The following is a 70,322-nucleotide window of genomic DNA, read 5'->3' as shown; positions in this document are numbered from 1 at the left end:
GAGGGCTCAATGAAATGTGTGTCTTATAATCTGTGTATTTGCATGAGACATCACAGTTCTTAACATTACTTGGGGATGGATTGGGGTTGTTCTATGTGACTGTGAAGGACATGTGAGTGTGTCAGCAAATCTGATGGTTTGTTGGCCTAAAATCAATGAAAATCATACAACAGAATATGTTTGGGATGGAATCAAAGTCTCAAGATCGGATCGACTAAGGCAGCGACCATTTGATATTCTTGGAGGGGGCTAGGATTTTGTATTGAGACCAGATATTTTTTCAGCTTCAGTTGCAAAACCAGATATTTTCTTAAATAAAACTTTGGGACAAAATATTCTTTTCTAAAAAACGCATTGCAACAAGGTAATTTTTGTGGCGGACAATTTCTTTTTGTTCAACAAATTTGAATCATAAATATCTTTTTCATTAAAATCCCAGACCCGACCCCAATATCAAATGGTCAACCCCTAACCCTCCATAGGAGACTTAGTCAGGTGAACATTCAAATCAGCCAATGAAATTAAGTTGGTTGAACTTTTTAATCAGCCAATCAGGCTTCTAAATTCTTGGTTTGAGTGATTGAGAAAAGCATTTGGAGCAGCATAACTGATTTCTGTACCTCAAAATAGTTTTATGTAAATGGGCAGTTCTAAATGGAGAATAATAATGGCTGGATTATGCTGTGGACATGGTACCGAGAATCTGATAAATATTATGCATTCAGCTGTTTATTTGGCAGACATTTTGTTGTACTTTATTTTTACTGCATTGTGCTGACAAGCCTGCTTGGTTGCCATGGAAACACAAAGACAACTATTGTTTGGATATCATTGCAGGGCGGGGTCGTGTCAGTACTGTCCCATGTGACTGAGTGCACTTTACTGTTTTCCTATGTGTTTGCTGTGTTTTTCAGTTATATCTGGTGTTGACAGTTATCAGGTATAACATGATAATTTGACAGAAATACCTCAGGTATCCTTGCTGTTGTAAGCATCAAGTACTTTTATGGAATTTATTTTAAAAGTATATCAAGTGCGTGCATGTGCCTGTGGTGTCTGCGTGTGTGTGTATGGTGTCTGCATGTATGGTGTCTGCGTGTGTGTGCATGGTGTGTGTGGTGTCTGCATGTGTGTGTATGGTGTCTGCATGTGTGAGGGTGTGTGTGTATGGTGTCTGCGTGTGTGAGGTTGTGTGTATATGGTGTCTGCACGTGTGTGTGGTGTCTGCGTGTGTGTGTATGGTGTCTGCGTGTGTGAGGGTGTGTGCAAGGGGTATACACACACATTTTACATGTCAACCAGTGTCAGTCCCTCTCTCAGGTGTTCTCTTCCCTTTAACATGTTTAATAGTGACTTAAGATATGTGCACCTCCTTTTTCCAAGTCGTCTGTCCATCTCTTTTCATGCTGTTGACTCATAACATGGATTACAGATTAGTTCTTCCAAAACATCGGGTGTGTGGATAAAACGGAAATAAATATGATGTCATGGACTGATTTTGGGCAGTGAAATAGAACAAAGCCTTAGAGTGAGTGAGTGAGTTTGATTTTACGCTGCTTTCAGGAATATTCCAGCAATATCACGGTGGGGGACACAGGAAATAGGCTTCTCACATTGTACCACATTGTCGGGAATCAAACCCGGGTCTTCGGCATGACGAGCGAACCCTTTAACCACTAGGTTACCCGACTGCCCCCCAAAGCCAGTGTTAGTGTTTATGACTACAGTTTTGCTTTATTGACGAGACTAGATTCTCAAAATTACATTTTTGTATTCCACATTTGTTAGATTTAGGGAGAGTGGTTCCTTAGATTTTTTAGCTGGAATATTGCTGAATGTGACATTGAACAACCAGCAAACATAAAACTCAATACTGGAAAGTTTTGTGTTGAAACAAATGCACTGTAATCTTTTGTGGTATTTATTTTACACATTATTCATATTTTGTTTTCACAGGGGGTAAAGCGGTTATCTCCTGCTATATACACCCAATATTCGCAACGTTGTGAATTCAGTGTTTTTCCATTGTGCCAAATATTATAATTTTGGCAAATAAGCTTTTGTTTCAGATCAGTATTAGATATATTTATGTACATATTATTGTTGCTAGGTCAACTTTTGTTTGATTTTTGAACAGGTAAACATCAGGGAGATTCTATAAAAAAAATTTGTTTATGATGGTTTAAAATGTTTCTTGAGGAAATATTTTAACAGAATGTTTTATAGCTTCACATTTGGTTTAGAGTTGGTATCTATAGGTTAATATAATCTGAATTTTCAATTTTTCATATTCTAATCATTAAGACTCAAATAATAATGGTATACATTTCTACATTTCATTTATTCAACTTGTTCATTCTGAAGGGTTGGTTGTATGGCCAGAACATCAAGAAAATCAGGTTTCCAGAAAAATCAGTTAGGTTCCAGTAAGAACTGTCCAGAAATCATTCCTCTCAAAACTAGTGTGTGGAGCTGAGACTAGACTTCATTCATCATTATATGGATCCCCATGGGTTCAAACTTATAACTTATTCTGGTTAGGATACAGAAAACTAGAATCACTTGCAGAGTTTTTGAGTTCATTTTTGCCAAACTTGGGCCAGATCAGCTGGTTTCCATTTTCCTCTGCAAGCCTCCCCAGATTTGGTCAATTAAAAAGATAGAAATAAAATATATATGTTGAAACTATTCTTTAGTTTCTTTTATTAATTAAGTGAGTGAGTAAGTGAGTGAGTGAGTGAGTTTGATTTTACGCCGCTTTTAGCAATATTTCAGCAATGTCACGGCGGGGGACACCAGAAATAGGCTTATTAATTCACTCATAGTTTTATATAAAAAAATATCTGATTTTGTATCTGTAGCTCCCCCAGACTATCACATGGCTGATCCCTTACATGAGTGTGTCTATCGACTGATTTTAGGAAATGTGTCTGATTTTTGTATGTATTTGTGCAATCTCATTAAAATCAGATCTAAGTTCTCTCTGCTGCGAAGCAAAGGGATAGTGGGAACTAAGATCTGATTTTATTGAGATTGGTATTTTTGATACATGAATCTCTTTATTATGGTATCCACACTTTATTATTAATGTCTGCTCTATTACAATCATGTCAAGAAATTTACAGGGTCGACACGATGTCAACAATGAGAAACTGACATCATTGCAGTTGTGGCATCATTACAAATAGCGTAAACAACCTTGTTTGTGCAGCAGCAGCAGCAGCAGCAGCAGCATTGTGTCAACAGTGCTGTGTGTGAAGTTATTATTATATGTGTGCTTCATATGGATGTTAAGTCTTCCTTGAACCAGATGGATTATAAATATATCCGTTCCCCTGTTATGGGTTTTCGGACGCTTAAGAAACATACATAGTTTTCTCTCTAATCACGTGAACAACTGTGAAACATCTCATTCACTTTTAAAAGACAACTTTCTCTTAAAAACAAGCCTTCGTCTGAGAAATGTCAATGTCTGTGTGATGCTACGTGCCCCGTTATAGCTCGAGTAATCACGATAAACATGGCCATCCGAAAACATATGGTCCGACGATATGTATAATCCCAACAGATATAGGTACACTCTCAACTGATATAGTCTTGAAGTCAAGGATTATAGACTATAGGGGTCTGTTGAAAACATAGTTCCACTGGAAATTGTAAAGTGCAGTTTGACCATGAACTGTTCTTACCACATTGCTGTGTTATGTCACACTGCTGTGTAATGTCACACTGCTGTGTAATGTCACACTGCTGTGTAATGTCACACTGCTGTGTAATGTCACACCGCTGTGTAATGTCACATTGCTGTGTAATGTCACATTGCTGTGTAATGTTGCACTGCTGTGTAATGTCACATTGCTGTGTAATGTCACATTGCAGTGTAATGTCACACTGCTGTGTAATGTCACATTGCTGTGTAATGTCACATTGCTGTGTAATGTCACACTGCTGTGTAATGTCACGTTCTTGTGTAATGTCACACTGCTGTGTAATGTCACACCGATGTATGTCACACTGCTGTGTAATGTCACATTGCTGTGTAATGTCACATTGCTGTGTAATGTCACACTGCTGTGTAATGTCACACTGCTGTGTAATGTCACACTGCTGTGTAATGTCACGTTGCTGTGTAATGTCACACCGATGTATAATGTCACATTGCTGTGTAATGTCACATTGCTGTGTAATGTCACATTGCTGTGTAATGTCACATTGCTGTGTAATGTCACACTGCTGTGTAATGTTACACCGCTGTATAATGTCACACCGCTGTGTAATGTCACATTGCTGTGTAATGTCACATTGCTGTGTAATGTTGCACTGCTGTGTAATGTCACATTGCAGTGTAATGTCACACTGCTGTGTAATGTCACATTGCTGTGTAATGTCACACTGCTGTGTAATGTCACACTGCTGTGTAATGTCACATTGCTGTGTAATGTCACACTGCTGTGTAATGTCACACCGATGTATAATTTCACACCGCTGTGTAATGTCACATTGCTGTGTAATGTCACACCGCTGTGTAATGTCACATTGCTGTGTAATGTCAGACTGCTGTATGATGTCACACCGCTGTATAATGTCACACCGCTGTGTAATGTCACATTTCTGTGTAATGTCACATTGCTGTATAATGTCACACTGCTGCATAATGTCACACTGCTGTGTAATGTCACACTGCTGTGTGACGTCACACTGCTGTATCATGTCACACCGCTGTCACACTGCTGTGTAGTGTCACACTGTTGTGTAATGTCGCACTGCTGTGTAACGTTGCACTGCTGTGTAATGTCACATTGCTGTGTAATGTCACACAGCTGTGTCACACTGCTGTGTAATGTCACACTGCTGTGTAATGTCACACTACTGTGTAATGTCGCACTGCTGTGAAATGTCGCACTGCTGTGTAAAGTCACATTGCTGTGTAGTGTCACACCTTGTGTAATGTCACACCGCTGTGTCACACTGCTGTGTAATGTCACACTGCTATGTAATGTCACACCACTGTGTCACACTGCTGTGTAATGTCACACTGCTGTGCAATGTCACACTGCTGTGTAATGTCACACTGCTGTGTAATGTCACACCGCTGTGTAACGTCACACTGCTTTATAATGTCACACTGCTGTAAAATGTCACCTTGATGTGTAATGTCACACTGCTCGGTAATGTCACATTGCTGTGTAATGTCACACTGCTGTGTAACGTCACACTGCTGTATAATGTCACAACGCTGTGTAATGTTACACTGCTGTGTGATGTCACACTGCTGTATAAAGTCACACCGCCGTGTGTTACACTGCTGTGTAATGTCACATTGCTGTGTAATGTCACACTGCTGTGTAATGTCACATTGCTGTATAATGTCACACTGCTGTGTAATGTCACACTGCTGTATAATGTCACAACGCTGTGTAATGTCACACTGCTGTATAATGTCACACTGCTGTGTAATGTCACATTGCTGTATGTCACACTGCTGTATAATGTCACACCACTGTATAATGTCACACGGCTGTGTAATGTCACACTGCTGTGTAATGTCAGACTGCTGTGTAATGTCACATAGCTGTATAATGTCACACTGCTGTGTAATGTCACACCGCTGTGTAATGTCACACTGCTGTGTAATGTTTCTCTGTTTTGTTTATCTAGTCACAAACCAATCAAAATACAGTGTACATGTGGCGTCTTCAAACCACATACAATCATGTAAGACTCCGACCAATGGAAGGATTCAAATCTCTGGTAGGACCCTGGTCAGTTGTTGGATACAGCGTGTCATGTGACAATGTGATTGTATCATGTCTGCCAGAATAGAGACATACCATATATAGGCCTCTTGTTCATATAAAAAAATATTGAAATATGAATGTTTTACTGATGTTGTATTATTTTAAATAACGCTAAAAGGGACCAACTATTTGATATCTGTGTGTGTGTGTCGGGAGGTTGGGGGTGCATGGGGGTATCAATTGTATGCGGGAGAAGCTGGATGTCCTGAAAAAATTGTTGTGAAAATATGACATGGCCCAATTCTTTGGCTTACAGACAAATATTTTGGGAAATCAGTGACTGAGAGAAATTGTGTTAAGAAAACTAGGACCCCCTGCAAGATTATTGAAATTTGTTGGTCCCTTGGGTGTTGTTGAAATGGAAGGTATGACTACAGATAGGGAAAGATTTATGATTTGAATGACTGGAGTTGTGTGTCATTTTCACCATGAGACATTCTGTACAGGGAATGCTATATATTTATTGTGTAACATAGTGTTCTGTGTTTTGCTGTTATATTTTGGATATACAACTTGAAGCTTTACTGTGATATGTATATATGCACATCTAGAATACCATTTATGTACAGAAACTGTTTTGTATGGTTTTGTAAATATTTGTTGAGTTGAATAATTATACAGAATAAATTTCAACAACTGCTTTTTTTCTCATTGTCTTGTTAATTTGGTGAGTTATATCATGGATGTGCAACATGCACTATGGGAGTGAGTGAATCTTGTTTTACGCCGCTTTTAGCAATATTCAAGCAATATCACGGCGGGGGAAACCAGAAATGGGCTTCACAAATTTTAACCTGTCGGGAATTGAACCCCGGTCTTCGGCATGACAAGCTAACACTCTGTTCTAACCCCCCAGTACAGGGCCAGAAGTCACAAGAATACACAACAATGAAGAAAATATTTTTTTCGGACATATAATGATAGTTTGGTTAATGGTTATTATTCAATAATAACCAAACTGTAGTCACGTGATTATGTGTTTAATGGAAATTAATTGTGAAAAACTGGGTTCCAAAATGATGGTTGACAGACTAGCCTATAGGTAAATGACATAGCTTCAGTGGCCCTCTGTTAATTCAGCAGTTATAGGGTACCCAGTTGGATGACATGATAAGTTGAATGGAAAGCTCTTAAGACCTGGACCTGGTTGTATCAAACTTTAATGATGCATTAAGCATTTAATGTATCATTAGGGTTTAATGTAGCCATTAGTTAATGAGGCTTTGATACAACCGGGTCCTGATGATTTAGCAGCTTGGGTTGTATGGTCCCCAGGGAGTTGAGAATACATCATGAATGCACACAGATCTGTTGACCTGAATAGATGTCTAATGATGTCCCTAGCACAATGTAGATAGACAATTATAACAATCCTTGTTTCAGCCACACATACGAATGTTTCCAATCAATTCCTGAGTTCTAAAAATGGCAAGTTAATTGGCATTTTTGTCTTCTTATTTTTTAAACACAATTTTGTGTACATGGTCTTGTTTTCTAACAGCGAATGACATAAGACAACCACATACTAAAATGAGAGTGAGTATTAAATTCCAACAGGGAATGTGTTTAAAGTACTTGGAGACAACCAAATGGCAGTCACACAGTGAAGGAAAGACAACTCTAGTTGAAGACTAAATTCTAAAATGCAGAAAATTAAGAATGGCGAATTCGGAACCGGAAACAAAAGCATTGACCCACTAGGTTCAAAATGACCTACACGACAATCACAACATTTATTTCTTTGGCCTTATCAGCAACCACATAAGAAGTAGTTATTGAATGAACGACACAGGTTTAGGCAGGTAACCATGAAATATAGTTTATTTCACCATATGATAAACAACTCGCTCAAATGTAAATATACACAAACAGGACAACTAATCACAGTCAAGGAAGGTGTACAATGCTACTGAAACTAGTTCAGTTTCAAACTGGCTCGGACCTAACATGCAATCACATACACACCTGCAAAAACGTATTCCATAAACTTTACATTAACAAATATGATATGTGAAAAATGCTAAATACTATAAGCATGGTTTGGGGAATATATTAGTGTATATTATTCATAGAAAATGTAACTTCGAGTAACAATGAATAAATCCTTATTAATTCATATATTGAATGGACACTCCTGTTGATGACTTTTACTTTCCGTATTCGACGTAATAAGCGCCCACGGCGATATTTGCGCTAGTGAACAATACCAATTTGCGACCCTTCCAATTGATCAATGTATACAACACTTATTTATTTGCGTATAATACGCACTTGTGTGTTATATGCACCCTTTATTATGGGCAATTAAATTCAGGAAAATGTAAGTCTCGTATATAAACATTTCAGGCTGTCAGCATAAACCACGAAATTTATCTTTCAACTCTGTTTTTTCACCAAAATAATATTCTAATAAGAGCCCCCTATTTCTAATTTTGAGAGCGCCCAGTACGTCGAATACGGTAAGTGCATGAAAAGCATATATATATATAGATGCATACACTACAGTAAATGCAACAGAACAATCCTTTAGCTGTTATCATCTGTTATTAAGCATAAGAAAGATTTTATTCTGATGAAGCATATCAATGACATAGGGGTCTTACTTTAAGAGTAAATCATGAATCATATTATTGAAATTCATCATACATGTATTTAGAAGAATATAAATTTCATCGGTGTAAAATAATTATGTCAGATCATTGCATATTCCTATATACATTGGTAACTATTTTTCTTGATCAGAATGCAAAACAGCAGAACAGTACAAAAAAATAAAATTATTTGAGGTCAAATACAATCAATTAGATGTTAAATATACACATATTTTCAATTTAATATTTGTTTTACTTTCACAAAATTTAGAGCAAGTTCATCCACAGAACAAGGCTAGTTCATCAATACTGGTAGTTCTCAATCTTTGAAGTCAATACTTTTATTCAAAATATGAAAATATATTTAATTGGTACACGACATAATTAAATATTGTATATGTTTATCTTTATACATTTCTTATAAGTTCATAATATTTAGACAGCAAATGAATAAATAAGAAGTAAAGTTTTAAATATACATACAAGAATAAACATATATACATAAAAATGTAATGAGTTCGATACACAGAAATAGGAGAAAATAAAAAATGGTACATGGATTGGGGGGGATGGAAAAATGTACTTTCAAACATGAACACACAGAATGGATGTCTGCCAATCAGCATTTCTCAAATTAACAACAACAAATATATTTATGAATAATATATATCTGAATCAGTGTTCAGAGTTACAGTATTCAGTTGTATGGTTTTATTGCCATGACATTCATTCATGTTTCTGATTGGATACTTGTTGAGTCCAGAAGTAAGCAAGCCTTTGATTGGATGACTCAGTGCAGCCACTCTACCTACAGATTGGTATTGCTCTTTCTTACACATAACATAACCATGTATTATATTTGGTAAAAGTACAACCTCCCAAGAAATAACTAAAAATGCTGTGTGATTTAAATAAAAGTGACAAACCCCTTCCATACTCATAACAAATCAGTCCATAGTACAATTTTGCCTATATCATAAGCATGCGTTCATAAATCACTGTCAAATTGTGATTATACCAGGTGATCGCGAAAAGGTGAGCTTATCCTGCACCCATCACAAACACATGCAAAGGTATGTCAATTGTTTACCTGAGGAACATATGGTAAAAAATAGAAATGATTTTCTGAGTATTTTTGAGAACTTTTCATGACTTTGTTTTTTAAGGAAACATAACGTCCATTTTTCTTATATTAACTTCCTTGCTTTTGATCTGCAGAATTCATAAAGAAGAATTAACACTGATCTGGAACATGGCTCAATAGCTGCCCACTGTTAGTAGGTCCCTGGAACATGAGTACAAAACATCAAAACACGGCTGTGTACTCGCGGGCAGGTGACCACGGAGTACGCTGATCACTGTCGGATTAACGAGACTGATTAAAGAATGATTTCGGTAATTCAGTGCAAATAAGATGTGTCAGAGTCGGAGTGGGAGACTGTCCGATTAACAGGTCTAAATAGCACTGATTTAATCGGTTCCCATCATTAGTTTTGGATAAAGCTGACTGTCAAATTAACGTGTGTCAGACTTACAAGACCTGAGTGTTTTTACGGCAAGCATGGGCTGCTGAAGACCTAAAGAGCCCATCGTTATTGTTGTAGTAAAAACAACTAAATTATGATAGATACCGGTAATACTTTTGACTCAACATTGACCGTGCAAACCAGTTCTTTTAAACTGAGATGATATCAAGCAGGAAAAGTCAACAGAGTATTAATAAATACAGTATAGAATAGAATACAAATACTAAAAATGATTAACATCTATCTTGATTCTTCTTCCTATATACAATCAGTAATAAACATAACTATACGAGTCATAAAAGAACCATACACCAAAAATATTTACAATTATTGAAACATAAATTCAAAAACTCATTTATGATTACTCACAGTAACCATAGAAATATCTACACAACTTTCTTAGGACATCCCCGAGGAATGAAACAATATATGAAAGATGACCTCATCAAGGAGGAGGTTTATGAGGCTCCTACAAACAGTATGGTACCAGTTTCTTAAAAAGAAAATGTTTTCAATGTATAGTAATGAAAACATCGTGTCATTGGAAAACTTGAGTTTACTAAAAATGTTAGGAAATTTTGGGAGCCATGCTTTACCGCGCTATAACTGAAGCGCTCAATAACGAGGGAACACTGTACGTAACAACTTGTAATGTGTGTGAGAAGTCGTACGAAAATACGCTACATGTATTTGAAGGGGGCGTGGCCTAAATGCAAATGTCCGATTGGGATTTTAAATTTTCCGGACCCCTGGTCATGTATACAAGATATATAGAATTCAAAATTTGCTACTTCATCGGGATAATGAAGACCTAAGTGTTCATTTAAAATTATTAGAAAACCTGCACATAGTTCTCTATTCTGTATGAAAACTGCATCAACAAAGAGGCCTATTATAGGTCTTTGAAAGGCATTTAGAAGTGATACACATAAGAAAGTGAATATATGGATGTCAACTTCTTTATTTTGAGGAACACATAACAAAGAAGCTGATATCCATATATTCTCTTCCTTAGGCCTATTATATGTTTTGTAAAATAGTATGATCGTACATAATAATGTTGTTTCATGCTTCATGAATGTTCTTGAAACATGCACTGAAGCATTGCAACAGTGTAAATACAAATGTCACCCAGCCAAGTTGCAATCTCATTAAAATCAGATCTTAGTTTTCGCTACCGCTAAACAAAGATCTGAGGACATCCCATTACGGGTCACGTCAGACCGACGTCACCCCCTCTCGCACTATATTTTCAAAATTCTTTTAAGCCTTATTTGAATTAATGTAGGTATGCAATTTTGTAAGAAAAGACGTGTTCAAACTTGTGTTTACAGGATGATAACATTTTAACACCTGATGAAAAAACAAAACGAATTATTGTTCTCATTGAACAAACATTATTCAATAGATATATATGAAAATGTACTGTGACTATGCTGTTTCAACCCTTTGTTAATTCAATACAAATCTTTGATGAAATTACATAAAAGGTAAAAAACTTGTATAAAAATACAAAATGACAGATTACCTAAGGATAGAAATGTCAGAGTAGTTGAATCGGCTAGAGAGTGAGTGATACATTACAGGTTGTTTAGAAAATATGTAAACATTAAATGCCTCCCGAATCACCATGCTAACTTTTAAAAACTTATTTTCGCCTTCTAAATCAAAGGCATGATTGACTAAATTGATGAAGATGAGACATGGCATCCTGAATGGATCCGGTTGAAAGACGATCCCTTCTTGTGACTGACTTATGTAAATGAAGACGTATACTGTAAATCTGGAAATTAATGAGATTCCAAATTAATATGACTGCTGACCCCTAGCCAAAAATGCGAATCAATATCAATGCGACTCCCCCACCCCATCCCCAGTGGAATGATACATATCCTTACCTTAATCCAATCAAACAGCAAATAGCACTGCTTATTATCGCTGAGTAGAGCACTTCCGTAAAAACAATATACATTGTTTTCCTTAAAACAACACACAGTTTATAAGTTTACTCTGTTGAGTGGCATTAGGAAGTTAAAAGAAAACAAACTAATTGAGCCAACAACAGTTCACTGATAGGTATGGGGAGAAGGTGTCAACAAGCTTGACACGAGTGGTTGCACTCTTGACCCCAGCAGTGATCACTCACCGGATGCCCATTGTGTAAGTCCTATTCTTTGAATGACATTGTTATATACTTGTTACAACTGCTCAATAAACCGTGTTTGTGTTTATATTCAAGTTGGTATTTCCGCTATCCAAAGTGTGCAGTGAGGCCGTCTGATTGATGATAGTCATTTGAAGACATAAATGCAAAGTTAATTAATGCGAGCAAAGACCACTCGCATTTTTCGCATTAAATTCACGCTCGTGTTAATTTCAAGATTTAAAGTATCATATACACATAACATTTGAATGATAAAGTTGATATGGGTTGTTGCAGGTATACATTGAATGTGACATCTCCATCTATTGAGCCACACTATACACTCCAGCTTGATAACGGTGTAAGAATCTACATCGAAACGTCGCTATATGCAATAAACCAGAAGTTGTTATCCATAGAGTTGTACGGTTATCTTACTTATTTACCAACTTCTAGAATGCCAATCAAACAGTCACACTATACACAACATTAGCACCGTCTATGCTATACAGCATCATACAACACACTACTGGTAATACAACACTCCTCATGTGATACGGAACATTACACCCTTCTGAAATAAGATTATTTAAGACATTCAATAGAAAAATTCTCTGTAATCTACATGATCTATATAAATCAATATTTGAACAAGAGTCACAACCTCTTCATTATGTCGTGTAAAAGAAATGGACTGTAATCAAATGGTATTGCATAAGTGAAATTTGTATCACATCGCTCTATGTGCAAGGATCGAAACAACCACAATTTTGATAACAACCATGATTTAAAAAACACACAAGGGTCTTGTTATCTTTTCTGGTGCTAAAAATTGTTTACACAATACAGGTCATTGAATAAGTGAGTGAGTGAGTGAGTATGGCTTAACGTCATTTTGAACAGTATTTCAATCATATCATGTCAAGAGGACACAGTACATAATTTGGGAGGAAAGCCCAAAGTGATGCAGGTCTTTGAAATTGAAACATAATTGGGGTGAATCTTAGATTCGAACCCACAATCGTCGATCACTTGCACCCTAATTGATGAAACCCTGCACATAGTTTCTATGACCCCGCACGTTTTTCAAGTCATTTAAAGTTATGAAGTAGCTAAACAGGGTAATCTGTTCCTGATCAGAAAATCATACTGAAAAGGTGAGAAAGACAAGATGGCTGTTCTGACAAACGTAAACCAAAGTGTTGTGGCACAATCCCTCCATTGCTGCTGCAACATGCTCTGCGACCTAGGGCTGGGACGGGTAACTCAGGTACTCAGGTCGGGTGGGTACCGAGAAGGACCCAGGTACCCACAGGACTACTCAGACCCGTGGTTAGTCACGTTAGTCCCGTGACAAAAAAATCACTGTAACTTCATGGTTACACTACAAGTCTCTTTGTTTCTGACAATGTACTCATTTTTTCTGACCTTTATATGTTTGAATAAAGATAAGCTTCTGTCAACTTCAGTGTATGCAAGACAAGATTGTTTTATACGTGTGTCTAAATAAGTTTTGCCAGGGCGCCATTAAAACAATTCTCAGTCGGACATTATGTACCCTACTCTTGTGACCTACAGTGGGTGCCTGGGTAGAGTCGCGTAATAAGGGTCGGGAACCTCAGCAGTAAACGTGGACTCGTCCCAGCCCCACTGTGAGCTATACACACACTACCCAGTCCTTTAGGAAACTTTCATGCAATAGCACTCTGTTACAATACTGTCATGATGAACATATATGGTGTAAACAAATACAATTTGAAAAATCATGTTCTGACCAACATTAGCCACAAGGTTAGATGTACAATGTGGGGAGACACGGCGTGTTGACAACCGCGGCACATTGTTGACTACACAAGGTTACATGACGATTCTCAGAATCAGCATAACACTCCAATGTAAGACTTACAGCTTTCTCCTTTGAGGCAAACAATAAAAAACATTATAATCCCAGCAACATCTTCACAACAGCGAACAATTCACTTTCCTGACCGCTAAGAACCAACAGTTTCACCACAAGAACATTTTTGGCTTCATAGCTATCAAACTATCCTTTCATATTCTGGCAAGTTGAAATCTAACCATGTCAATCTTCTAAAACCCTATGACAGTTTCACCACAAAGAACATTTTTGGCTTCATAACTATCAAACTATCCTTTCGTATTCTGGCAAGTTGAAACCTGACCATGTCAATGTTCCGAAACCCTACGGCTTTATGTATCTACGAAACCATATTCATCTTCTCAATGCCGATGGATACCAAGTTCTTGCTCTATGATAATGCTAAACCTGACTGACAAGCTGCAGACTGTGTGAAAAGGACAGGATTGTAACATGATGCCCAAACACACGAGATCGTCTTCTTGTTACACAGCAGTGTTACCCAACATTCAGTCACCTATTTGGCAGGTTGTATCACATTTTGCTTCTTTGTTCTAATGAATGATAATAATAATAATATATGACAACCAGACACGTATCTGGGAACTGACTCCCTGGACCTATGTGGAAAATCCATTCTGATTGATTCCCTGCAAGATGATACAAAAGGCTGCTTGTGATTCTGACTTGATATGTACACCAGACACTGCCAAGCAACATCACTGCATAACTCGGAATGAAATTACAACAGATGCTGCATTAAATATACTCAGGACAGATACTCATGAAATTCAGATTTGGGCAATCACTGAAATGCCAAATACAAGTGTAAAGATACAAAACATGATATACCTTGATGTCAGATGTGGAAGTATTTTTAAATTATATAATTCCATTTCCATTTTAAGGGGGATTAATTTTCCTCCAATTGGCAATTTGGCATCAGAAGAAGGACAACAAATATATTACACATATACAGTGAAATCCTATCAATCTGGACACTACCATTCGCAATTAAAATAATGGATCAACAGATATGGGATTAAAAAGTCATAGGTTTGGGGGAAATGTCCCTTTAATAAGTAAACTTTCCTAAAAGCAGTTGTCTGGAAGGAAGAGTTTGTTGTTGACTATGTGTCAGGATTAACTTCGTTTCATTTTAACTAGAAGTCACATCTTTACAAATTAACGCTGGAGGATTTAAAATCACAGGCCTCCTCTCTATAATAAATGGCAGGTCTCTCGGGATGTCGCCATACATGATAGGGCAATACAGCGCTAGTATCTTCCAATAATTAAAACCAGTAGTCATTGACATTGAGAAACATATACCCTAAGTAGGGAGTTTAAGGGTCAAGTACGGTTGTCTTATACCCCACGACCCATCCCTCCAGTCTTGGCACTTTGATGATGATAATTCCAATACTTAAACAAAATCTTTGAAAGTTGTATTGCAAAGACCACTTTGTGGAATGCGAACCAAGTTGGGTAACACCAATGGTGTACAATGGCTCCTCTGGATCATGCTAGGTTGTCTGACTTGCTACACATTTGGATGGCTTTTTTCTAATTGAAGAAAACATATCTTTGACAGCTGTACGTCTGGAACAAATAATTTTGTCTAGTAGATGCTAAAATGTTTGTGAGATTCACTGTTCCTTTGGTTGTTTATCTCGGAGACAGGTCCTGCTGCTTGCGGATAAGGGAGCCAATGATGTTGGCGTAGTGCACGCCGAAGACGGACCTGTTGTGGGAGACAAGACGCAGGAAGCGTCCCAGCATCTGGCTGAGCTCTGTCTGGAAGGCGGAGTACCCCGCGGGAACCTTCAGCGGCTCCGTATGTCGGGAAGTGATGGAGCCTTTGATGAATGAACAGATCCTCTTGTCTGCAATGTGATAATATAACCCAGTTTGAACATCATACTGGACAGCTTAAAGTGTTAGTGATTGAGTGAATATGGTTTTACGCCGCTTTTAGCAATATTCCAGCAAAATCACAGCATGGGACACCAGAAATGGGCTTCACACATTGTACCCATGTCGGAAATCGAACCCTGGTCTTCAGTGTGGGGAGCGAAAGTTTTAACCACTGGGCTACCTGACCACACCCCACAATGTAGGTGTTAAAAAACAATGATAAAAGTAGGTTATGATCTTGTTCAGGATGATGTGAGAATTGTGTCCCTAACTGCAGCAATAATTTCAAAAGGGTATTTCAAAATTATGCTGAAGAATTCAAAAAGATTCAGATTGATGTGACAACATGTTGGTCAACTGACAAATTACAGGTGAAAATGATAAGCTGAGTTAGCAGAAATATAGGGATGGGCCCCATTTTGCGGAGGAGGAAGGCAGTATGAAGAATTTAACTGTGTACTCAACTTCGACATGCATGTCAGTTACCATTGTGTTTTGAAGTAATATCATAAGACATATTCTGATTGCCTGACTCATACTTTACAGTGATAGAAGCCTTGGAAACCTACAACATTAATTCACTTGGGTGAGATCATCCATAATTCTTTGTTACTCTAAGTGTTACACTTGCCGAGGCTAGTAGAAATTAATGTTTAATCCCGATAATTTTCACTATACAGCAACATACTCAGCTAATTATCTCTGCTTATCTCTGCTTTTCTGTTTAGCATTTTAGATTTACACAGCTTCATGTTCAATAAGGACAGTCATCAACATACTAATCTAATCTAAGAGTAAAAACAATCTAATTTTGTTTAACTTTAACAAAAAGTGTTAATTAAATATTAAAGTGACAAGTTTCCTCCTACTTACGCATGACAGTTGTGACAGCATGGTCTTCAGCAGCAACATCTGAGATCTGACCCATGAGACACTTTCCCTTCTCCTCGTCCAGCTGGGAGAAGCCGTGCTTGACAAGGCACTCATTCACATCTTTCTTCACCTGATCAGCCACAGACACAATCACCTTCTTGAAATCTCTGTAAAACAGACACAATCACCTTCTTGAAATCTCTGTAAAACAGACACAATCACCTTCTTGAAATCCCTGTAAAACAGACACAATCACCTTCTTGAAATCTCTGTAAAAATAGACACAATCACCTTCTTGAAATCTCTGTAAAACAGACACAATAACCTTCTTGAAATCCCTGTAAAACAGACACAATCACCTTCTTGAAATCTCTGTAAAACAGACACAATCACCTTCTTGAAATCTCTGTGAAATAGACACACATTTAGCGTGTGTAAGTGTTGATGAATTACAGGAATATCGGAAAAGGAAAATAAAGAATCAGCTCACTCACTTGCTGATCTCACATGTCACTGGGCAAAGAATTTAGTTTGTTTGTTTGTTGTTTAACACCACACTCAGCAATATTCCAGCTATATGACAGCAGTCTGTAAAAAATGGAGACAGGACCAGGCAATCCAGTGATTGACATTATGAGCATCGATCCATGCAATTGGGATACGATGACATCCATCAACCAAGTCAGCGAGCCTGACCACCTGATCCTGTTAGTCGCCCCTTACAACAAGCATATTCGCCTGTTACGGCAAGCATGGGTTGCTGAAGACCTATTTTCTAACCAGATCTTCATGGGTCGCAAAGAATTGAACATATTTAAACACGTATGTAGCTCCGGCAGAGATGGATTACAAGGCAGTGTTTATGAAAAATCTGAATAGACTTAAGACTGGAGACTTGCGTAAAGGCAAATAAACATTTTTAGATTTCCAGTGTCCAGTAAATGTGAAAGTCTGACTTACTTCTCTTCTCCAATGACAGTGAGTATATTGGACTTGAGTGTAGTCTTGAGGTCCTGTATTCCGGCTATGGGGGCCCCTACAGTACTGTACGTCACCAGCAACACAGACGCCACCAGGGTCAGCTGACGAGTCTTGTCACGCAGCTCCAGGATCCGGCCCTGGTCCATCAGTAGAGTCTGCACAGATAACACGGAACACCGACGTCACCACAACACTGAGCTATACTTAAACAATGAGTCTCACTTCAACACTGAGGTCACTTCAACACTGAGCTACACTACAACACTGAGCTACACTATAACACTGAGCTACACTTAAACAATCAGCTACACTACAACACTGAGCGACACTTCAACACTGAGCTACACTACAATGCTGAGCTACATTACAACACTGAGCTACACTACAACGCTGAGCTACATTACAACACTGAGCTACACTTCAACACTGAGCTACATTACAACAATCAGCTACACTTGAGCACAAGGTCACTTCAACACTGAGCTACACTGCAACACTGAGGTACACTTCGAAACTGAGCTACCCTTCAACACTGAGCTACACTTCGACACTGAGCTACACTTCAACAATCAGCTACACTACAACAATCAGCTACACTTGAGCACGAGGTCACTTCAACACTGAGCTACACTGCAAAACTGAGCTACACTTCGAAACTGAGCTACCCTTCAACACTGAGCTACACTTCGACACTGAGCTACACTTCAACAATCAGCTACACTACAACAATCAGCTACACTTGAGCACGAGGTCACTTCAACACTGAGCTACACTGCAACACTGAGCTACACTTCAACACTGAGCTACACTTCAACACTGAGCTACACTATAACAATGAGCTACTCTTGAGCATCGAGGTCACTTCAACACTGAGGTACGGTGCAACGCTGAGGTACACTACAACACTGAGGTACACTACAACACTGAGCTACACTACAACACTGAGGTACACTACAACACTGAGCTTCACTTCAACACTGAGCTACACTTCAACAATCAGCTACACTACAACAATCAGCTACACTTGAGCACAAGGTCACTTCAACACTGAGCTACACTTCAACACTGAGCTACACTGCAACACTGAGCTACACTATAACAATAAGGTACTCTTGAGCATCGAGGTCACTTCAACACTGAGGTACGGTGCAACACTGAGCTACATTACAACACTGAGCTGCACTACAACACTGAGCTACACTACAACACTGAGCTACATTACAACACTGAGCTACACTACAACACTGAGCTACACTATAACAATGAGGTACTCTTGAGCATCGAGGTCACTTCAACACTGAGGTACGGTGCAAACACTGAGCTGCACTACAACACTGAGCTACACTTCAACACTGAGCTACACTACAACACTGAGCTACACTACAACACTGAGCTACACTATAACAATGAGCTACACTATAACAATGAGGTACTCTTGAGCATCGAGGTCACTTCAACACTGAGGTACGGTGCAACACTGAGCTACATTACAACACTGAGCTGCACTACAACACTGAGCTACACTTCAACACTGAGCTACACTACAACACTGAGCTACATTACAACACTGAGCTACACTTCAACACTGAGCTACACTATAACAATGAGGTACTCTTGAGCATCGAGGTCACTTCAACACTGAGGTACGGTGCAAACACTGAGCTGCACTACAACACTGAGCTACACTTCAACACTGAGCTACACTACAACACTGAGCTACACTACAACACTGAGCTACACTATAACAATGAGCTACACTATAACAATGAGGTACTCTTGAGCATCGAGGTCACTTCAACACTGAGGTACGGTGCAACACTGAGCTGCACTACAACACTGAGCTACACTACAACACTGAGCTACACTACAATACTGAGGTACACTTCAACACTGAGCTACATTACAACACTGAGCTACACTACAACACTGAGCTACACTACAACACTGAGCTACACTATAACAATGAGGTACTCTTGAGCATCGAGGTCACTTCAACACTGAGGTACGGTGCAACACTGAGCTGCACTACAACACTGAGCTACACAACACAGAGCTACACTACAACACTGAGCTACACTACAACACTGAGCTACACTATAACAATGAGCTACTCTTGAGCATTGAGGTCACTTCAACACAGAGCTACACTACAACACTGAGGTCATTTCAAGACTGAGCTACACAACAACACATAGCTACACTACAACACAGAGCTACACTTCAACACTGAGCTACACAACAACACTTAGCTACACTTCAACATTGACTTGGTTCCTAGGTTACTGCTCTGGAAATAGTGATATTGAAACCATGGAAACCATTAGTACTGCTGACTCCACACAATCAACACGATCATTGCTCATCTATACCTCTGGGAACACTTGATCATCCTTCCACTGTAGAAGTTCCATGTAAGCCTCATTCATGATAGATGCTGGCGTGAATTTTGACCCTGCAGTGGCTCCCTCTCCCAACGGTTCTTCCTCCACCAACAGCTGTTCGAAGCTTCGCTTCAGCCATACTTTCGAGAACTGCAGGCCATCTGTCCCATGTTCTGACAACATATATGCATGGTCTAACTGAGCACCATAACACGGAAGTGACTATTTGGATACACAATATTTGTTCTCAAGGTTATCCAACGTCTGGATTGGTTGTCGTGGTGGGGCAGCCTTGTTGATACATTGTCTGTTTGATTTTTAAAGCCTCAGATAGAAATATTGGGTTTGGGGCAGATAAACAAGTGATTGATGCTATGAGCAAACTTACATACTGTTGGGGTCCCAAATTCTGACCACCCACTCCAATTACAAGAAGCATGGGTTACCGGGGACCTATTCTAACCCAAAATCACCCCTGGGTTTAACAAGGGTGTACTAAGCCACATGGGTAAAACGTGTGAACCACAGTGCGGACAATTTTGAACTTGATATTTATTTGCATCCTTTATATGCCTGAAACAGATGAAGCCCAGAGGATAGACTGCCTTGAGGACACATACCCAGACAGCCTACCATCTTGTGTCTTATCAATTAACTCCCACATCATGCACACAGCCTCTCATCCTAACCACATACCACACAGCCTACCATCCTAACTACCTCCCACACAGCCTACCATCCTAACTACCTTCCACACAGCCTACCATCCTAACTACCTTCCACACAGCCTACCATCCTAACTACCTCCCACACAGCCTACCATCCTGACTACCTCCCACAAAGCCTACCATCCTTACTACCTCCCACACAGCCTACCATCCTAACTACCTCCCACACAGCCTACCATCCTAACTACCTCCCACACAGCCTTCCATCCTAACTACCTCCCACACAGCCTACCATCCCGACTACCTACCACACAGCCTACCATCCTGACTACCTACCACACAGCCTACCATCCTAACTACTTCCCACACAGCCTACCATCCTAACTACTTCCCACACAGCCTACCATCCTAACTACCTCCCATAAAGCCTACCATCCTAACTACTTCCCTAGCAGTCTACCATCCTAACTACCTCCCACCCTAACTACCTTCCACACAGCCTACCATCCTAACTACCTTCCACACAGCCTACCATCCTAACCACCTCCCACACAGCGTACCATCCTAACTACCTCCAACACAGCTTACCATCCTGTGTCTTGAGGAATTCCTGGAACTTGTTGCGCTCATACTCCACACTCTGCTGCTGGAGGTATGGCCTCATCTGCTGGATGGTGAAGTTGGCCATGTCCATCTTCATCAGGTCTAAAACCTCAAATATCTCCCTGGAAACCACAGAACCAAACAATGTGTGACCACTTGGAAATATTGAACTTCAAAACTGGAGGGTATTTCTGTCTGCTACAACTACATCGACTACAGTAGAGTAGTAACTATACCATGGATACAGTGGTGTCTGCTACAACTACATTGACTACAGTAGAGGTGTAACAATACCATGGATACAGTGGGGCTGTGATACGATACTATTGGTGTGATATGATTCGTATTCTGATTTAGTACTTCAATTTCATAAGTTGATATTCTTTCTTTTTGCATGTGAATCACAACCCTGAATTATTTGTTTTCAAATTTCAGAAATCGAAGATGGGATATTGTAGGGCAAAAATATATACCGGTAGGCTAGAGGGCACTGGGAATGTTATGCTATTTATAGCCAACCTGGAAATACCAGAGAATCTGCGTAAGCTGGTTGCTGATCAGTTTCTGTTACTATTCACCAATATGACTTGTCATGAAATGTATCGTATCTATTGCGATACACGGGATGTCAATCAATGTATCATTTCGTGGGGCTTGTATTGGGATACAATACTGTATCGTTCCACGGCGAAGTAAAAAAAATTATAAACAAATATGTATTGTTATGTTGGGAACTGATTTACCACTTATTCTAGATGACATTGCTTTTATTCTAATGTTGATAATGAACACACTGTTATCAGTTATCAGTTATCAGTAAAATCAACAATTTCATGATCATAGATCAGATCGTCTTGGCTGGGCGCCGCCATTTTGTTTAAAGCAATTGTAAGTGATACAAGAGGCAGAATCTGATTGGTCAATAGGAGGAGCATAGAAGGGACATAACTTGTAACAGCATTTTATATAGTTATAACTTGTTCCCAATCCGTTTCCCTTTAAGTAAAACCAATATGTTTAAATCAAAACATCATGATATAGGTCTTACTTGAAGAGAGGCACAACTTCCTTCTGTCCCTTGAGCTTGGCAATCTGGTCATCCCTCAGGGGGGCACACAGTCGGCCCATGATGCCTACTACATAGTCAGCATAGTAGTGGATGTCAAACGCTTCGTTCTCCATCTTCTGTTCAATAAGCTCAAGGTCAAGGACTTCATTCACCTGGGCTCGTAATCGAACATGCTGGGGTAGCAAGAGTGACAACAGCACCTGGAAACACAAGCCAGAATTCGTGAAAAGATAACCAGTTTAAAAAGAACATGTTAACACAAGCCAAACACCATACAGTAAAACACAAGCAGTTAACACAAGCCAGCGTACATAAAGTGAAAAGATAATCTGTGAAATCTCTTGACCCTAGTCACGAGTACATAAAGTGAAAAGATAATCTGTGAAATCTCTTGACCCTAGTAACGAATACATAAATGAAAAGATAATCTGTTAAACCTGTTAACACAAGCCAAATACATCATTTGTACATGCAGTGAAAAGATAATCAGTTGAAAACCTGCTAAAACAAGCCATGATAAATGAAAACATCACCTATTAACATAAGCCAGATTACATACAGTGAAAAGATAACCTGTCAAGACGAGGCAGATCCCATGTTGTAGAGCTAGTCTTGTAGATTATAGGTTGTAGCAGGATCACTCCGGGACATGTGGTTTTATGTCCAGAGAGCCGGAAGCGAGTGGTATAAAACCTAACGAGGGATGCATAAAACCGCATGTACCATATGTGATCCTGCTGCAACAAACTTATCTTACCGACATGTTTCATGTGACATTGTAAAAAATTAACACAAATTCAAAATTGATAGAAAATAGCTGTTTGATTGAGTTGTGGTTAACTTGTGCTATGTCACTGACTTTCATTGACTAAAAAAAAAAGCATGCAGAATTTTGCTTTGAAGTGCGGTATAAGGGATTTATTCTGTCTCTCAGAAATCATGTACAGCCTGTCTAGCTCTTGGCGGGGTATAAGCAGCGTTAGAAATTTGCACTGGTCCTGAAGTTAAGGTATCTTAAGGACTAGTAGAAATTTGCCTTTATTAAGGGTTTTGCTATAAGTTATCATTCTGAGGACTAGCGGACTAAAACAGTTTAGAGAAATTTATTTCCCTCCAAGGTGGGATACATAGTATTTTGTCAAGATCACATGGACCAATCAGATCTCATCATGACATCAGACATGGTTGGTTGGTTGGTTTGTTGTTTAACGCCGCACTCGGCAATATTACAGCAATATGATGGGGGTCTGTAAATAATCGAGTCTGGACCAGACAATCCAGTGATTGATATCATGAGCATCGACCCATGCAATTGGGATCGATGACATGCATCAACCAAGTCCAGTCTGACCACCCGATCCCGTCAGTCGCCTCTTACGGCAAGCATGGGTTGCTGACATGGAGGTATGACAAACATCTGAATTTTATCGAACTATAAATCACCTAAGACCACAGACAAAATAACTTCACTTACCTCCTTAACCTCTTCAATAAGCACCAGCGACCTTTTGAATTCTGGGGGTTCCTGGCTGATCTCTTCATGCAGCAAGTCCCAGAATGCTTTGTGTACTACTTCCTGTACTTGAGACTGAACACTGCAAAAGATTCGGAAGACAAAAGATCAATCTTTTGGTAAAAGAAACACACATTCTGTAACAAAGCATATTTTATAAGGAACATATGCATTGGTTCTTCTTGGTGACATCAAAGCAGATTGTAACTTGTTCACATTGTCTGGATGGCCTTTTTCGGTATTTGGAAACATAAAAGCTCGACCCATTAGCCAATCAAGTGACCTTGGAATCACTTGCAGTTTTATATAATAACATATACACAATGTGAAATTCCCTTTAGCATGTTTAATCAGCATGTTGAATAAAAATTAAAAAAACTTTTGTTTAAATTACACTTGAAAAGGCATTTGGGGGAGAAATTCAGACAGAGCTTTATCATGTTCATATCAATGTGAGCCATTACTGTAACAGAAATCTAGGGCCAGCAGACTCATCCTGCTCGGACAAGAAGGTCACTTATATTCGGTATCTAATCTGGAAGATCTGAGTCAGTGAGTGAGTATGGTGTTACACCGCTTTTAGCAATATTCCAGCAATATCACAGGGTGGAACACCAGAAATGGGCTTCACACATTGTACCCATGTTGGGAATCGAAACCTGGGTCTTCAGCATGACGAGCGAACGCTTTAACCACTAGCCTACCTGACCGCCCCTGAAAGATCTGAAAAGTTGCATATGATCATACCTGTTTTTCTGTGGTTTGCGGGTTTCCAGTTTGAAGTCACCATCGACCACAATCTCATGCGCGAGTGTCATGTTCCTCACACCATTCGCTGCCTCCATCAACTGCTCAAAACTCACGAACTTCGGGGGAGAAGCTATGAAATGAAACATCCACATTTCCTCATTAGTCTTACAGACATAAAAATAACAGCAAACAAGTTACCTTTGGCTAGGTTAAACTAAATAACATAGATTCATGTACCTTAATAATTAAGTTACATCTGACACAAGTGTGTGGGCTGGTTGGCATAACTAGGGATAGGAACATGCAAAGTCTGGTAAAAAAGGAGTATAAGATCTTTACAGCAAGGCAACAAAAAGTTAGTCATTTCGTTCACAGGGTTTCTTTTCATATAGGTGAGGTGAAATGGAGTTTAACGTCGCGTCCAAGATTATTGCACTTATATAGCGACGTGAATGTGTGTGTACTAGTCCGGACTAATGCCGATTTATAGTGCTAGCACATTGAGATACCATGCCGCAGTTTAACATGAATACCCCACTCAGACACAGTATACTGACTCCGAGCCGACCAGTCCTTGTTTTAGACCTTAGTGCCGAGTGCTTGACAGGGTAACAACAAGTACCATCTTTTAACGTCTTTTGGTATGACGCGGCTGGGGATCGAACCCCAGACCTTCCGCTCTCCAGGCGGACGCTCTACCATTAGACCACGGAGGTGGTCTCTTTTCATATATTATTGTGAGGTGGGACAAACTGTTCAGGGTACACAGTGGTATGCAAAGTATCCGTGCACACATTTGTGGACAGGACTATGTGTGTGGTGTATTTTGTCAATAAAAGGAAATGGAACATAGGCAGTAAATGATGTGAGGTGCCTGTGTGTGTGAGAAGAAGGGGTTGATAGTGAGATAGGGGGGATGACAATCTAACAAGAGGACAAAGTCGTTGATATCCCCTGCAATGGTTAATACTTGTTGTGTATACGTTAACTAGTTACACAGACAGACAGACAGTGGTAGAAACTAACAGTTATAGTCCACTAGTCCTTATAATGATAACATATAGCAAAACCCTTAAAACTGGCAAATTTCTACTAGTCGTTATGATAGCTTAACTATTTGACAGATTGTCAAGAACTATAGGACTAGTGCCAATTTCTAACGCTGACAGACAGACAGACAGACAGACAGACACACACACACACAAAAAGCACAACCACACACACAGACACACACACGCACGCACTCACACACACACACACTCAAAGTTCTTGCCATGGAAACTCGAAAAATAGTATTTTAAAAAATCCCAAATTATCAAAAGGCACCACTTCACCATAAGACCTATCTACAAGATCTATGTGCCAAGTTTGGTAAAGAATTATTGTATGGTTTTCAAGATCTGCTCCGGAAATGACATCTTGCACAGACGGATGGATGGGAGATAATAATCATGTGTGGTGAAAAGGGGGTTTAACGTTGTCATGTTCAAGATTATTGCACTTATACAGCGCATACATGTTAGTGTGTGTGGCTCCTTGTAGTTTGATGGACTTGTGCTATCCCACTGATACCCAATCTCATTAAATTCAGATCTTAGTTCTCTCTAATTGAAATATCTCCATTGAAATTTTTGGTCCTGTTTTTTGTGTGTTGTTGGCTGCTCTGTAACCACGGTAAAGGAAATGACACCTCACCTGCCACCATGAACCCTGGGACACCAGCCGCTTGGGGAGGACTCGGGGTGCGCGTTCGACGTTTCTTGTTCTCTGTCTCGCTGTTTGAACTGTTCAGGCCATTTTCGTCTCCTTCAGAATTCACCTCGGCGTCAATCAAGTTGTTCAAAGTTTCAGGGCTGTTTTCTCCTTTTTCTGCCATGGCAGATGATTTTAGGAATCTGGAATTCAAACTAAAATCAATAAATAAATAATACTTTCAGTTTGTCATTAGTGACAGTGATATCCTTTTCCTCTGTTGTATTTCAGTATCTACTGAAACCCCATGTTTCACTGAAAATTACATTAAATACTAGTGCTGTTACGATACACTCACATATTGGGTGAATCAAAACCATATCCATTCATGAATTGAATTCGTTATTCGTGGTCACAAGAATTGAATATTTATGAATATGCAGTCACGTGCATTTACATATCCTGACCCTTAAAATATCCATAAGAACATATCATATGCATAGATTTCTTCAAAGACAACACTCTTTCATATTTAATTTGACAGTATTTTAGTCACTGGTCATTGTTGCATTTGTGCAGATTCTAGTACCTGGATAAGTGCAGTATATAAAGGTATTATAAAGTAATAATTAACAAACCATGTCAAATAATTTTATTTTGTTATTGTTTCACTGAATATCATTAATAATACATCAACTGCTGACTTGTTATTGTATTCATGAATAAATATTTGTATTCATTACCCTATATTCATGATACGAATCATATTCGCCTAATAGTGTTATCGTTGCAGCCCTATTAAATACTGTGCAGATTTATGCCACGAACTATGATTTTCATGGTCAATATGAAGTTGATGAAGGAGAGAAAACCTATGAATTTGATCAGGATAGACCATATATTGAGCAGAGGCGGAACCAGGACTTTGAAAAAGGGGTGTTGAACATAATACCCAAGTCACAAAGTGTCTTGACCGAGGGCAAAGTTAACATGTAAGGTGTCTGAAAAAACGGTGGTGCCAGTGTTGAAGATGGTTTTGGCCTGTTTGAAAACTGGCATTCATTTTACTTTCCATAAATGAGAAAACAAACTGGTCTGTATTAGTATGAAAAATACTTATTTCTAGATTACCCCGGTAACACTTTTTTTGCATGGTGAAAGTACAGATTTAATTTGTAATCTTTATGTGAACATGGTCTTTCATTGACTTTAAGGGCGGTCGGGTAGCCTAGTGGTTAAAGTGTTCACTCGTCATGCCGAACACCCGGGTTCAATTCCCGACATGGGTACAATGTGTGAAGCCCATTTCTGGTGTCCCCGGCCGTGATATTGCTGGAATATTGCTAAAAGCAGCGTAAAACCATACCTACTCACTCACTTTTCAGTTCAAATATTCACAGCTCCAGATAACTCTTTGAGCAATCGAGTTTTTACTCAAAGGTTTTTATTTTAATTGTGTTATTATATTTTTCATTGGGTAACCAATATTTTTCACTCATCTATTCATCAACTTTTTTGGGTTTTTCCCAAAATGAGTTAACATTTTGAGATTTCAAAATATTAATGTTTTAGATGTATGTAAGGGTTCTAACTATAGGCTTGATTGGAAAGTAAATTAGCTCGTAATTGTGTTTCGGAAATTAGCTTCATTGTACGCATGCTGAAAAAGCTTCATTAGGTATTTACGCATGCTGATTTTATACATTTGAATTTTTTATTTAATGCATACGTTTCTGTACGCAAGTTAATTGAAAGTAATTTGGTTTGGAATATTTTGTTGGGATATTTTACGCAGCTTATCTGTGGTTCTGAATATTGATAAAAGATTAATATGAATTTCTAAAAATTTATTCTCATCGTTTTTGGTTAAAATATTGATAAAACTTAACATGATAAATATTAACTCACTCACTATACTCTTCTTTTGATTTCAAAAATCAAAATCTCAGTAAAAATCAAAATCCAGTTCTCAACTATAAATTTAAACTTATTACAACTTACATCTAGGATCAGCAATCCTTCTTGCCACACAGTCACTCTATAGCGTTTATAGATAAGCACGCAATTGACAATTCCACACAAACACTATGCATGCCATGTTTGATGACCTTTTTGGGTATTTGCCAAAAAACAGGACACGTCAAACAGTGATGTTTGTTAAATCTTCAATTAATTGTTTGGGCTCTGTAATTTCTTTTTTTATCCGCCTCTCTGCACCCTTTACTGTTTGTCATAGCCAGAACACCATCAAAGTAATTAGATAGAATTGTTGGAACATGACCGAGCACCAACCTGGCCAGCAGACAATCAGATAATGGCCATTATGTAAATAATGCTATAGATAGTTCCTACATCATATGGTGACAGATTTCCTTGTCTCAAGGAGAAAAACAGTAACCTCATATCATGATGACTGAATATAGAATATATGAAATATATTTTTCATACTTTAGATAATCATCATAATAGATAGAACGCTGGCTGTTTAAAAACATAAGGGGGGTGGTGGGGTCGTTGATATTTGCCCCTAGAGAATTTGAATCTAGAGCTTAAAGCTTTAACTACAGTATTAACATTAGAGAAATGTCAAGGATCCCTTGACTTTCATACTTAATTTCAAATACTATCTGATTAACCTTTAATGTTGTCATGTAAAAACGTGTTTGATTTACTTGGAGTTTAATGACTACAGTGGTCTATTTCATAATTCTCATACAATAAATTTTCGCTTTTATTTATAGATTAATTTAAATCCATACAAAACAAGACAATGCTAAATATAAGTTCAGACTTTTGATCATCCAAAGCAAAGTTAAACTTAAATGGGTCTAACTTAACACGTCGTCAGTTCATTTCAAACTAGTGTAGTTTATGTTAACATGGTTAAATAATGTTTTGCAGTGGCCATGTCTGACACTGCAAACATGTTAAATACATGTCTTCACTATTATTTTCCACACAAAAGAGATACAAGAAGAATTCGTACCAATTATCAGGCGAAGATTAGTCCAGAGATGTTAATTTATCTTTATCAACAAAAGTAATTTTATCAGTATCTATACTAAATACGGTGTACATTGCATCATAAATATTAACTATAATTGCTGTATTTGAATAGGGCCTATCTCATAACCTATCGACACATGTTCCCCAGCTGTTGTTGATGATAGTAGAGTATAGATTGGTGAACTTAACATGCTGAAGGTCAACTGATGAATTGATCAACAACCAATCAACACCATAACACGATAAATATACATTGATGAAAGCCTATACATAGGATATAAGGAGTCATCTAGCTGCTACTGTTATCATGTTTACGAAATAAAGAAACAAGAATGTTTTGAGATACACTCTTCTCCCCTTGTACTCTACACATAAGAGGAAAACGTACAGGCGATCTATAAATATCCCACGAAGCAGGGCACCCCCCCACCCTCCCTCACCCCCGATGCCTAACCCATCAGTTGAATTGTTGGCTTACCCTCATCTATGTCATGGGAAAACACATATATACGTTGTCACAACTTTAAAACTAAGTCTGTTTTTCGAGTCAAAACACTGCACGAAATTCACGAGGGCCTGGCCCACAATCAGCTGATAACAAAATTCGTCTGCATTATTTTGCCTCCGTGACCTAGAAACCAAGGTGGAATTTTCTGCAATAAAAGGGCATCTAAGAGTTAGCACCACCTACCACAGAGGAATACGTCTGTCTGAGTGTTGGGGCGTCTGTATGAATCCAAGGAGTGACTAATATTCGCGTAATCGCCACGAATATTGTGGAAATATCTAGAACCCTGGACAAAGCTTGCTGGGGTACGCGAAGCTTGTTTACGGACGTGACGTCACGATAGGAACGATGGGATGACGCTAGTCTCTATAAATAGGCATTCACTGTTTACAAACAAAGAGCACGTGTTTTAGTTGAAGCGATCTTATTCAATCTGAGGCAACATTTTCACTCTTACCAATCGCAGTGTGTATTTCTAAACTTTGATTCACAATTAATGTTGATTTCAAAGTGTACTGGTACCGATGGTTGCTTTCACAAATATGTGTAGTGTACACACGGATGTGTATATATCCTCGTGTCATGGAAATTCGATCACTTACGAAAAGTCAAGCTCCTCCCAGCGATAGCCCGTTCGCGGAGCTCTCTATACTATGTTACCGAGAGTGTAACGAAGGTGTCACGCGCTGGGAAGGAGCTTGACGAAAAGTGTCTGATCACGTGACATTTACACCATGAAAGTAAACAAGCAGACGACAGGTGTGCCGTCGATTTACAACGTGTGCATTTATTACAATTGACATTTTATTTGAGCTGATCAAGTTACATTAGTGATCTCGGGTTAAAAAGTAGTTGTTTGCTGAATATGAGCTATTACTTACGTTTGGTAACTTGACAAGAAGCATTTTCCGGTCCAAGCGAACGAAAGCGAAGATCTGAGCTGCAGGTATCGTAATTTCTCGTTACATATCGCGAGAAATATTCAAAATGGCCGATCGAAGTTACATGTCGATCGAACTTGTGTGACTTGACGAGAGCGAATTCCGGGCCTCAGATGACTGGGCCATCAGTGCCCCCTAACCCGATTATACGTTTTGTCATGTTCTTTATAACCGAAGTTGATTTTTTTCCATTAGGCGACAGCAACGAATACATCCGTAGCCTCTAGAAACAAACACACTCCCGTGAAGATCCGGGTTGGAATGGATCTGCATAAACCCACGTGTGTCGTAAGAGGCGACGAACGGGATCGGACTGTCAGTCGATACTACTCAAAAGAAGTTTAGGACAAACCGATTCTTCCATATTACCCATATTACAGATTAACTATGGCAATGTGAAAGAAATGGGTTATCCTCTTCTGAGCAGTATATTATAAATCGAAGATATACATGTACATAGTTATGGCACAGTGTATGACTTGTCACATCTGGAAAATGACGTACAAAATAGGCCGTGACGTGCTGACATAATCTTCGCTGCTATAAATAGAAATAAAGCAGTACAGAGATTTGACGTAATCCACAGAGGTGACTTCAACAATGAAGAACTCAACAGGGGAGACTTCAACTTTGACGACATCAACAGGGATGACTTCAACGTTGACGTCATTAACAGGGGAGACTTCAACTTTGACGTCATCAACAGGGATGACTTCAACGTTGACGTCATTAACAGGGGAGACTTCAACGTTGACGTCATTAACAGGGGTGACTTCAACGTTGACGTCATTAACAAGGGAGACTTCAACAATGAACTCAACAGGGGTGACTACAACGTTGACGTCATTAACAGGTGTGACTTCAACAATGAAGACTTCAACAAAGGGGATTTCGAATTCAACAGTGAATATTTCAACAGAGGAGAATTAAACGTTAACGTCATTAAAAGAAGTGACTTTATAACAATGAAGACTTCAACAGAGGAGAATTACACGTTCACGTCATCAACAGAAATGACTTTATAACAATGAAGACTTCAACAGAGGAGAATTAAACGTTCACGTCATTAACAGAAGTGACTTTTACAATGAAGACTTCGACAGAGGAGAATTAAACGTTCACGTCATTAACAGAAGTGACTTTATTACAATGAAGACTTCGACAGAGGAGAATTAAACGTTCACGTCATCAACAGAGGTAAGCAAAAACGACCGCTGACTCCAACAACGAAGACTTCAACATAGACGTCTTCAACAGAGGTGATTTCAACAACGCAGACTTCAAAGAAGACACTGAAACAAAATATTTCCTCAGGAGAGATTTCAACCGAGATGATTTCAACAGAGGTGATTTCAACCAAGATGTTTTCAAGAGAGGTAATTTCAGCAAAGTGACCCTCGATTCGTCATACACTTACAAAGCGACACGCCATCATCTACACACACTGTTAATGTGCCGCTATATCCTTTATGTACACTGACAAAGTGACCCTCGATCCTTTATGTACACTGACAAAGTTACCCTCGATCCTTTATGTACACTGACAATGTGACCCTGGATACTTTATATCGCATTTACACAATACTGCCTCCGTGGTCCAGTGGACAGAGCGCCTGGTCGGTGGTTCGATCCCCCTGGGTATTATACCAAAAGACGCTAAAGTTTTTTAAGATGGTACTTGCTGTTACCCTGCCTGGCGATCGGCATTAATGGGATAAATCAAGGACTGGTCGGTTCGGAGTCAGTATACGGTGTCTGAGTGGAGTATTCATGTTAAACTCATGGTATCTCAATGGGCTAGCACTATGAAATCTCACAACCTTGAACGCGACGTTTAACCCATTATAGCCCATTTCACCCGACCCCACCATCTACATTGGCCGAGAGACAGTACACGCCTTCAGAAAACAAAATATTACAATACACATACGATAGATTTTGTTTATTCAAGTATATCAAATAGCATATATGGTATAAATATATAAATTAAATTAGAGAAAAATAACAGAGTAACTAATAAACGAATCACATAAAATAAATCATATAAATACATTATACACAAAATGATTTGTATCATACGCTGAAAACATAAGTGTAGGGCTTTGGACACATAAATTAACAGATATCGGATTCTCCTCCTGGGGACAAGTGACATACAGACCATCTTCTCCAGGCAAGGGAGTTAACTGGCTATAAAAGTCTAGTTTCCACCGAGGCAAGGGAGTTAACTGCTCAGTTAACTCCCTTGTTTCGCGAAGATGCACTCAGTCGGGGATCCTTACTGCATGCTCAGACGTGGAGTGTTGATTTTGATTGGATCTGCGCGGTGACCTGGGACACTGTTCAAGACAGGTGATCTCCTGTCAAGAATAATGGTTTGAGGGACAAAGTCGGCATTAAGTGCGTATTAAGAAGGTATTGGATGAGGTGAAAGCACATGACAAAAAGAAGGGTCTCTATTGACTTCAGCTGTTGTATTCTAAGGATGCGTAACAGAGGGCTGATTGACAAGGACGCACAACCATATGATAGAAACAAAATTGAAAAGAATTCAAATAACAGAATACCATACAATTGAACATAAACTTTTGAAACAAAATAGTAATATTGTCACACTGTGATACATGGTTTACAGGCGCAACACACTACTTGGCAAGCTATAAAGTTACAAAAATATATTGTACACAATGCCATACGTCGTTGACAATACTAGTATATTATCAAAAACTGCTTTTAACTAAAGTAAATATGTATAATAAAATATGTATGATCTACTCTCGTTTCAGATATTTCTGATATACGACTAAAAATGCTAAAGATTAAAAGGTACTAAACAGAGTGTGAGTGAGTTGGGTTTAACGCCGCTTCTAAAAGTATTCCAGTTATATCGCGGCGTGTCAGCTTAATGTGGGAGGAAAGCCCGAAGTGATGCAGGTCTCACACGTTTACCACTTCGGTGAAACCAACGATCAAGGGTATGGTGCTGACAAACCTAGAAACATAATCGGGGCGAACCGGAATTCGAACCCACAATCATAGGTTTCTGGCGTGCCCAAGGGACGCAACTCTGCACAGCGAATCGCGGCGCCTTAGACGGCTGGGCCACCCGTGCCCCCGTACTAAACAGAAGCAAATAAAACAAAATTATTAACATAAATCATGAACAAGATATGCGCTCGTAAGAATGAGTGAATCAGTTAACGTCAATAATATCAGTGTTCCAGTTGTTTCACGGGGTGTTGGAAGAAACCCCCAAAATGATGAAAGTCTTAGATGTTTACCACTCTAAATAAACCCAGGAACATGGACATCGTGCTGACACCATGAATCGCAATCGGGGTGTACACGTGATCAGATGTTTCAGGCACGCCATGCCCGATCCTATCACCAGGGCCCACTTGCACAAAGCGGTCTTAGCGCTATTGTAAGCCTATGTTAAAGTATTGGAGTTATGATCATCTTAGCGCTAAGATCGCTTTGTTCAAGTGGGCCCCTGATCCCATTGACGACTCGCCTGAGGTATTGGAGACGTATTCTGACCCTGATTCCCCACCTGTGTTCAGTACGTCTCTGTTGTCACTGGTTACAATATGTGAAGGCCATTTCTAGCGCCCCCGCTGTGATATTGCTGGTATAGTGCTTAAAGCGGCGTAAAACAATACTCACTCACTCACTCTATTTTCACTGCTATAAACTGTCGGGCCTAAGAAAATATACGCTTCAAAATTGTATTTGACCAAAATATTACAAACGTTATCAAAACATTAGTAGGCCGAAACAGTCGCCGTAACAACTAGGATCTTACAATTCCAGCACTCGCGCTGACGCCGCAAAGACATATATACACAAAAGTACAGGGATCCAAAAGCATACCGTATTCGACGTAATAAGCGCCCAATACGCTCTCAAAATTAGAATATTATTTTGGTGATAAAAAAGTTGAGTTGAAAGATAAATTTCGTGGTTTATGCTGACAGCCTGAAATGTTTATGTACGACAGATATATTTTTCCAGAATTTAATGCGCGAGTGCATATTATACGCGAATAAATAAGTGTTGTGTACATTAATCAATCGGAAGGGGTGCTAATTGGGATTGTTCACTAGCCAATATATTAGCAAATATCGCCGTGGGCGCTTATTACGTCGGATACGGTATTTGTAATCCATTTCAGTCATGATAAACAACTGTGCACAGGAATGCACTCAGAATAGTCACGAATACAGCATTCTTTCTGACAGTTGCGCCAGAGCCGGAAGTAGGTGCCCCGAGTCCTTGCAACAAGGACTCTATCTCATGAGGCTGAAGAGGAGACACGCTGGGGAGTTTCTGGGCGGGTTGGTCTCTCGTAACTGTCAGTAACTGGGAAATGGCCGTCGCAAGGCCAGCGCCTGCTGTGCCGAAACCCAGAAGGGTTGGCACCAAGGATCTCAGAGACAGTCGTGCTGTGTTCGACCCAGCTTTAGCGGCCCTGAAGAGGTGTGACAATCTGTTTTGAAATTTTACTTTCTTGGCGCTATTTCGAAATCTTGTCAGAAAGAAATTACTTTGGGATGTTGCTTTCTTGTATATGGAAGTGTTTTTCACCAAAGGAACTTTAAGTGTTTTAATTACTTTTCTTGCGCTGGGTAGAAATCTTTTAGGAGATCGGATGTCTCGGTGGAAGGGTATTCTGCTGTCCTCATCAGGGCCGGTTTGTGTTTCTGTGACGTCATTGGTGGATGGGATGATGACATCATCAGACTTTGACGTCATATATGTCCCTGTGGCCTGTGTTGACGTCAGAGTCAGGAGGAGCAATGTGCAGTAAAGGGTCACCATGGTTGCTGGAATAATAATAATGATAAATCCAATGAAATCATTTATGTTATTGAGTTTTCTGTCCCTTTTGACGCAAATGTGATTGAAAAACATGGCAAATATGCAGACTTCGCTTTCGAAATGTCACGCTTGCATCCCAAGTACCAATTTGTTCCATTCTCCATTTGTTCTCGGTGCCTTAGGTTTGGTACCTCCCAATCTGCTGACTGACATTGGGAGAGTACCCGGGGTTGCTACCAGGAATACAGCCCTTCTGACAATCTGGGTAATGCAGAGAACTCCCATTCGCTGTCTGGGCTGTGTGTAGAGGGGGCAAGGGCCCTGAGCTGATGATGAGCCTAACCAGCCTGACAGTGCCAGGATCACCCAAACCTTCTTTGCTGCATTTTTTATTTTAATCTGTACATAATAATAATAATAATAATAATATGCATGTATAATGTAATGTCCTCGTATGTGAAAAAGTAATAATTCCAAATAGAAATTGAAGCAACAAATGCATTGAAACAACAATAATAAAATAAGAGTTAATGATGACACAGGGTTGACACGATGGTCAGCGCGTCAAAGTTTCTTGTAATCATTTGTAAAGTAAAATACAGAATGAGATAAAAGTTGATATGAGAACAGTGCATGTCTCCAGACGGTCCAGTACTGAGACCTACACTAGTTATGTTGCTTAGAGTGAGTGAGTGAGTGAGTGAGTGAGTGAGTGAGTTGGGTTTAACGCCGCTGTAACAAAGTATTCCAGTTTTAGCACGGCGTGTCAGCTTAATGTGGGAGGAAGACCCGAAGTGGTGAGTCTCGTTAGTCTACAACTTTGGGGAAACCCACGAGCACGGGTATGGTGCTCTCAAAACATATTCGGGGCTGACCAGGATTCGCACCTGCAATTATAGGTTTCTGGTATACCCAGGGGACGCAACTCTGCACAGCGAATTGCGGTGCCTCAGACGACTGGGCATCTCCTGCCCCTAACGTTGCTAAGAAGTAGAGAAAACAACTGAAAGTATAATCCAATAATTATTGCCATAGAAGAGTAAAAAACATTTTATTAGATACTAAATTTTGGTGTCTGTATTACAGTATGAGTTTGTCACTCTTTAGGCCAAAATAGTAGCGTTTCGTCAGAAAAGTAATACAGGATACGATTAAATATTGCGCTGCTTATGTTTCCCCATGTATTTACATCACAACATCGCATATGACAGAGCAATGCAACATAAACGTTTGGCGACAATATGAAATACAATATAAAGATATTGTTAAAAAATGTTAATACCAGCTGTGATGATTACACAATTCACGTAGAAATATCCCCTGGACAGTGAAACCTCGTGTCAAAGAAGTCTCATTGCATTTTAAGGCCTAACCAACCCCCTGAAAATAAAAATGGTTCCTTATCGTCAAACCATAGATCTATTCATTTTCGTATCGTTAGAGGGGTGGTCGGGTAGCCTAGTGGTTAAAGCGTTCGCTCGTCACGCCGAAGACCCGGGTTTGATTCCCAATATGGGTACAATGTGTGAGGCCCATTCCTGATATTGCTGGAATATTGCTAAAAACGGCGTAAAACCAAACTCACTCACCCACGTATCGCCAGATAACATGGAACCGAATGGACCCACCAACCCAGAATGGATAACATTACCCCTATGAGAAGAGTGTTGTTGCTGCTGCTTTAGGTGTTTAAGAGGCGCCTACTGCTTCAGCAGTTTCGGCTGACCTGCCCCTTTGCTGACCCGTGAAGATCCGGGTTCTAATAGGTCTTCAGCAACCCATGCTTGCCGTAAAAGGTGACTATGCTTGTCGTAAAAGGCGACTAACGGGATCGGGTGGTCAGGCTCGCTGACTTGGTTGATGCATGTCATCGTATCCCAATTGCGTGTATAGATGCTCATGATGTCAATCACTGGATTGTCTTGGTCCACACTCGATTATTTACAGACCGCCGTCATATAGGTGGAATATTGCTGAGTGCGGCGTTAAACAACAAACAAACAAACGTACAAGCGCGAGCAGGATGTGCCGCTCAAAGGCAACCCACGGAGGTTTGAGGTGGAGATCGATGCTCATGATATTAATCACTGGATTGTCTGGTTCAGACTCGATTATTTACAGACCACCGTCATATAACTGAGTGCGGCCTTACCAACAAACCAAACCAATGCCCCTCTTTGGGACTCATGTGTGTGAGTAGGGAACAGATATCCAGTTTTAGCAGATGCACATTTTAGCTGTTCTCAATGCTTATTGGTCAGTTGAAGCGATATGACGTCACATTGCAGTCGTTATTGAGGATAGTACGAAATGGGGTCATTGTTCATGACCGCACAAATGGATAACATTACATCATCATAACAATATGTTAACTTCACTGACGTGGTAGTGTTGATATTTCGGGCGTAATTCTACATTTTCTATCCTAACATGACAATAAGTAATATATAGAGAGTACGCTGCCCGAAGCACTTAATTACGGATAATCTGTCCCTCGTGAACGAATGATCCCGGGGCCTTTGGAGAGTGAATGAATGGTTTAAGCGCCTTTGGAGACAGATGTGTAAGGACCACAGAATTACATTGATATAAAATAAAGTCGTTAGTAATTCCTGGAAGGTTTCATATTTGGCTTTTGTGAGTCTCTAAACTGAGATCATGCTTTAACACACAGATCTTACACAGAGGTAGACTTGGATGTAGAACTAGTAAACATTGATGAACATAAATTATTCAAAGAAATTGGATAATATAAAAAAATATGAAAATATCGGCAATGAGACCTTTAGCACCCACATACAGGATTATTATTACCCAAAACTCGTAAAGCCGGTAACTGTCGTTCGGAATGTTGCGCATTAACATTTTCGAGGTCGTATACGTATGATTACATTCGGACTTTCATTTTCGCAATCTCCTAAGCGACGGTCTGATTGGTCGGATGAAAGGTTTTCAGTGACCCATTCATGTTGTTCTCACCGCTATTTTGCATATTACACCCAATGGAATCTGTTCGGGAGGATAATCGAGACTGGTTATTCTCGGCAGTTAATATTTCATATTTACAAGCATTCTGACGGCTACTACACCAAATCAGAACTAGTTTGGACAGTGCGGTTTTCAGTGCAGATCGAGAGATATCTGCAGGCTGTGATTGGAGGATATTCTGTAAGATTTTTATGTCTTTCAAATGTACATCCATCCAGTTATTAAAAGTGACCATGTTTTTCTATATTTAGTACTGTCTATTTCAACATGATGACTTATGCTGAATGTGACCACAGCTACTTTCAAGTAGGTGACATTTGGTGCGAAACTGGGGATGGTGTATTTAGCTTCCTGTACTCGGAAAAGGAGCTGGCTAAGCTGGTCATTTTTTATTTTTTTATTGCTGCTCTAAGGCCAAACTGTGCACACACATACAGGTAATAGCTGTTGAATGCTTAGTTATTTAAAAAAAAATATAACGTTACTACAGAAGTCTATGGGAAAACATTTTGTTGTGTGTAACCCACAAGGTGTAGGTGTAGGCACAATGTGTATCATGGACACTTTAACATACTCTATAATACTGTCCTTATGGGGAAATATAAAACGGAGTGAATGAATGAATGAATGAATGAATGAATGAATGAATGAAAGTTTTAGCACACCGAGACAGGATAATAGAAACTGCACTCCAATAAAGAACGCAGAAGTCTCCTACCTTTGTGATCGGCGCAGCTTCGTGTGTGAGAGTTATCTGTAAGTTACCTTCATGACAGACTGACGGACGATAAACTGACCCCTTCTTTATATGCAAATGTAACGCGCGTCTTCCAGGAAATATTTCAGTCATTTCGGTGGTATTTAGCCTAAGAGTGACTATCGCATGTACTTCCTTCCCGATGACAGAATCGATGAATGAATATACCATAACCAGAAATAACGTTGACCAGTTTTAGTCTTTCAGCTTAAGACAGTTATATATAGATGACTGTCATATGTTGGGACTGGCTGGCGGAACTACATTTCAAGAACATGCCTCATTAACATTAGACAGAGATATATTTAGCTTGTTTAAATTTAAACCGATCTGACGATTTGTAAATACTAATAAGAAACTGCCCGGCAATAGAAAGTATACCCTTGAAAACTGGATTTGACCAACACATTACAAACGTTATCAAAACGGTTGAAAACAGTCACAGAAACACTGCAAGCTTAATGTTTGAAACTCAACTGTGATACCCGTATCAAATACACTGAGTAACCATTACTTGTTTGTTTTATTTATGCCACCATCACACGTGGGTGTATGCTTTCTTTTGCCCCGCAGTTTTGTTAAGTCCATGTGTATTTCATTCGTGCTTTATTCATGAGTGTAAGCCATCGCCCCATTGTTCAGAGGAAAAGCGACCGCCTCCGTGGTCTAGTGGTAGACCGTCCGCCTGGAGAGCGGAAGGTCCGGGGTTCGATCCCGGGCCGCGTCATACCAAAAGACGTTAAATGATGGTACTTGTTGTTACCCTGTCTGGCGCTCGGCATTAGGGGGCTAAAACAAGGGCTGGTCAGCTCGGAGTCAGTATACTGTGTCTGATTGGGGTATTCATGTTAAACTGCGGCATGGTATCTCAGTGTACAAGCAGCCACACACACACGCTGTAAAAAAGATGTCAAATCATTAACGTATACACTCTAAATCTATGTGTTCTAATATAGAACTCTGGACGCGTCCATACGTTCTGCCACAGAATACGAATGTTCTTATTCGGGGAGCAAGTGTTCTATTGCTGAACGCCTGTGATCTTTTGTAGAACGCGTGTGTTCTCTCCTGGGAGAAGTCCATGCACATTAGCAGAGATAATGTACTGACTATTGTTAGACAAATTTAAATTCGACCATATATTTGTGTTTTCGGAATATTTATTTTTGAGAAGAAGAGAGGCTGGTAGATTGGTAAGTCAAACAGAAAATGTGTCATATTTTGAGTTTGATGAATGATAAATAGTTTATAAACATGGCATACCTTGTGTTCATAATAACTCATATGTAGCCTGACTAAATACAACAAGAAACATTACTGAAATACAACTCATTGCTAATACATGGAAATAACATTATGGGACATTTACGTGTATCAGAACACTGGCATTCTGATGGCTAATTTTACCTGGATATTTTATGGGGGCTATGGAACATATACGGTCTATTTGCTGAACACATGCGTTCTCTCCTAGAACGCATGTGTTCTGCTATGTTCTATAGTGATAAGCAGCACACTAATGTTACAGGGGAGAACACGTGTTCCATTAATAGAACATAGGGGTTCTATTTATCTAACTAGCATTCGAAGCTGCCCATGTCCTCTGAACCACATCCGTTATGTGAGAAACTGACGTGACGTAGCATGTATTTGGTGCTACAATTTCCTATCATCTGAGGGGTATCTGTGGTAAGTATCCATCTAGGAATAATTTTGTTTCATATTTAATCCTTACCTAAAATTGTGTAATATTTCGGCGATATATTCATATGCTGATTGCATGCGAAGTAAAACCGGCCCCTTACGAAACTTATAGCAGACGACATATTCCCCGCCATTTTGACCGTCATTTCTGCCATTGTTCCACAAGCATTATTTGCAAATTGTGAGATGAAATCCCAATCCAAACTGCACTTGTGACATTTTGAAAGTTTCCGTTTATTTGAATGATGTTCAAATAAAATGAATATATATTTCAGGTTCTATATGAATCGCCTGAAAGTACGAAGCGGGCAACAAATCTCATGCAACAAATCTCTGAAGATCTAAATTTGGGATCCGAGGGCATGATCAGCATGCATCGACAATGCATCGAATCAGCAGAGAGTAGGGTAAGTATGTAATGAACAAAAAGAATTAAACCTTCACAGGACATGTTTTGGGCTATTTTATGTGAAATATTTTAAAAGAGTCTTGTTGTTTCTATTACAGGTTGCATTGCAGATAATCAGTACCATCCTTGGAAATTATTGCACACAGCACACGTCTACGCAAAGGAGGAAAAGAAACAAGGTTTTTCAGATCAAATAAGAAGGTACTTGTGTATATTTTGGTCTAGTCTTTATCCAAGTAAGTGATAACTTTGTCAAATAACATTTTGGGCAAAACACTTTGCAACCTATAAATAATGAAACAAATGTCACGGTAATCTTGCGTTTACTAACGAACATTTGTTAGAATAATGTCTTATGTAATATGTACGAGTTTGATAACTATATGACTATGACCAAATAAATGTTTGGTGTTGTAGGATGTTGCGGAGTCGTATTTGACATGAAGTTTCCTGAAGCATGCGATGGTCATGTCGCTGTTACGAACAACGTCCTTGGGGATATTTACCCACAAGAAACATCTGCGAAGTACTTGCGCTTCGTGAAAGACTTGACACTTAAGTTATCTTAAGTATGGAAGTATGCTTCACTTTGCTACATGACAGTTTGTAATGTTTCATGAAGAACTCTGACTAACATATTTAAGTGACTTGAATATCCATGATCATGACAAATAAATGTAATAAAGAATTCATGGTTGCAGTTCAGAATTTCGTCCGTGTGATTTTATGCCAGAGAATATGTATGGGTGTATGGTTCATATTCCTACGCCTTGAAAAAACATCGGGTAAATTGTATTCGACAACACACGATGAGTTGTCATTTCAGTACTGTGGAAGTACGTGTCCGAGAACATGTAGTGTTCTGAATCTCGGTCCAGAACACTTTACAGGCGTTCTAAAAGTGTTACATCGTCAGAACACGTTGAAGCGTTCTAAATATGTTTGTAGAACACTCCTGTTCTAGGTCGAGAACATCAACGTTCAGAATATTTTCAGAACACTTGGACGCGTTCTAAAAGTGTTACATCCATGTGTTCTGTCTAGTGTTCAGAAGTAGAACACTTGGGTTTAGAGTGTAGGGTATCCATAGACAATAGCATTATCGACATTACAATCATTCATTTAATACAGCATTTTAGATCTGTGATGAAAGGCACGAAATATGTCCGTGCCTAATTACTTTATGACAGCAGTTTTGTGTGTGCAGACATCAACATATTAAAATTTTGAAGGGATAGTGAGAGAGTGAGTTTGGTTTTACGCCACTTTTAGCAATATTCCAGCAATATCACGTCGGGGGACACCAGGAACGGGCTTCACAGAGTGTCCGCCCGGGGAGCGAAGAGCGGAAGGTCCGGGGCTCGATCCCCGGCCGCGTCATACATGGTACTTGTTGTTACCCTGTCTGGCGCTCAGCATTCAGGGGCTAAAACAAGGACTCAGTGTTCTGTGTCTGAGTGGGGTATTCATGTTAAACTGCGGCATGGTATCTCAATGAGCTAGCACTATAAATCAGCTAGCACAAGCAGCCACACACACATAAACACACACACACACACACACACACACACGTTCATGCACGTCGCTATATAAGTGAAATAATCATGGACGCGACGTTAAACCCCATTCCACCTCACCTCACCTCACACATCTTCAATATATTCATGGGAGCACATTGCATATTATTCTACTGACAGTTTCGATATTTAAACGATGTGTACTATACTTGAACCGTGCCCAAACAATTCGAAATGTATTAATGTGGATGCAAGATTTACCAGTCCAAACATAACTTTGAATAATAAACATTTTAAATGTTAAAATGACGAAACACATTCAGTGAGTTTAACATCAAAGAAACAGTTTCAAATTTTGAAAGAACAACTCATTTTTTTCAAAAATAAACATGAGATTTGTTTAAAGTATTGTCATATGATATATTTTCGAAAAAAAAAAAATACACAGTCGCTTTTGGAGACAAGATTTAACATAAGAAAGTAGAATGGCATCATCAGCGAATAACAAAAGAAAAAATGCGTTAGCTTGGTATAAAACGGTATACCTGGATAATAGTTCACCCCTAATAGATCATTAATATATATAGAAAATACAAAGGAGCTGAGCACACCCCCTTGACGTACACCAATATTACATTCAAATAAACCTGAAATAAGAATAATCAAATTAACGTTTAACTTGAGACAATCAAATTGATTTGATACAGCCCAGCATTTTTGGAATCCAGCTTTTCGTTGTAAAACAGACCGTAATTTCGATCTGTTAATTTGATCAGATCGATTGTCTTTTCCAGACTCGATTATTTACAGACCGTCTGGATTAACCAACCATTTGGAAATATTTCGGCGATCTTAATCAACTACCCATGGGGATCCCGTGTAATCCATAGTAGTGATCCCAGCAGTCTGTGCTGTGTCGTAAGAGGCGACTAAATACATCGGGTGGTCAGCCGCAGTAACTTGGCTGGTTGCGTGTCATCGCATCCCACATGCGTGGATGGATGCTCATGATGCCAACCACTGGACTGTCTGGCCCAAACGCGACTATTCACAAACCGTCGTTATATCGCTGGAATATTGTTGTGTGCAGCCATAAGCTGTGAAGCTGATGCGACATTAAACAATAATCACTCACTCACTTGCCACTGAGGGTAATGCCTATTAGGGTTTCTTCATTGTAAAACATTTTCAATCGATCTATGATTGACTTGATCTGCCGGATTATGTTTTCAGTGTATTTTGTCACCAAACCAGATAAAATGACCATTAGTGTTAAATTCTATAACAATGTGAAATTTCATATTAAATTCTACATGGATATAAAATGAGGAAAGATATATCCTCATAGCATACGTAAATATGTAGACGGGATGGAAACGGCCTCTGATAACTCATTTGCTATTTTCTAACTTGAAACAGATTAAAGACGAAATAGGGAGTGTACATGCACGACGACACCATGAGTAACGTGAGTGGGGTTGGGGTGGTGGGGTTGGGTGGGATGGGTGGTGGGGTGTGTGTGTGTGTGTGTGTGTGGGGGGGGGGGGGGGGGGGGGGTGGGGTGGTGGTGGGGGGGGGGGGGGGGGGGGGGGGGGGGGGTTAAAGTTAATGGAGTCGAGGACAATTCTCCGGGAACTAGTTGACTCATGTATACAAATATACGTGACATGATCCTCTGCTGCATTTTCGGTTTCTGTCATGACCAGAAGGAAATGAGCCAGCATCAATACTTGGTATAAAAGTGGCGCAAGTTGTTCACTCTTCCATAGACATCATTATCCTGTTACAACGAGAACCACACAGACTTACTCAGGTACGTGGTGTAAGTATATGTCTCGCTTATCCGACGAAACAGATTCTGTTGGGGGTAGAAGGCAAAATAGCGGTGAAAACTATATGAATGGATCACTGAAAATCAGTGATGACACCAGGTGTTCGCGTAAAGGGTGTTCTGCTCTACCGGCAGCACCCGCCACTGACACAGTTAGGATAAAAATGACGTATTTGTTGCCTGATATTACATAGCAGTACTCCGGGCATGTGTCTTGTGAGTGAGTGTGTGAGTGTGTGAGTGTGTGAGTGAGTGAGTGAGTGAGTGAGTGTGTGAGTGTGTGAGTGTGTGAGTGAGTGAGTGAGTGTGTGAGTGTGTGAGTGGGTGTGTGAGTGAGTGAGTGTGTGAGTGAGTGTGTGAGTGAGTGAGTGTGAGTGAGTGAGTGAGTGAGTGTGTGAGTGTGTGGGTGTGTGAGTGAGTGTGTGAGTGAGTGAGTGGGTGTGTGAGTGGGTTGGTGGGTGGGTGAGTGAGTGAGTGGGTGAGTGAGTGAGTGAGTGAGTGAGTGATGTTTAACGGCACAGTCAGCAATATCGCGTCTGTATCATGTCATCTATATACTAATCCAGTCTGGCCATGCAGACACACGAGTGGTTGACAGCAAGAGCAACGATCAACGGCGTCTGTGTATGGTGACATACAATCTGTCGGGTCACACACTGCATCCACCCAATCCTCATTTTAGTCGACTAGTCGTAACAAATACGTCCGTTATTTTCTTAAGTCCTCTACATCTATATTTGTTTTGACCGATACATTATGTTGCCAAATGACAGTCGTTTATAAAACACCTTATTAATTAGCAAATTACATACACTTCGCGATATTGTATCACGGGTATGGTGCTGACCAACCAAGGATCATAATCAGGGCGAATCTGAGGTGAGAAACCTCGGATCCTGCCACACAAAAGGGACGCAACTCTCCCGTTCTTTTACAAATAATACATATCTGAATAATCCTCGTTGTTGCTAAACATATATACCTCAATCAAACCTTGGCATCATATTTAAAAAGATTGAAACAGTCAATTTGATTGCTTGCAAGAAATGTCTCAGCGTTGGTCCCAAAGCATCAAGTGTTATTGTATATGATGAATGTGGCCGATATCCTTTATATATACAGTAAACTACGGTTATAACGAAAACAAAGGGACTACTAATTTTAGTTCGTTATAACCGTAATTCGTTATAAGCATATATACAGCATAACTACAGCAAATAGTCGGGACTAAAAAGTTAGTTCGTTATATCCGTTAGTTCGTTATAAGCGTGTTCGTTATAACCGTAGTTTACTGCAAATGCATCATGTCGTCGTATAAAATACTGGCTTTAACGTACCGAAATGCACAATGATAGGATTCCTAAGAAAGCCTGTGATATGCTTATGTACTATGATAATTGTGGACACCAAACCCATGCAACTCCTATACGCACTTTATTGTTTTCACATGGATTTGTATTTGTATGGATTGCTTAGTGTGTTGGAGATATATTTACTTTTCTTAGACTGTAGAAAAAGTTTGCAACTGATAGGTGTCATCAATCATGGAATAGTATTATAGAAAACAGTTCAAGATATAACATATATAAAGAGTTTAAAAGCTTAATCGAACCTGAAAAGTATCTCACCCATCTTAATAGATAGAAAGTAGGGCTGGGACGGGTAATTCGGGTACCCGGGTCGGGTGGGTACTAAGTAGGGCCGGGTACCCACAGGACTACTCGGACCAGTGGTTATTCACGTGATTATATTGTTTAATGGCAAAATCTTATCTAGAACTCTATGCTTTCACTATAAGTCACGAATGTCCGTATTTCTTTCTGACTATGCACCCATTCATTCTGACTTTTCATATCTTTTAATAAAGATATAATTTGAGTCAAATTCAGTGTATGCATGACCAGATTGTTTAATACATGTTCATGTATCTAAATGCGTTTTGCCAGTGCTATGGTAAGAAAATGCCCAATCGGACATTTTGTACCTATCTCTTGAGACCTACAGAGGGTACCCGGGTAGGGTCGGGTAATAGGGGAGTGGGTACCCGGGTAGTAAATTCGGACTCGTCCCAGCCCTAATAGAAAGCGACGAAATATGGTGATACGACAGAACGGGTTGAAAGTTAACGAAGGGAGATAGTTGGGGACTGATTTAAGTTTACGTTTATGTGCTCTTTTTAATCTAGGGATAGAAGATATAATTTTACTTTAATATGTAATTCCTATAAAGAACATAAATCACCTCTATCTGCCTAAACTGTATTGTCATAATCCGAAAATGTATAAACCTAAGTGTAAAGGCGTCTGTCTTCAAACAATGAAATGTTAAGAAATTTATGTAAATATCTATGTCATAGTTATAAAATGAGACAAAGTTTTGCAAACATTGGAATACTATGATGTAGGTTACGTATTAATTCATGTACCATTGTTGACGTATATATGTACTTTCTCCGTGTATGTCCCAGTGGCCTTCATATGACTAAAGACCCGTGAAGATTCCGGGGTAGAATAGGTCTTCAGCAACCCATGCTTGCCGTAAAAGGTGACTATGCTTGTCGTAAGAGGCGACTAACGGGATCGGGTGGTCAGGCTCACTGACTTGGTTGATGCAGGTCATCGATCCCAATTGCGTGGATCGATACTCATGATATTAATCACTTGGTTTGTCTGGCCAGACTCGATTATTTACAGACCGCCGTCAAATAGCTGGAATATTGCTGAGTGCGTCGTTAAACAACAAACCAACAACAACATCATACGACTAAAAGACCCGACTACTCACTGAGAGCAAGTTGATTGTGTTAACAAGGAAACAGATACTACCGCCACCACGACTACCCGTACACGAAGACACACCTTTCCTGTCTGCCATTGAGTAACTGATACATCTAGGACATAACTTGTTTCTGTGACAAACAGTGTAAATCACTGATTACGTGGATTGGATATTTCCGGGAATCGACGTGACCAGCAAGAAAGCTCTTTAACCAGCTAGTTACGTTATGGCTCCATAAATATTCTAAAAAGAAACGCAGCTACCTTAATGATACACAGGCACGAAGATGTAATATTCAGAATACAACAAACAAATGCACTGGAGAAATACGTATAATTATGGTAATGCTCTTATTCAAATCTTCATCACAAACATCCTACTTTTCGTATTGTGTGAATAACATGTTCCTGTGTTTAACTGGCACAAAGGTGGATACAATACGCTTGCTAAAGATTATCTTTTGTTCTTCGTTTCGGTTAAATTCCTGGTTTTCGTTTAAATGTACAGTAATTTGAAAGGAAATACAAAATGGAGGTGTGACTATGTTTTTCACATTAATACGGATCAAAACACGCTTAAGAAGTGGTTTATCATGAACACATTTAGGTCATACGTCAGTCTGTAAAGATATATAATCTATATCATCATTATAATAATTACCTTTAGTTATCAATAAATATATATCATCACTTAACGTTTTCTTTGAGTATATCATAATCGAACCCGGGTCTTCGGCGTGACGAGCGAACGCTTTAACCACTAGTCCACCGCCCCGAGTTGGAATAGGACCCTAGTAACGCATGCTTGACGTTAGATGCGATTAAATGGTTCTGTACTCTTAACGAAACTGCCCAATAGTAAAGGTATCATAAGGACTGGTAGAAATTGGCCCATTTTAAATGTTTTGCTAAATGTTATCATTATAAGGACTAGTGGACAAAAACTGTTAGTTTCTAACCCTGGTTGATCGTATGACATTGTACCCTGACGGCACACAATATCAATCTTTGTCTGCTGAAAACTAGACTATTTATAGGTCTGTGTGATGTAGCTGGAATCTAGCTGACTGTGGCGTTAAAAATTAAAATAAAATATGCTTATGTTCCATGTTTTAATGTTACAGACAATGGCAATGGTGGCAATAGTTCTCGCCCTTACTGTCCTGTCGACACAATCGGTGCGGGCAATGAGAGCAGTCAGTCAACGAAATGAGACACAAGATCAAGTGAAGACCGAAATCTCATTTAGCCACTCAGCAGCCTCTTTTCCGGATGCTGATGCTGCGCATGTGTATGAGCACCACAGCTCTGACATCCAGTCCGCGATGAAGTCTACAAGATGGCCAGAGAACACAGAGGGGGGTAGACAAGATTCCAACTTGATGATGGAGGAGACGCAAGTACGTGATGGCGGGAGGCAAAAGAGAGCAGCTATATTTGCTGCAGCAATACCCGTCATAGGGGAATTCTTCCGCAGTATCTTTCAGGGTTCATCAAATACTCCGGATTGTATGACTGAGGCCCAGTTGGAAAGAAAGTTTCAAGAATACCAGCTGTTGATGCTGGCATCAGGTGTGTATTCAATTCAACTTAGTAAGGACCATTGATGTTTGGTCTCAGTTGGTTGGTTGGTTTGTTGTTTTACGCCGCACTCAGCAATATTCCAGCTATATGACGGCGGTCTGTAAATAATCGAGTCTGGACCAGACAATCCAGTGATTAATATCATGAGCATCTATCCACGCAATTGGGATCTATGACATGCATCAACCAAGTCAGCGAGCCTGACCATCCGATCCCGTTAGTCGCCTTTTACGACAAGCATAGTCGCCTTTTACGGCAAGTATGGGTTGCTGAAGACCTATTCTACCCCGGATCTTCACGGGTCTTTGGTCTCAGTAATTGATGCCTTTGTAATCTTTCGTCTTTAAGGTCAAGGGAGTAGGGGCAATTTTAAGTATCGATGTCTCCCTGAAAAGATGTTAAACGTGAAAAAAGTCGAATCTGATAGCAAGGGACCAAAACAGATGCTACACCGAGGAATCAATAGAATTGTATTAACCAAAATAGGAGGGAAGAAATGCATTGTTGTGCGAACGGTTTCTTACACGAATCATTAAGTAGTACATATATAATGATGAACTGCCTTGAATATAGTTTCATTATCTGTAAGACGAAGATGCTTTTAGTATTCTACTTGTGAACTGGTTTTTTTAGGAGTTGCATGGTAGTGTCGTGTCTGGGATTCGAACCCGGAACATGAGATCATGCTAAGTGACACAACACTGCACCTCGTTCCCTAATTTCTTCAGATTATTGGTTATTCTTGTTACACAGTATTAATATATTTATGATATAAAATATTTTCATTTTTGTATGGTTCGCAGGAGCCAAGGAAATCACAGGCGTGTCTGCAGTTGTCCTGTTTATTGGCACCAGTGCCCTGCACGTGGTGCTGGCGCTCCAGATGGGATTCTAAGAGTCTATGTGGAGGAACAATGACCGACACAACACTTCAGTCGTATATACTTACAAGGCACACCTTTGTACATAGCAGCAACATATTAATGTCATCTGTAAATATAAATTATTTGTAGTGATTTAAAAGTTTTGAGGTGATTTACACGTTATTTAATGTAATTTATTTATTTAAATTATATGGAGGGAGGTATATAGTTTTCACGCTCAAGTTACTGTAAACAGTTACTATAAACGATGCACAACGGAACACGGAACTTTTTAGTTCATGCGAATTGCCAATTGTATCTTGTTAAACATTGAAAGATTTCCTTACTTTCGGAATCGGAAACAGTGAGTGTGTGGTTATTACTTCAACTGGATATCAGTTATATACATCCTGCCCACTACATCCGGGGGAAAAGGCTGTAGCGTGGTAATGGTGTTGGCAGATCAAATCTTCCAGGAAGAGCGAATCTGATCAGATCTATTTACAAATCCTTGCGTCATTAGAGACGCATGCCAGAAATACACATTGAAACACATTCTTCCAATTATTTGTCCGTGTGTGTATCTAAAAAATAACTGAAAAAAATAATCATATGACTGTTCCTTTCCGTTCGTGATGTGTGAGAGTATAGAGTGGGCTTTAGCGGTATTCCATCAGTATAGAACAAAGAACCTTCTTGTAAGGGAAATCGTTCTGTTTGACCCGCTAATATTCATTCACAGATATCTGGATGTGATATAGCTGGAATATATCGGTATATCTGACTGCGGCGTAAAATAATATTTTCCTACTCACTCTTGTGACATCCAACCGCAATGATATCGTCAGTGAATCTGCTCGCTAGGAGGAAGATCGCTGAGACTGCTAATTGTGGGACAAGGATCTGATACATATTTATGATGTCGTCTGTATCTTTATACAAACCATACTTGGCTACAGTTAGCAGCAAGTTGACCATCTGTACATGTTGTTTTTTTGTTGTAAAAAATAAATATTGCTTGACAAAACGTGTTTTTCTTGTTGGATTGCGGATAAATTGAAAGGTAAATACAGATTGTTTGCTGAGTGTGTTTCCGTATGGTTAATATCATATATTAGAAATACAAAATGTATTGTGCAGGCACATTTGTCATTCCTTATATGTGACATTTAATCATATTAGGTGAGGTGAAATGGGGTTTAACGTCGCGTCCAAGATTATTGCACTTATATAGCGACGTGTGTGTGTGTGTGCGTGCGTGTGTGTGTGTGTGCGTGCGTGCGTGCGTGTGTGTGTGTGTGTGTCTGTCTGTGCGTGTGTGTGTGTGTGTGCGTATACTGACTCCGAGCCGACCAGTCCTTGTTTTAGCCCCTTAATGTCGAGCGCCAGACAGGGATAGAACAAGTACCATCTTTTAACGTCTTTTGGTATGACGCGGTCGGGGATCGAACTCCGGACCTTCCGCTCTCCGGGCGGACGCTCTACCACTTGACCACGGAGTAATCATATTAGGAACGTTTGTCAATATAAAGAAGGCATCGGTCTCAAGGTTACAACGCTCAAGACCTCAGTAGAGCTTTCAAAATGTTTTATTGTAGACAGGTGGAGGACATTTCCAAATGTGACGCATCAGTGACAAAAATGTTGTCCGATGTAATTCCATATTTTGACTTGTCTTTGCATGTGTTTGTGATGGGAGCTACCGGTGGGGCAGGATACGCTCACCTTTTAGCGAGCACCTGGTATCATTACTATTTTATAGTGACTAATAAACACGTACTCATGATATAGTCGGAATCGTGCATTAGACTCGGCTTAATACATAGTTATATATTGGATATCGAAAGGATTTTGTCGCTTTATTTATTTGATGTTTGGAGCTTGAAAGTAGTTCCGGCTAGGTGGCCTTACATTCGTCAACCCTTTCCGTAACCTGCAAGAAGACTCGTCCCCCTATCGATGAATGTTATGTGCGAAAATACGACAAACCAATCAGAATGCGCGTATGATTTCAAGTTCTTCGTCAAAGAATCCCTCAAAAATAATTTTTGATTTTGCATATGTCTTGCTTCTACAAATATACCAAAGACACAGTTACATGTGTCCAATCATACTGTATAATTACGCACTTCCAGATGTGCTTTAAATTGCATCTGAAATATATATAATATATGGGTAAATATGTGTGAACCATTACGCAAAGAGTTGACAATTGTTTTAAGTATTTCCGTTTGCGCTAAGACGGAACCCGGTCGCAAAAATGGCCATGAGAGGGACACGAGTCGCTATTCGGCTTGTCCCGGAATAACACGAGTTGGTCCCGAATGGGTGGCCTTATTTGCATATTTATCATATCATGAAACCGAGTTTATCGGAATGTTTTATGTCATCGATAACACAAGCCTTTATATGATTAATCGTGTCGCTGAATGGTATATGGTCATGGTATTGATCTTGTACAGCTTAAACCATATATCGAATTAATAGAGTGCGAGTTAAAGTTTTCATTGTACAGGTAGTGCCTTTTGGGGAGACTCTTGTTTTTAATAATACATACAAAATAACAAAAAGAACAGTGACTAGCACCACATCGTTTATTCCAGGAACATCACTATTAATGTAACCAACATTTCTTTGCGGCAGTGATGACTGGAAACTTGACACTGTGAGTACATTTCAATCTCTTGACAATCCGGTAGCTCCAGGCGTCTTCTAGAAAACAGTATTTTAAATTCAAGTTGTTATGTTACTATCGATACGTGACCTGCCGATGGATATATCGCGGCACGGAGTATCACGATGCACCAAACGTTCATCAGCATCACTATTAAGTTATTTCCGGTCGGGGTTCTTCAACGTAATCTAGATTATCTTAGAACCTCAGCGTCACAATTGCTAGAAGAGGAATCGTCAAGGACGTCACGGTGACGTATGAAGCTGACGCTCCTGAAACAGAACATGTATTCATCAATTATAACTTCACAATGTATGGTAGCGGGTCTTTTCAAAGTCCAATTTCAGGGATACCACATGTTTATACGATGTAATCAGTATATTTTGCCTTGCTTAGTGTAATTAATCCATGCCATTGATAATGTCATTACTACTGATTAATGTCAAGTGATCTTGAGCCGAAAGTTTGATGGTTAATGGCTTTCGAATAACTGGTTTATCAATCAGTAAGTTGATAAATCAATATATGAATGAATGAATGAATGAATGAATGAATGAATAAAGAGCGAACGAACAAACGGACGCACGAACGAAAATTAATTTGTTTATTTCTGAAGTACTCTTACCATTCTCCTGCCGTTCGATATCTTCCTCCAGAACCTCCATCATTTTGGCCACTCTCTGGGCACTTTCTGCATCGCCGAAATCATGCTGCTTGTCTTTCAAGCCAATGAACTTTTTCAGGATCCCTTTGGCTACAGCTAGCTTAAGTTTTCCAAGAGCGGAGAGGACTTCCTTAAACTTATCCTTTGCCAGAGTGAAAACGGAAGACAGATGTCTGCTAAATCCAGTCTTCAAACCCTCCACGATCTCCTTCACAGACCGCCTAGAACGTGACAGTTTGGTGTTTTGGGTGTCCTGGCTGTCTTGGATGTCCTGGGTGTTCACACAGACCAGTACAACGAGCCACAGAAGGATAATGGAAGACCGCATGTTTCTGAAGAAGAAGGATTCGAATTTTTTATCTGTCCCATGTAACCTCGGTAATCTGGACCCCGTTACTCCGAAAAAAATCTGTCATCCAGACTATTAGTGCTGGGAGCTTCTGTACACATTCGGAATACGTACTCTGAGCGAGTGAGTGAATGTTGTTTAACCCCGCAATCATTAATATGCAAACTGCATCATTAGGTCTGTAGATTTGCAAGTTTGGACCGCACAAACCAGTGGCTGATACTATGAGCAATGTTAGATGCCGCCGGGGTACGATGACACGAAAATTAACCAGACTTCAGTTATATCTAGGTGTGTCATCTTAAAGTGTTTGTATGTTTAACATCGCACTCAGCAATATTCCAGCTATATGACGGCGGTCTGTAAATAATCGAGCCTGGGCCAGACAATCCAGTGATTGACATCATGAGCATCGATCTACGCAATTCGGATACGATGACATGTATCACCAAAGTCAGCGAGCCTGACCCCCCGATCCCGTTAGTCGCCTCTTACTACAAGCATAGGCGCCTTTTACGGCAAGCATGGATCTTCATGGGTGCATTTTAGGGTGAAAGGAAACCCTGAGTGATGCAGGTCTCAGACATCTAACACTTTGGAGAAACCGATGAGTACGAGTATGGTGCCGACAAACCAATGACCATACTCATAGCAAATCTGGGATTCGACCCCACGAAAATAGATTCATGGAAAGACTAAAGGATACAACGGGGCCTTTGACGACTGGGCCACCCGTGCCCCCAATAAACAGTAGTTGCAAGACACAGACTACATATGTCTTGATAACCTAATCTAAAAAAAAACCCAATTAATAATATAGTGAAATTGAAATTAATTAGAATATATTCTCTTATTCGTAACAAACATATAACCTCAGTGATGTTTCAGAGACTTACCCTAACTGTAGATAACTTTGAGGCAATCTTTCCTCATCACGGGTGTCATGAATATACATTTATGTGTTTTAAGTATTTCAAAGAGAAACTGCATGTGATTTTTTTCATTAGTACGTCTCTTATTCTTATGTGAATTGTTTGAGTAGCTGTACTTTCTGTCATGCTTCCTTTCGCGAATATCTCGTGACATCACTAATTTTCAGTGATCAGTTCATAAAATTTTCATAACTATTTGCCTTTTACGGCCAATGGCGTCCGTTTCGGAAGATAAATCGAGCCTCACTGTTCTCTGACGTTAAACCTTTTACATAAAAAATATAAATGTTACATTCCGTCAGTTTATTATTATTTCATAATAAATATTTAAAGTTAATTAGTTTGGCAAGCGTGAACATACTGTGTGAACCTAGCTGGCTAGACTGAGGGTGGCGCGTAAATATTGTATATCAATATTTTTTTTTTTTTTAAATGAAACATTACAAAATTTTTTTCTTAACATCTTGTTTAAAGTGTCAAACAGGAGAATAGTGTAACACGGTCTTACATGCGCCCGTCGCCATCTTGGATTAGTACAATTTTCGGACACCTATATTTTGTATTTATAAAATTATTCGATGCTTCACAGTTATTATATATAAGTTACTTACCTTTCCCTGTGTTGTATGGCTGTGGATGGATGAGATCGGTGCAGCTTCTGTAGAGCTTCTGCTGTGGGACGCTGGCGCCACATCCGTTATATATGGTCAGCTGTGACCTTTCTTCCTGCCGTCGGGAGATGATGCGACACCCTTGCTTCCTCAGCTGTGTCGGGGAGGGTGCCAAGTAGTGATTACTCAGCCCCTTTTCTCAACGGAGGAGGGCGGTGTGGTTATGAGCCACAATTGGATATTTCCTATATGCTTCTGAGATGAGAGCCTTCCTTCCTCTGAGTTGACTATGACCATCCACTCTTTCACCGTGATCTGGCTGGAACAGTGATGACTGTGACTTACATTGACGAACTACTCACAACAAGCATGAAATCATATCTCTCATAGCGCCATGACGTCAAGAACCTGGACTTATCATCCAAAAGTGGTAAGCTGGTTCCCGGCTCCCTATGCGCGACGTCAACTTGTGATATTAGAGACGGGGCCCAGCTTACCAAAACTGGGTCCCACGGGAAATATCACTTGTGTGAGAGCAAGCGATATCTTAAGCTGGGCCCTGTCTCTAATATCACAAGTTGACGACGCGCATAGGGAGCCGGGAACCAGCTTAGCGATATCTACATTGTAGATATCGCTGCAATGAAATTGCATCACAATGCTTTGCAGAGGTCATTGGTTACCATGACGTCAGAATCACATGACATCACTAATGGTTCTGCTAATGAAACTGTTAGCAGCACTTTTACCCCAACTTAACATCCAGAAACGAGTAACTCTACTGTTATCGATGACTGCATATTGTAACTATTAATTATGTATTTTAATGTAACTACATATAGAATGCTGGACTGCCTTAATATATCTTCAGTATCTGTAACACTAAGAGGCTGGTTGTATTCTACTTGTGAATTGGCTATTGTGGGAGAACCAGAATGGGGACAGGATGTCATGAGATGGTTCAAGGGTAATGACCGCAATCGGCCAATATCAGCTGGACCTGATACACAGTGTGATTGCTTACTAATAGCTATGTTCATATATAAGTGGTTTATTTCAAGATAAAACATTGTTCTTTCATGACGTCATCTCTGGAGATTCGAATAAACGCAGTGGCCGACAATCGTTTTTTTAAGAAAAGATTCAGATAGTCGACTTGAGGATTGTGAGAATGTGCAGGAAATACCAAATTTAACCCACCTGTTCGTAAAATAAACTTGTCCGAATTTAAGAGGTCGGATTCTATTCAGGGAGACATCATTATTGAAATTTGGGTAAATAATTGTAAAGTTTGTACATTGGATCACGATACAGGCTTCGCCCCCTCATTATTTCTGATATAAAATAAACGACTGTTGTTTATCGTTCAACAAAACACTGCAGGGAGAATAAACCACTCGTCATTTATTTCTTGAATATATACTTCACAAGGCAACTAATGGTTTGGATGTAACTGTCGTTGAGGTGTATATTTACAATACTGTGGTGTTGCATTTTACGCAACATTTAATCACAATGAAATTTCACATCATGCATTAACAGCACGTGATGCACGTGCACAAAGAAACCAAAGTTGAAACAATAGGGGAACTCACAATCACTAATGCAAATGAGTTCAGCACACGCTTAAATGGCTCCGAGACAATGTGTTATGGAGAGAAAACATGTGTACCACAGAGGGGTCGAATGTGGGGTTAGGGGTTGGGGTTAGGGGTTGGGGTTAGGGGTTAGGGTTGGGGTTAGGGGTTGGGGGGCGTCAGTATCTTAAGTGTTTTCCGAATGTTTGGCAAATCAAAAATTGTAATTTCTCGGCTGTGGAACAAGTACCGTTAAATGGGCGTGGTTGCCAAGAGACCTTGGCGTGGCAGGCCCCAAAATAGGACACCTAGACCAGATCGTCTCATTACATTAATTGCGGAAATCGTAGATTCAAAACCTGTTTTCAATAGAGAATTCCCCTGAAAAACAGGAAGGTTCCATGCAGCCCGCCTGAAAGCAAGGCGTCATGTGAAGGATGTGTCCCTAACATCTTACCGAAGGCTACAACGATTGGGGTGGACTTGGCAACACGAGTGACGCGTTGTGCGCGTTGCCTTTGACGGATGCCATGTGCTGTGACGGGTGCCACCAGTTAATAAAATAAGCTCATCTTATCGTGGAAACCAGGTGTCATCACCAACAGATAGTGATGATAGTACATGTCACAGCAAGTGTGCATGCGTGTATGTAGGAAGGTGTACATGTCACAGTAATTGTGCATGCGGGTGTGTAAGGAGGTGTACATGTCATAGTAATTATGCATGCGGGTGTGTAAGAAGGTGTACATGTCACAGTAATTGTGCATGCGCGTGTGTAAGGAGGTGTACATGTCACAGTAATTGTGCATGCGCGTGTGTAAGGAGGTGTACATGTCACACTAATTGTGCATGCGTGTATGTAGGAAGGTGTGCATGACACAGTAATTGTGCATGCGGGTGTGTGAGGAGGTGTACATGTCACAATAATTGTGCATGCGCGTGTGTAAGGAGGTGTACATGACACAGTAATTGTGCATGCGGGTGTGTAAGGAGGTGTACATGACACAGTAATTGTGCATGCGCGCGTGTAAGGAGGTGTACATGTCACAGTAATTGTGCATGCGCGTGTGTGAGGAGGTGTACATGTCACAGTAATTGTGCATGCGGGTGTGTAAGGAGGTGTACATGTCACAGTAATTGTGCATGCGGGTGTGTAAGAAGGTGCACGTGTCACAGTAATTGTGCATGCGGGTGTGTAAGAAGGTGCACGTGTCACAGTAATTGTGCATGCGGGTGTGTAAGGAGGTGTACATGTCACAGTAATTGTGCATGCGCGTTTGTAAGGAGGTGTACATGTCACAGTAATTGTGCATGCGCGTGTGTAAGAAGGTGTACATGTCACAGTAATTGTGCATGCGGGTGTGTAAGAAGGTGCACGTGTCACAGTAATTGTGCATGCGGGTGTGTAAGAAGGTGCACGTGTCACAGTAATTGTGCATGCGGGTGTGTAAGGAGGTGTACATGTCACAGTAATTGTGCATGCGCGTTTGTAAGGAGGTGTACATGTCACAGTAATTGTGCATGCGCGTGTGTAAGGAGGTGTACATGTCACAGTAATTGTGCATGCGGGTGTGTAAGAAGGTGCACGTGTCACAGTAATTGTGCATGCGGGTGTGTAAGAAGGTGCACGTGTCACAGTAATTGTGCATGCGGGTGTGTAAGGAGGTGTACATGACACAGTAATTGTGCATGCGGGTGTGTAAGGAGGTGTACATGACACAGTAATTGTGCATGCGCGTGTGTGAGGAGGTGTACATGTCACAGTAATTGTGCATGCGGGTGTGTGAGGAGGTGTACATGTCACAGTAATTGTGCATGCGGGTGTGTAAGGAGGTGTACATGTCACAGTAATTGTGCATGCGGGTGTGTAAGAAGGTGTACGTGTCACAGTAATTGTGCATGCGGGTGTGTAAGGAGGTGTACATGACACAGTAATTGTGCATGCGCGTGTGTGAGGAGGTGTGCATGTCACAGTAATTGTGCATGCGCGTGTGTAAGGAGGTGTACATGTCACAGTAATTGTGCATGCGGGTGTGTAAGGAGGTGTACATGTCACAGTAATTGTGCATGCGCGTGTGTAAGGTGGCGTACATGTCACGGTAATTGTGCATACGCGTGTGTGAGGAGGTGTACATATCACAATAATTGTGCATGCGCGTGTGTAAGGAGGTGTACATGACACACTAATTGTGCATGAATGTGTGTAAAAATATGTACATATCACAAAGAGTATGCATACTTGTGTGTGAGACGATGTACAATTGCGTGGATCGATGCTCAGGATGTCAATCACTGGATTGTCTGGTCCAGACTCGATTATTTACAGACCACCGTCATATAGCTGGAATATTGCTGAGTGCGGCGTAAAACAACAAACCAACCAACCAAACCAACCAACAACATATCACAGTAATTGTGCATGCGTGTGTGTGAGGAACTATGTTAAACAATATAAACTGCCGGGCAAGAGAAAGTACACATCCATGTTTGATGATGTCTAGAAATGAAGCAAACAAGAAATGGTTATTCGATGGGGATGTATTTGATACGGGTATCATCGTTGTGCTTTGGACCTTTAGTTTGTGTAATAGGATATGTAGTCCCCCTGGAGATCCTTTCTCGGATCCAGTGGAAATGTTTGCCAAGGATTTTATTTCGACAGCCAGTGTGTTACTAACACTGGAATATTTTCCCACATGAATATTCCCCCCTTACGGTTTTCGACCAGGAAACTTTATGTGTTTCCATTTGCAGTGTTTCGGGGACTTTTTTCAGTCTAGGAGTGAGTGAGTTGGGTTTAACGCCACTTTTAACAGTATTCCAGTTATATCGCGGCGTGTCAGCTTAATGTGGGAGGAAAGCTCGAAGTGATGCAGGTCTCAGACGTTTACCACTTCGGTGAAACCCAAGAGCACGGGTATGGTGCTGACGAACCTAGTAACATAATCGGGGCGAACCGGGATTCGAACCCACAATCATAGGTTTCTGGCGTGCCCAAGGGACGCAACTCTGCAGAGCGAATCACGGCGCACAGACGTGCCCCCCTTCAGTCTAGGAACGTTTTGATAACGTTTGTAATTTTTTGGTCAAATCCACGTTTTACGTGTATACTTTCGTTTGCCCGGCAGTTTAAATTACATATTCATTGTTTCCATTATTTTATTCTTTAAATACTTTTTAACAGTAATACTTTTTAACAGTTATTCTCTGTAGTTCACGTAATATATCCTTCTTCTGTTGCTGTGATTGGCATTGATGTTTTAGGACAAATCGAGCTTTTTATAAAGACCCTTTCATTGCAGCACAACGTTGCGTTTTGGGAAATGAATATAAATGCTGTGTTTGTGAACATTTCATTTTTATATTCCTGATACTACTGATGTTTATTTGAGTCAAACCTTGAGTTAGTGAGGCAGTAAATGCAGTGAAGGCTATACAGGGATTGACCTTCATCTCTACAGGTCAGTGTGTGTCAAAAGGTACGTCACGTCACGCGGCCACGCACATGGTCAAACCGACATGACAAAGGTCAGTTCGACAATTTAATTACATACCTGCACCTGATAGATAAGGGAATCATATAACCAAAACGGTTTGTCGCACACGGATATTTTAGATTTCCTGTCAATATATGAACTTTGTAGTTCTGTTACTCAACAATGGGGCTGATGTCTGCCATTTCGTGTCTCACACAATAACCGTGTTCTAAATTCATAGCGCCTGTATGTATGACACCTGCATCGTATTATAACTACAGAACGTTTATAATTCTATGTCTGAAACTATTTCTGTTAAAGCATTATTAAGATTTAGTTCTAATTTTGGTTAGGCAAATATATGGCATTGACGATATGCTCCCTTCGACATTCTGTCTACCCTTGTGTGTAGGGGTGAGTGAGTGAATATGGTTTTACGTTTAACACTATTCAAGCAATACCATGGCAGGGATTACCAGAAATGGGCTTCACATATTGTACCAAGCTTTGGAATCGACCCCGGGTGTTCGGCGTGATGAGCGAACGATTTAACCACTAGGCTACCCGACCGCCCCGCCATCACCAGAACCACAGGTTAAATATGCACTTGAGACACTTGATGATTACTTCTTTTGCGATAGGTTGTTCACTGCCACTGCCACTGTGTGTATAGTGTGATGCCTTACTGTTTTTATAGCCAGGTCTGTAATGTCAGTGCGTGTATTTAAGTACAGAACGTCCGTGTTATCGAATATTCGATTTACCGAACACATACTCATATCAAGGGTCGTATATCTACGACTTTCTTATAAATCGGGGGGTTCTGTGATAGAACTGGTCCCCAGTAACCGAGGATGGTCGTAGTTGGTCCGAATGTTTCGGAAGGTCAGACTGGGTGTCCTGGTTTGTTGGTTGTCATCGTACACCGACGACGATGCTCACTATATCAATCACTAGGTTAACTATCCCACTTAGGATGGTCGTTATTGGCGACCAGATGTTTCGGGGGGGTCAGGCTTGGTGTCCTGGTTGATTGTGTGTCACCGTACACCGACGACGATGCTCACTATATCAATCACTAGGTTATCTATCCCATCCTCGATTATTTACAGTATGTGTATAAATATCCATTGTGTGAAATATTGGCGATATATAACATGGGATATCCAGTTATTGTCAAATTACAGTGTCACGGTGCTGTGATATACTCCTCTATGCTATCAGTCTCATTGCGGACAACGCCTTCAACATCATGTGTACATGCAGGGTGGACCCGTCGTCTGAAGCGCCAAAATGCACTGTGCAGAACTGCATCGCCTAGGCAGGCTAGAATACTATAGTCGTGGGTTCGGAACCCTGATGCACCCTAAAAACGTTTCCAGGTTTGTGTCAGCACCATACATGTTATCGTTCTATTTCCTCCCATATCAAGTTGATCAATGTGATATAACTGAACAACTGTTCAAACTGGCTTAAGCTAAACTGAACTCATTCACGTGGTACATTGAATACAGAAATTTGTATTTCTCTAGCACCAGAAGAAAAACACATAGACATGTTTAAAAAACGAATTTTTATTTCCCTGACATCAACACACAATATAACATATTCCTGACAGATCAGTTTAAAACTTTAGCTATCACTGGCAGCAGTGGAATTGTCAATGACGTCATGGTAACGTAAGCTGCAGGCGCCCCTGAAATAAGACAAAACCCATCATATATCATTCCAAATTAGTGTACTCTTGAAGAATCAGGTCTACAGCAACCCTAGATTGACGTGGATCGATGCTCATCTTGGCAATCATTGGATTGTCTGGTTCAGGCGCGATTATTTACAGACGCCGTCATACAGCTGGAATATTGCGAAGTTAAACAACAAACCAAGAAACACAACAGCCAAACAAAAGAACAAGTTAATACTGTTACCAATATGCATAGTTAAAGCTTATTTTCTACCATGCATCTTCATGTCATAACTCGTCACGATATGGCTGAAATATTGCCGATGTGATGACGTAAAGCATTAACTCACTCACTCACTCACTCATGTCATAAAACACCTCATGTTAATCTTATAGGCTCCTAATATAAGTGGTTACTTGCTACGATTATTAATAATTTGATATATTGATGCATATTTGCTTACAAACATCCGTTAATGTCATCTGGTATAGAAATAGGCTGTCTCAAACAACGTTGACATGCAAACAATTATAGAAATGGTTTCGTAATATGTTTGTATCTGTATTATCCAATCGATATTTTTTGGAATAGTTTAATAGCGGTAATACTTCCAGACTGAACTACATAACACTCACCGCTGGATGCCTCCTGCTGTTGAATGTCCGCCTCCAACGTTTCCATCATTTGGGACACTCTCTGGAAATTTTCTGCGCTTCCAAAATCGTGGTGCTTGTCCTTCAAGTCAAAGAATTTATTCAGGAGTGCCTTCAGTACCGCCAACTTCAGTTTCCCCAGCGCCTTCAGGATGTCCTTGAAGTCGTCCTCGTCCACGTCGAAAACAGATGACAGATATTTACTGAACTTGGTGGTCAGTCCGTCCACGATGCCATCCACAGGGCGGGACAGTTGGGTGTCCTGAGTGACACCGCTGGTTGTCTCCTGCTGTTGAATATCCGCCTCCAAGGATTCCATCATTTGGGACACTCTCTGGAAATTTTCTGCGCTTCCAAAATCGTGGTGTTTGTCCTTCAAGTCAAAGAATTTATTCAGGAGTGCCTTCAGTACCGCCAACTTCAGTTTCCCCAGCGCCTTGAGGATGTCCTTGAAGTCGTCCTCGTCCACGTCGAAAACAGATGACAGATATTTACCGAACTTGGTTGTCAGTCCGTCCACGATGTCACCCACAGACCTCACCCGTCTATGACGTGACAGGTGGGTGTCCTGGGTGTCTAGGGTGTCGGTCACGGTGGAGTGCACGCACACCAGGACAACGAGGCACAGGAGGGCGATGGAGGATTGCATGTTTCTGAATAGAGAAATGACTTAAGTTTTATGGTTTTTTATTTTCCCCACATATAAATCCGCAATATTTCTAGTTAAAATATATTCTGTATGTGTAAGGTTAATTTTAAGTGACGACAATAGTAATATCTCAAACATTATTAGATTCCTAAGTGCATAAAATTAAAGCCAAGGTGAAAGTTTTACGCATGAATCACTGAAAATCAGTGATGATACCAGGTGTTCGCGAAAACACATTGACAGCAAAATCAATATTTATAATAATAATTATATAATAAAAGTACTGAAGCACCGATAGCCTGTTTCAACGATAAGAATATTATTTGTACCTTAGGCAAAAATCTGCATCTGAATATCTTATCCATACAAGAAATGCAAATGAATAAAACGTCATAATATAAATGACAGAAAGGCTTACCTTTCTCTGAGATATAGAACTGTAGGTAGGTCAGCTTCGGTTCAGCTTCTATGTTGAACACTGAGTCTGTACCATTATATAGGGAAGCTGGGAACCTTGTCATTCTGCAACACTGTTTCCGAGGGTGATTCAGTAGGTGGTGCCATATATTCATGACACAGCCTCTTTGCTTGTCGTAGGAGGGTCGTGTCATTTGGGAGGACAATTGGAAGCATCCGCTCAGGTGGAGAGGGTTTCCCTTCCAGTTCACGTATAACTTCCTGTGACCTATTTATTTAGGTGTCAGGTTTGATCTTTACAGTACAAGACAATAACAGCAAGAGTTATCTCCCGTGTTGTTATGACGTCACGACCCTGATAGCGGGGATGACAGGGCGATCATGGAGACTTAACTATAGATAACCTAAGTAGATGTGACAAAGCGTGGAGATGTTACTCATAAGGAAACGGAGTCTTATCTTCATGACGCGGGTAGTCGTAATGTCGACCCTCAATAACAACATAGCATGATACAGCTCTATATCTGTCTGCACAAATGACAACACTATAATCAAACGAGTTATTTTGGGTGATGGTGAATATGCAATATCATTGTCCGTATTTTCAGCATCTCCCCGAGGCATGAGCGTCCACTAGCGTTTTTATCAAAGTCTTTGATACAGGCTACTGGATACGCTTGCCTCCGGAAGATGATTTTCAGTAGCAGAAGCAATCTAATTGTATTTGCTTTGTTAAGGTATGGACAATAGGTCTGACGAATCAATCTATAAATAATTCACTGTTTCTTTTTTCCTGTGCATTGGCCCTCCTTTCCTGCCTCCTAAAAAGGTCGATATTTTAAAACAATCTTATGGGCACGCTTTGTATATAATTTTGCATTTATTTCGTATTCTTATTTCCCCGTAAAACACCATTTTACCCCTCACACAGTTTGTTTATTTTTAATTTCCTGTATCTTCAGGTACAGGCAAGCAACACATGTTACATTATTGATACAGTACGCATATTATGTTTGACTTAATATGAATCAATACATTTATTATGCATAATTACATATTGCTGAAATTGATAGCTGTGTATATATAGATACATACTGTATTTAAAAAAGGTACATGTTAAATGAAAGCTAATAAGAACATCACAATATACGTGTATAGGTTTTGATATGCATTCAATTTGGAAACAATATAGATCGTCAATACAGGTTTATACTTAACCTTTATAGATAAGGCACATTAAGGTACATTCAACAAATTACTTTCCTTCAACAGTTAGTATAGATATGACCAGAAAGAAAAGAACTTTTCTTTTTCTCCACTAGAAAAATAATAAATTTAGTGAGGCCATTATATCTAATCCTCTCTCATTTATGTCTTCAACACATTTTTTGGCATAGTCTTGTTTATGCTAGATCTATAAATAATTTTCTAAACCAATGATATGATTGCATTAATAGGATTGTTGTTTTTACCTTTTTATGCCTAATAGAATAGTTAGATTTGAAAACTGTATTAGTACTTATTAAGAGAATCCATTTTTCTATTTTGTGTCATATATTAGAAACAATTTCACACTAATAGAATAAATGGTCTATAGATTCAGGATTGTTTTTTTCAGAATTCGCATAAAGGTACACACAGTTGTTATTAACATACATGTAAATTATCAAATGTTTCTGTTAAATCACAAATAATCAATTCGTTCCTTGTACGTACTGAATGAACTTTGGACAGTTGCTGTACATGTAAATCACAGGAAGATGTCGCTCACTGAAACTGATACTGAAGCGGCTTATCGTGTAATTGTTACACCGCCGCAAATAAATATTACAATTGTTATCCCCCCGACATATAATGACGGGGGGATATAGCCATCAGTATGTCCGTCTGTCCGTCCATCCGTCAGTTTGTCCGTCTGTAATCATTGTCTGTCCGGAGCCTATTTCCTAAACCGTACAACCTAGCTTCACAAAACTTGGTACACTTACCAATCAGGCTCAGTAGAAGTGCCTTTTGCTATTTAGAGATTTTTAGAATTTTATGTTTTTGTCGTTTCCATGGAAATATTATGAACTTAGGAAATTTGAGGGTAGTGCTCTTGTCCGGCCTTATCTCCCGAACCATACAACTTAGCTTCTCAAAAGTTTTTACACCTTTCACGCAGGTTATGTTGTGGTGCTTTTGCTATTAACAGATTTTTTCTTTTTTTTCTTTACCAATTTAAATTGAAAATTGATGAACTTACTAGTAGGGTAATGTCCTCGTCTGGAGCATATCTTCTAAACCATGCTGCAGAGATTCACCAAACTTTATGCACATATCAATCATGTTCACTAGTAGTGCAGTTTGTTATTTATAGATTTTAATCTTTTTAATTTGTAGCCCCTGACATATAATTCTAAGGTGTAGTACTATTTACCGATATCATATACTATATATGATGTGAGCTACATAACCTAGTACATTCTCTTTATGCCTTTGTGTCATGAGGCTACTCCAGAGCTATTCATATGAGAATCTGCGAAGTTATTGTTATTACAATTTCATGAGATCATCAGAAAGTGAGCTACATGAACCGATATTTAATAACAATCATTATATTTCTGGTTTTGGCATCAAGGAAAAAGATTTCCTTGCCAATCTAAATACATTTGAAGGTACACACAGTTTACCGACATGCCACGTCGGGGGGATATGTCATCTTCGGATGACTCTTGTTCAATTTTAAAATGATTGAAGAGTGTCGTCAAAAATATAGGAATGACCTGAACAGATCCCGCCCCTGTTCTTTTACTACTTACATGTCCACACAACAAATTCCAGTATTTGAGAACATTGTCGTGATCTAACGTATGACACTGAATTCTGTTTTATCGCATTTACGGAAAGCATTAGCTCCCTTTGTATGTCACATACAAATATGTAAATATCGCAAATGGATATTGACGAAAACAGAATATTTTACAGCAAGACTTTGATAGGTACATACATTGTTATTCTATCTTTTGCGTTAATGCGTGCTCTAACGTTTGATGTATTATTGCTCAATGACAAGTTCGTCACTGTCAAGCGAGCTTTTTTCCTGAATGTCAACGAACATGATCCTACAGCGAGTGAGTGAGTGAGTGAGTTGGGTTTAACGCCGCATTTAACAGCTTTACAGTTATATCACGGCGTGTCGGCTTAATGTGGTAGGAAAGCCCGAAGTGATGCAGGTCTCAGACTTTTGCCAGTTCGGTAAAACCCACGAGCACGGGTGTGGTACTGACAAACCTAGGAACATAATCGGGGCGAACCGGGATTCGAACCCACAATCATAGGTTTCTGGCGTGCCCAAGGGACGCAACTCTGCACATCGAATCGCGGCGAATGGGCAACTGGGCCACCCGTACCCCCACATGATCCTACAGGTAACAACCTAAATCTTATCACCTCAAATATGTTATTCGTATACATCGGGTCCGAAACTGACAACCCAACAATTTAAGCACTCGCGGCCATCGAGAAAGGGGGCGTGGCTTCTTGTAGGTAGCGGATGGGGAGTTGGATGATTTGGAAAGATGCGCGATCACATCCTTCATTCCTGTACTCTGACAGTCATGACCTCTTCATAATGTTCAAAGTGTTTTCCTTTTTGTTTTACCTCATGATCAAGTCACACTTTACATGTAATTTCTTCTACACATTATGAGCTGTTTTCCAAAATAGAGGGGCGGTCGGGTAGCCTAGTGGTTAAAGCGTTCGCTTGTCACGCCGAAGACCCGGGTTCGAATCCCGACATGGGTACAATGTTTGAAGCCCATTTCTGGCGTCCCCCGCCGTGATATTGCTGGAATATTGCTAAAAGCGGCGTAAAACCAAACTCACTCACTCCAAAATAGTTCATCTGTATGCGGTGTACATTCGTAGTACAATGGCAGCTTTTTCAAGCAATAAAACAAAAAAAAACAAAAAAAACAAAACACTGTAACATTGTTAACATCGTATGGATGTAGTATTTCTACTTCTGGCAGTCATTTTGCATCATATCTCGAGTTGCATTTTCGTTCATGACCAATTCGTGTCATCCTTGGCCAGGCTTCTTGTAGGTTACGGAAACACGCCAGTGGTGATGATTGTGGAAACGAGTGTCACATGGTAGAAGGGACATAACTGTTTATCTCCACACATGAAACAGGGAAACAGTGTGAGTGAGTGAGTGAGTGAGTGAGTGAGTGAGTGAGTGAGTGTGTGAAAAGTAAAAGATACCTGGAAACAAAATCATGGTGAATCTAAAATTTGAACCAACGATCATATGTCTCGAGAGACGCACAACTGCTTGCGGCGACTTATATCCCGTTCACATGCACCTTCATACATATGTGTGTATATACGCATGGGCGTTTGAATTTGCGTGTGCGTTTGCGTTCTCATCATATTCCGAGCCATAACTGAAAACCGTTCTATGTTTTTCAACGACACTTAGCATATGCACTAGTCATCAGCATGGTAGCTTTTGCATTATCAAATGCTTCAATTTATATTTTTTCATGGAAACAATTCCTACCTATAGTCTGGAAGTTAATTTAAGGTACCGACGTTTACTACAATATCTGAAAAACTATTGGACCTACTCCAGTCAAAGTTGGTATTAGATTATTAAACAGTCATACATAACTGGATATTACATTTAAAGACAATCGGTGCATGAATAAAAAATCTGTCTATTTAGCTATCACTATATTTCATCAACAACCAGACCTGTTCGACTCGAAAGGTTGCACGGGAATCACGCACGCACGCATACGGTGTTAGCATTAGATTTCATGATGTCTCAGCGCAAGCATCTTTCTGCTGATGCGAAAGGTTTCGTTGTTAAAATATTTGAATACTTTAAGGCTTAAAGTGAAAGACGTTCGCCCTTCTTTGACATTTCAAAGTACACGAAAAGAACAATTCATGCGTTACGGCTTCCCAAACAAACCGTAGTTAAGCTTTTGAACTCTCATAAAAACACATGCTCCCCTGCACATCCCTTAGGGGGCATCTCAAAACAGGATAGGAAATTAAAGTTAGATTCCTTTGATAAGAAAGTTGTCAGGGACGTGATTCGGCGGTTAACACGAGAAAATGAATTTATTTCAATGCGAAAACTAAAACAGATTCTCCTTACAGAGCATGACTTTGATATTTCCAAATGGACCATTTGTAAACTCCTTTCCAAATTTGGATATCAGTACAAAAAGACGAAAAGGTCGAAACTAGCAATGTGTGAACGACCAGATATCATTCGCGTTTGCGTATCAATTATTTGCGCACTATTAAAAAGAAACGAGAAGAAGGCTATGAACCTGTCTATTTGGACGAAACCTGGGTTAACGCCTGCCACACAGCGTCTTTCCAATGGTCTCACCCAGATACCAGAGAGCCACAGCGCAAGATCCCCCCTGGTAAAGGGGAGCGCCCGATTGTCCTCCATGCAGGAATTATGTGATAGAATGATATGTCCCCAGTAACCTAGGATGGTCGTAATTGGCGACCAAATGTTTCGGAGGGTCAGGCTAGGTGTCCTGGTTGATTGTGTGTCATCGTACACCAACTACGTTGCTCACTATATCAATCACTAGATTATCTATCCCACTTAGGATGGTCGTTATTGGCGACCAAATATTTCGGAGGGTCAGGCTGGGTGTCCTGGTTGATTGTGTGTCATCGTACACCGACGACGATGCTCACTATATCAATCACTAGGTTATCTATCCCACCCTCGATTATTTACAGTATGTGTATAAATATACATTGTGTGAAATATTTGCGATATATAACATGGGATATCCAGTTATTGTCAAATTACAGTGTCACGATGTTTGAGTTGAGCGTTTGATGTGCTGTGATATACTCCTCTATGCTATCAGTCCCATTTCGGACAACGCCTTCAACATCATGTGTACATGCAGTAGGAACCGTCGTCTGAAGCGCCAAAATGCACTGTGCAGAACTGCATCCCCTAGGCAGGCTAGAATACTATAGTCGTGGGTTCGAATTCCAGATGCACCCTGATAACGTTTCCAGGTTTGTCAGCACCCAATAGATGCCCGTAGGTTTAACCAAAGTTCTACTTCCCATATCAAGTTGATACACTGTGATATAACTGAACAACTGTTCAAACTGTCTTAAGCTAAACTGAACTCATTCACGTGGTTCATTGAATACATAAATTTGTATTTCTCTAGCACCAGAAGAAAAACACATAGACTTGTTTAAAAAAACGAATTTTTATTTCCCTGACATCAACACACAAATGAATATAACATATTCCTCACAGGTCAGTTTAAAACTTTAGCTATCACTGGCAGCAGTGGAATTGTCAATGACGTCATGGTAACGTAAGCTGCAGGTGCCCCTGAAATTAGACAAAAACACATCATATATCAAGTCAATAATGTTAATCTGATGACAATGTGCATAGTTCAAATATATTTTCTACCATGAATGTTCATGGTTCATGTTAAAAAACCCCAGGTTAATCTTATGGTGAATTCTCTTGACATAAGTGGTTACTAGTT

General features: G+C 39.9%; 6 protein-coding genes and 1 long non-coding RNA gene across 12 annotated transcripts in view; 2 read left to right on the top strand and 5 right to left on the bottom strand.

Moving 5' to 3' along the window:
- Window positions 1-11,558: 11,558 nt before the first annotated feature.
- Window positions 11,559-30,821, bottom strand: LOC124125528 (T-complex protein 11-like protein 1). 4 transcript variants are annotated; one of them, XM_048383673.1, is made up of 10 exons: window positions 30,780-30,821; window positions 26,388-26,587; window positions 24,690-24,822; window positions 23,904-24,024; window positions 22,409-22,629; window positions 21,346-21,482; window positions 20,078-20,262; window positions 17,688-17,863; window positions 16,728-16,894; window positions 11,559-15,823 (listed from the first exon to the last, which is right to left on the bottom strand). In XM_048383673.1, exons 2-10 carry the CDS (start codon window positions 26,566-26,568, stop codon window positions 15,606-15,608), a joined length of 1,539 nt encoding a protein of 512 aa, XP_048239630.1. In that variant the 5' UTR covers window positions 26,569-26,587; window positions 30,780-30,821; the 3' UTR covers window positions 11,559-15,605. The 4 variants fall into 4 exon arrangements, with proteins under 4 accessions (XP_048239630.1, XP_046344823.2, XP_046344815.2 ...); XM_046488867.2 differs by lacking the exon at window positions 30,780-30,821 and adding an exon at window positions 30,082-30,326 and having other exon boundaries at window positions 26,388-26,599; XM_046488859.2 differs by lacking the exon at window positions 30,780-30,821 and adding an exon at window positions 30,082-30,324.
- Window positions 30,822-34,887: 4,066 nt separating this feature from the next.
- On the bottom strand, window positions 34,888-39,497 carry LOC124127156. Its single transcript, XM_046490609.2, has 2 exons — window positions 39,367-39,497; window positions 34,888-35,665 (listed from the first exon to the last, which is right to left on the bottom strand). Exon 2 carries the CDS (start codon window positions 35,658-35,660, stop codon window positions 35,010-35,012), a length of 651 nt encoding a protein of 216 aa, XP_046346565.1. The 5' UTR covers window positions 35,661-35,665; window positions 39,367-39,497; the 3' UTR covers window positions 34,888-35,009.
- An 838-nt stretch (window positions 39,498-40,335) lies between these two features.
- LOC125373533 lies at window positions 40,336-42,223 on the top strand. Of its 3 annotated transcripts, none has more exons than XR_007218384.1 (4): window positions 40,336-40,598; window positions 41,385-41,516; window positions 41,617-41,719; window positions 41,936-42,223. It is a non-coding gene; the product is annotated as an uncharacterized LOC125373533 (long non-coding RNA). The 3 variants fall into 3 exon arrangements; XR_007218385.1 differs by lacking the exon at window positions 40,336-40,598 and adding an exon at window positions 41,019-41,094; XR_007218383.1 differs by lacking the exon at window positions 40,336-40,598 and having other exon boundaries at window positions 41,019-41,516.
- Window positions 42,224-44,749: 2,526 nt separating this feature from the next.
- Window positions 44,750-51,117, top strand: LOC124127165. Its single transcript, XM_046490621.2, has 3 exons — window positions 44,750-44,848; window positions 48,768-49,215; window positions 50,031-51,117. The coding sequence occupies exons 2-3, from the start codon at window positions 48,771-48,773 to the stop codon at window positions 50,120-50,122; spliced, it is 537 nt and encodes a 178-aa protein (XP_046346577.2). The 5' UTR covers window positions 44,750-44,848; window positions 48,768-48,770; the 3' UTR covers window positions 50,123-51,117.
- Window positions 51,118-52,666: 1,549 nt separating this feature from the next.
- Window positions 52,667-55,478, bottom strand: LOC124125550. The gene is made up of 3 exons (XM_046488883.2): window positions 55,321-55,478; window positions 53,390-53,760; window positions 52,667-53,036 (listed from the first exon to the last, which is right to left on the bottom strand). The coding sequence occupies exons 1-3, from the start codon at window positions 55,401-55,403 to the stop codon at window positions 52,963-52,965; spliced, it is 528 nt and encodes a 175-aa protein (XP_046344839.2). The 5' UTR covers window positions 55,404-55,478; the 3' UTR covers window positions 52,667-52,962.
- A 6,481-nt stretch (window positions 55,479-61,959) lies between these two features.
- Window positions 61,960-63,941, bottom strand: LOC124127171. Its single transcript, XM_046490624.2, has 3 exons — window positions 63,779-63,941; window positions 62,694-63,364; window positions 61,960-62,069 (listed from the first exon to the last, which is right to left on the bottom strand). Exons 2-3 carry the CDS (start codon window positions 63,358-63,360, stop codon window positions 61,993-61,995), a joined length of 744 nt encoding a protein of 247 aa, XP_046346580.2. The 5' UTR covers window positions 63,361-63,364; window positions 63,779-63,941; the 3' UTR covers window positions 61,960-61,992.
- A 6,071-nt stretch (window positions 63,942-70,012) lies between these two features.
- LOC124127180 overlaps window positions 70,013-70,322 on the bottom strand; it is a 4,322-nt gene continuing 4,012 nt past the window's right edge. Inside the window, exon 3 of the mRNA XM_046490632.2 lies at window positions 70,013-70,159. Within this exon, the coding sequence (XP_046346588.2) occupies window positions 70,083-70,159 (77 nt within the window). The 3' untranslated portion in view covers window positions 70,013-70,082. The remainder of the gene's footprint in view (window positions 70,160-70,322) is intronic.

Source organism: Haliotis rufescens, unplaced genomic scaffold (genome assembly GCF_023055435.1).
Source record: "Haliotis rufescens isolate VD_foot unplaced genomic scaffold, xgHalRufe1.0.p SCAF_5, whole genome shotgun sequence".
NCBI classification, from domain to species: domain Eukaryota; kingdom Metazoa; phylum Mollusca; class Gastropoda; order Lepetellida; family Haliotidae; genus Haliotis; species Haliotis rufescens.
Note: the sequence above shows the minus strand (reverse complement) of the source record. Positions and strands in the feature narration are given on the sequence as shown.

Bases quoted from the DNA above. Each gene is read 5' to 3' on its own strand.
- LOC124127165 (XM_046490621.2), top strand. From the start codon at position 48,771: ATGGCAATGGTGGCAATAGTTCTCGCCCTTACTGTCCTGTCGACACAA. The intron at 49,216-50,030 runs GTGTGTATTCAA...TATGGTTCGCAG, and splicing joins GCTGTTGATGCTGGCATCAG to GAGCCAAGGAAATCACAGGC.
- LOC124125550 (XM_046488883.2), bottom strand. From the start codon at position 55,403: ATGTGGCGCCAGCGTCCCACAGCAGAAGCTCTACAGAAGCTGCACCGA. The intron at 53,761-55,320 runs GTAAGTAACTTA...CTTCTTCTTCAG, and splicing joins GCCATACAACACAGGGAAAG to AAACATGCGGTCTTCCATTA. The intron at 53,037-53,389 runs GTAAGAGTACTT...GTTCTGTTTCAG, and splicing joins TATCGAACGGCAGGAGAATG to GAGCGTCAGCTTCATACGTC.
- LOC124125528 (XM_048383673.1), bottom strand. From the start codon at position 26,568: ATGGCAGAAAAAGGAGAAAACAGCCCTGAAACTTTGAACAACTTGATT. The intron at 24,025-24,689 runs GTATGATCATAT...AATCTTTTGCAG, and splicing joins CGCAAACCACAGAAAAACAG to TGTTCAGTCTCAAGTACAGG. The intron at 17,864-20,077 runs GTATAGATGAGC...TTATCTGTGCAG, and splicing joins ATGATCAAGTGTTCCCAGAG to ACTCTACTGATGGACCAGGG.
- LOC124127156 (XM_046490609.2), bottom strand. From the start codon at position 35,660: ATGGTGACCCTTTACTGCACATTGCTCCTCCTGACTCTGACGTCAACA.
- LOC124127171 (XM_046490624.2), bottom strand. From the start codon at position 63,360: ATGCAATCCTCCATCGCCCTCCTGTGCCTCGTTGTCCTGGTGTGCGTG. The intron at 62,070-62,693 runs GTGAGTGTTATG...GTCTTATTTCAG, and splicing joins ACAGCAGGAGGCATCCAGCG to GGGCGCCTGCAGCTTACGTT.